A 60,948-nucleotide genomic window follows, 5' to 3' on the forward strand; every position below is an offset into this window, starting at 1 on the left:
AGTACTGTAGAAGGAAGCCTAAGATTTTTGTCTTTGTCTGATGCCTTGTATCATAATAATAGGGAATTTGCTTATTTTGTGCTAAAACCCTTCAGGAACCCTAATTGTTCCTGACGCAGAGGTAATAGGAAGACTTAGAGGTTCAAACAACAGAGTGCTTTTTTCATAAAGAGGAAAAAGAGTTAGAAAAATATAACAAGGGAGCAGGAAAATGCCAAAAAGTCTCCCTACCAACCCAGCAAATGTGCTGTCTGCTAGGAATCTATGTGACCAATATAACATGGGTATGGAGGGACAAATTTTTCTTAAAGTGGCTAACCAAATTTATGGAAAACAAACACAGAACATTAAAAAGTTTTAAACAAATTAAAATTATCCAGGTCATCAATTGCTCATCATTGAACAATTAAGAACTTCACAAAAGGATCAACATTTCTTCTCAATATTGAGACGTTGGGAGCAAATATAACTTCTGAGCAACCACATCCTATACACTGAGAGCAACACAAGAGCAGGACTTCTCAGTCAAGAACCAGAAAAATAACCCAGTAGGACACTTTCAAAAGGACCACTCCTGCACACCAAGTTTTGATAATTGTACCCTAAGGTATATAGGGCTTTAAAAGCCAAGGCCAACATCTTAAATCGTGCTTGGCACGTAACTGGCAGTACTGCAGATCTTTCAGACTGGGAACTATATTCCTCTACCTTGCATCAGCCTAACTATACATTTTACATCAAGCTGTACTCCGCAATAGCTCCATTCTTTTTTTCCGCCTGTGGAAAAAATTTTATTACATCCCTCATCTTTGCTTTTTCTCAAGGTTGCACATTGTCATATTGTTCATTGTTCATGAGTGTAAATGAGTTCCTTCAGCACTGAATCAAGAACCTCTTTCATTTTCCAATGATACTTTAGACAAACTTCATTATCAGTCTATTGGTTTATTTCCTGTTACATTCTGTACCACTGTTTTGCATTTCTTCACATCTTGAATATGCAAACAGGCCTTATATCCCAGCACATGTTTAAGTTTGAAGGTACTTCTGATAACTGATTTTTCTTTCTTTAAAAAAAAATGGAGCTGAAATTTAGAAAACCTTGTTTTATTCTGTGATAGATGAGGGGAAAAACCTAAATCCAAATAGCTTTGGCATTTTTTTGGAATCTGTCAGCCCATAAAGGTAGAGCAAATTAAGAAACATATATACGTCCGGTCTATATGTCTACTTTTATTTTAACAACTTTAGTACTGTAATAGAATCTTTTACGTCTGAATGTACTTCCCCCTCCCTCACTTTATCTTTGTGTGACGGGCTTGTCTGAGACATTGTTCTCAAGTTAGGGCTCTTCTTCCTGTCCTTCTTTATTCCCAATACACAATCTGAAGTAAGTGTATCTAGCTTTCAACATCCCACTTTAGCTGCAGTGGTGAACTCATAAGCATCTTCACTGCCATTGTCTTTCATGATAAACACATCCAATTCTGTGCAAAGTGACTGGTGGATTAAAAAACATCCAGTTCAAATCTTCTGTGGATTTGTGTATAAATCTCTCCCTATTGTCCTTAACTCCACCTTCCCTATTGAAAAAAAGTACTGGGGACAATAATATTGAATGAGGTGGCAGGATTGTTGGGAGTAATGAAATAATACATTGAAAGTGCTTGTAATATTTGAAAGCACTGTGCAATCTTAACTTCTGTTCCTCTTGGTCACAGATTCTGCTTCTTTTGCATTGTTCTAACTTAGTTCACACAACAAAGCTAGCAACGCATGATGCTACAAGAGGTTTTGTTTCCCTGCCAGCTTGTTGCAAAGCCTAACACTTGAGTAGGGCTGAGAGGGAGTGACTGGCCCCTGGTCACTCAGCTGGCTTCCATGTCTAAGAAAAGACATGAATCTTTCCAGTCCTAATCCAACATCTTAACCATTACATCAGGCTGGCTCTCTTGAAAGTGCTATACGGATAGTCCTCAACTTATAACAGTTCAAAATTTGATCAAAATTTGGATGCTTGGCAACTGATTTGTATTTATGATGCTTGCAGTGTCCTGGGGTCATGTGATTAGCTTTGGCAACCTTCTGACAAGCAAAGTCAATGGGGAACTCAGATTCATTTAACAACCTTGTTACTGATGATTCCCTTAACAACTGTGGCAAGAGAAGTCATAAAATGGGGCAAAATTCACTTAACAAATGTCTCACTTAGCAACAGAAATGTTGGGTTCAATTGCGGTCATAAGTCGAGGACAACTTGTACAGTAATCCATACCATCATCACCACCACTATCTAGAAGTAGGATTCCACATCTAGTAATGTTCTTTACATCAGATTCCCTTCTTCTGTCCTCTACCAAACGCTTATTTTTCCTTTATTAATCCCTTCATTTTATTACATGAAAAATGTCTTTGCCTCTTCTATCTGGTCTTTTTGTCAGCTTCTAATTTATTGTGGTTTCTGCATTCCCCATCTCAATAGTTCTTCTCACACCGTTTTGGCAGGATGATGCTTCTCCAGATCTTCTGCCTTTTTCCTTGATCGTTATGTACACTTCCTGGTTTGTCTATAGGTTTGCTCAGTCCAGTGTTTCACCCTTGGAAACTTCAATTATCTGCATCTATCTCTACAATTCCTTTCTTTCTTCCCTTTCCCTTGTCTGCTTACAATCAGTTCTCTACTCAGACTTGCTGCGGGCTAAATTTCAAACATCTTGATGCTTCTGCTATTTTACTGCCTTCTCCTTGCACTTGATTAAAGATAAACAAACAGCTGTGTCTGTATTCTCCTCATTCCTCTGGCTGTGAAGCTGCCCAAGGTGACAAACCAAGCCTGGCAAAGAACAGTGGGGATAACAAAAGACTACCATTATGGTTAATATTGGTAGTCAGAAAGTGCATAGTTTAGAGTCAAAGAGGATTGCAGACCCAGGAAATACAAGAAGCATCACAAAAGAAATAATAAATCTATATTAATTAAAGCTTTGAAGGTTATAGTATTAAAGCGAATGGAGAAATTATGCAAGCTAAAGGATGAATTCCATCCTATGACTATGGCCCTAACTCCATACCATTCTCTCCTCATAATTGTCTTAAATCAAAGAAATGGATACCAGAAAATCTAATCATGTTATATCCAGGACTGAAGGGCACTGATAGGCTGAAAGCTACCACATGAGTTGGTAGCCAACCAAAACTGCTCAGGCTCAAATTGTGTTCATGAAAGCAGGTTTCTTAAAATCCTAGTATTCTTTCCTTGAAAGCAAATGCATGTTACTTAGGAGGCAGCAGAACTGGCTTTGCCTTTGCTATCTACAAAATGACATTTCTAATTGTGATTGGAATCTAGTTTTGTAACATGCCAATAATGGACAGCAAGCCCTTCTCAACAATGAAGGATTTGTTCTCTTGTATTGCTACCAACTTCAACTAGTCTTTTGCTTTCAATTGATGGTTGTCTTTGATGAAGTGCTTATGACAGTACTTCCTATGATAAAACATAGTAGATCCAAGCCAGTTTCAAAAGAAAGTTCCCTTCCATTATTTGTGGTTCCTATGGCTAAGCAGAAAGATGGAACCATTTTCTGTGGGTAACACAATTTGCTAGCCAACTGATAGACATGAGACCAACAACACTACTATGTGAGTGGAAACCTTCACTTTTTCTACTAGTATTTGGAGAATATTCAGTGGAAACATTCACAGAGGAGTAAAGGGAAGGGGATATCAGTCATTCTGATTTAAAAGGTAGGCAGGACAAGAAGCAATGGATGGAAACTAACCAAAGAGAGAAGCAACCTAGAACTAAGGAGAAATTTCCTGACAGTTAGAACAATTAATCTGTGGAACAACTTGCCTCCAGACATTGTGGGTCCTCCAACACTGGAAGTTTTTAAGAAGAGACTGGATAGCCATTTGTCTGAAATTGTATAGGGTTTCCTGCCTGAACAGGGGGTTGGACTAGAAGACCTCCAAGGTCCTTTCCAACTTCGTTATTCATTATTCTAAATGGACTAAAGAGACAACTCTATTCAAGATACACATCATGATAGGATATTCCTACAGTACATTTCAGAGGTTTGCTGCTCACCCACAAACAACCTGCAATCCTTGCAGCAGACTCTGGTTCACTTCGTCTTTTTCAGCTTCTTCTTCATATCTAGCCATGTTTTCTCCTAATTTTAAGATACAGCCAGAGAAATCTTGATAAATATTTTCACACTGAGTTTCTGCTGTCAGTAACTTGAGCAAGTGCCCTGCAAATGGAAAGGGGATTAATGTAACATCTAATAGCACACATCTTTTTCCAGGCATGTCATCTAAAGACCAAAAGCAATTTCCCTTAAATAAGAAACATAAAATATATGTGTGCAACACACACACGCGCGCACACACACATAATGAATGGTCAATCATACACAAAAGGCAGCACCAAAATTAAGTACTAGATAGAATTCTGCTTCAAACATTGCATTAAGCCATAATGTCATCATCGTATCATTTGAAAGTCACATTGTATGGTTTATTCAAACAAACTGTAGTGTGGCTTAGTAAGAGACAGTTTGCTTGACAAGATCAGTGTTAGGGATTTTGACCTGGAATGTATGATTTCCAAAGGAGGGACTAAACAATGAGCTGAGCCAGTATTATCTCTTGTAAACTGCCCTTTTTCCCCAAGGCTATTTCAAACGTAAAATGGGGTGGGGTGGGGTGGGGTGGAGATGAGTTTGGTACTTTAAAAAAAAACAGCCATAAAGAATAGGACGAATCAGTAAGTAAACTTGCTTCATTTTGAATTCGCTGCCCCTGCTTTTGGAAAGACTGGCCAACTTACCTGAATTCTTAAAAGTGTTCCTTGGAAAGGTTTCCTTGGAAATGAAGCAATGAATTTAAACAAGTTTGTAGTGAGAAGTTGTCCGTCACTAACACTATCCTGGACTCTTCTATCATCTTATCAATTTCGGGAAGTTAGCAGAGGAGCGTTTCCCGTAATCTTCTAGCGATGCAGAGAAAGATGAATAACCTCAATTCTTGCTAGGAAACTGTGGTTCCCTTTATCATTTCGCCCCAACCATGCACCCACCCAGAGGATGGATGCCGTTCCCGCTGGACCGTCGCCCGCGATCGCAACGAGATTTGGGCTTACCCAGCGTGAGGAGTAGCAGCGCCGTGCCCGGTCGGAGTGCCATTGTCGCCGCTGTGGCTGCCTCGTTTAGGGGCTCCGAGTAAAGTGGGTCGACGCCACCGGCAGCCCGCCCATTCCTCTTTCCCGGGGAGGAGACGAGGGGCTTCTCGACCTCCCGACGAGAAAGACAAGGCGGGAATTGACCCTGGCCAAGGTACCGCGATCCCCCCCCCCCTCGGAGCGCGCTTGCTCTGCCTCTGCTCTCGCTCCGGTGGGCCGGACTCTCTGGCGCTGAGGGCAGAGTAGACCTTGCCCAGGTGCTTTGCGGAACAGCCAGGCGAGGGGGACACGGAGGAGGAGGTCGCTGGTCGAGGAAGGCAGGGAGGCACAAGAAGAGGGGCAGGGCAGCACAAGCCCCCTTCTGAGCAAATCGAACTGAGTCCATTCCGATCAGCTCAGCTCCAGCCATGTGATCTTAGCCCCAAGTCCTGGCGCAGGTTCCGAAAAAAGTTTGGGATCTGGAGTAGTCACATCAACTACTGCGACATCCATTAGGTCCAGCCAATCCTCAGGGGTAATGGGAACGGCAGGCAGTCCTCCACTTACGACCACAAGTGAGCTCAACATTTCTCTTGCTAAGTGAGACGTTTGTTAAGTGAATTTTGCCCCATTTTTCAACCATCTTTTGCCACCGTTGTTAAAGTGAATCACTGCAGTCGCTTAAGTTAGTTGTCACGGTTGTTAAGTGAATTGGACTCTCCCACTGACTTTGCTTATCAGAAGCTTGCAAAAGGGGATCGTTCGCGTGACCATGAGACACTACAACCGTCGTAAATAGGAACCACTCGGCAAGCATCTGAATTTTGATCATGTGACCATGGGGATGCTTCAACACTTGTAAGTGTGAAAAAAACGGTCATAAGTCACTTTTTTCAGTGCTGTTGTAACTTTGAACAGTCACATGAACTGTTGAAGACTACCTGTATAATCCCAAACACCCAAAGAATACCATTTTAGAATTAATTCTACATGGTATGCTTATCAGATACTTTATCAGTTTTGAAAACCACCACTCAGCTTTCCCTATTGCTGTTTTTCTGGAGGATAACAAATTGGAGAAGGTTATTGTACAAGTGGCCATGGTCACTGTAGTGAGGATTTCTGGTTCCTTCCCAGTGTACTCCATCTTCTCTTATTAACCTGGTTCTATTGAAATGTGTAAGTCATTGTGCAGAGACATCACCCTGCCAACAAAAGTGTGTATAGTCAAGGCTATGGTCTTCCCATTTGCAATATATGGCTGTGAAAGTTGGACCATAAGAAAGGCTGAGCACCAAAGAATTGAGGCCTTTGAACTATGGTGCTGGAGAAGACTCCTGCGAGTTCCTTGGACTGCAAAGCAATCAAACCGGTCAGTCCTAGAGGAGATCAACCCTGACTGCTCTTTAGAAGGCCAGATCCTGAAGTTGAAACTCAAATACTTTGGCCACCTAATGAGAAGGAAGGACTCACTAGAAAAGAGCCTAATGCTGGGAAAGATTGAGGGCAAGAGAAGAAGGGGATGACAGAGAATGAGGTGGCTGGATGGAGTCACTGAAGCAGTAGACGTGAGCCTAAATGGACTCCAGAAGATGGTAGAGGACAGGAAGGCCTGGAGGAACGTTGTCCAGGGGGTCTCGATGGGTCGAACACAACTTCGCAACTAACAACAACAACAACAAGTTATTGTGCAGAGTTTCTGCATTGCCTTGTGTTACCTCTGGAACTGAGTTCATCCCCCAATAGTCCACAAATTAGTAGCTGCCCTGAATTAATATTAGCAATATTGTAACACTTTTTTTTCTTTTATTCAAAACATGGAAGTAAATTGTGTGTGCCTGCTTTCCAAGGGAAGAGGAGTTATTATCTTTGAAATCCATTTATCAGTATTCAACCAAGGGGAGCAACTTATCTATATGTTGGTTTTGTTTTGCCAATGGACTTTTTTGTAGTATTGTTTAGTTTGTTTCATTTTTGTATTGTTTTTTGTATTTTAGTAATACTATAACATTTTTGACTAGCATTCGAAGCCATAATTCTAAACTTCCTAACTCTGCTTAATCAGCTCATCCTAAAGTTCAATAGCTTGGCAAAGAAGTCAGAGGCAGGATGTACTTGATCAGAATCTACCCATTCAGAATATGTGAAATTACTTTTGAGTAGGTTTATGAATCAGAATAGATAATATAGAAGATAGGCCTCTAGCCAAATTACAGGAACATTTCTAATGACTAAAATGTCTTAACTCAGCCTTAACTCCTATTAATCCTGCTTTTGAAGTCCTCAGTAGCCCTATTTCAGATGCTCGGTGCAGTTAAAGCAAAAGATTAAGGCTGATTTTAGTCTTCTGCTTCTGATCCACACCAAACATGTTGGTATTGATTGAACTGGCTCTCCTTCAGAGCATCCTTTGCATGCATCCTGTTGAGCTGTAAGATGGCCCATAGCTCTGGGAGAGATTTGCTGGCTCTGGTACCTGCATTTAATAGCAGCTCAATTTGTAGGAGGTAGTGGCAAGATGCCAACTAACTTGCAGCCTTCTCGATTCTTTTAAACTGCTATTAAAAAGACAGGCACTCTTAGACCATTGCTGGACAAGCACAATATCCTAGATCAGTGATTCTCATCCTTTTCTTCCATGGACCACTGACTTAGAACCACTGTCTTAGATATTTCCAGCATTAGTGCCCTGGGGAGCCAGTGTGCCTGTAAACAATTTCTTTAGTTTCCTGCTTTATTTGACTTTTTTTTTTTACCAAAATAATAAATTTTGAAATAAGGTTCCCAACTGCCAATCTTCAGCATCAAGTTTATTTGTAAGAGGTTTCTAGATGTATGGCTCCAGTTGAATCCTTTGTCTAGAAATGTATACACTTGTCTAGGAAAACGTCAAAGGTAAACAGGTGGGGAGCGTGGGTGGGGGGAGTCAAAATTTAGACAGAGGTCTAGTAAGTCAGTGCTTTGTAGCTGCTTATGTTTCTTATGGCCAGCCTGTTATGCATAATTATCATTTCCAAATGTTCCATTATATATTCTATTGGATCTATGTCTTCAAGTCAGTGTTGATTCCTGGCAATTGCCTGGACTAGTTCTTGTAGTTTTCTTGACAAGATTTCAGAAGCATTTTGCTGTTGCCTACTTCCTAGGGCTGAGAGAGGGTGATTGACCCAAAGTCAAACTAGCTTCAATGCCTAAGACAGGACTAGAATTCACAGTCTCCAGGTTTCTAGCCTTTAACCACAATACCAATCTTGTCCTCATAATTAATCCTATAAAAGCTTAGAGATTCCTGCACAATAGTAAAATATGGTTGATTCACTGTGTTGCACAAATAGAGGCAATTGGGATTAATCAGTAAATCCTGATCCAGTTAAGGCTGCTATATTAGAGTAATGCTCTTTCCTGGCTAAGTGACAACCCTGTTCTGGGCATATTTTTTGAGGTTGGTGCTTAAGAGCTCACTTTAGCCTCTCCAGTATAATTTTTGTTACATGTAAATGATGCTGATGCAAGAGAGGTCATGTCTACATTCCAGCTGGTGCCCATGATTATATTGCACAAGGCAGCCATACAAAAACACTAAATACCCTAAATATTTAGGATATCCTGTAAATATCCTAAAATGTTGGCCCATTGAGGAACCTGAGGTCATTTATTGATGAGAAAACCTAGAGAGCAGACATTTTTATTCTGCATACACACTGATGAGTACTAAGTCTATTTAATAAGCAAACCATATTACTTTTTCAGATCAAGAAAGTTATCTTGCAAAATCAGAATACTAAAAGAAATGTGTTTTCATAGAATTAGAGAGTTGAAAGAGACCTTAGAATCTAGCCCATCCCTCTGTTAAGTGTGGGAGCCATGTGAGCAGATGACTATTCAACCTTCATTTGAAGGAAGTAATAGTCAGGAAGTTCTTCCTTAAATATAATTTTCCTTGTGTTTTAATCCAATAGTTCTGGACCTTGCCCTCTTAGGCATTAAGGAATGACCTCCTTCTGTGTCACAATCCTTCAAGTATTTGAACACTATCATGTGTTTCTCTTTTTTTAAAAAATTTTATTTATATACCGCCCTTCTCCCGAAGGACTCAGGGCGGTGAACAGGGCAGAGATATAAAAAATACAAAAATACAAAAGTTAAAAAATATTAAACATATGCCCAAGCTAAAAACAGTAAATACATATATTAAAAATGACAATAAAAAACCCAACCCATCCCCCATCAGGCCAAGCCGGCTTGTTCAAATAAATGTGTCTTCAGCTCGCGACGGAAGGAGCGAAGGTCGGGTGCCATCCGGAGCTCAACCGGCAACCGATTCCATAGTTCCGGGGCACCCACAGAGAAGGACCTCCCCCTGGGGGCCACCAACCAACTGTCATCTCTTCTGTAGACCAAATATATAAGAGCCGTGGTGGCAGGGTTAGAATGCAGTATTGCAGGCTAACTCTGCCCACTGCCAGGAATTCAATCCTGACCAGCTCAAGGTTGATTCAGCCTTCCATCCATCTGAGGTCGGTAAAATGAGGACCCAGATTGTTGGGGCAAAATGCTGACTGTAAACCACCTAGAGAAGGCTGTAAAGAACTATGAAGAGGTATATAAGTCTAAGTGCAATTGCTATATCAGAATTTTGTAACTGTCACACATAGAGCTTAGTTTTCAGACATCTTACCTTCTAAGTAGCCCTTCTCCTCACTTAGTCCAATTTGTCACTGTCTCTTTTAAATTGTGGTGTCCAGAACTTTTTAAAATGGGGCTGTGGCGATGCCCCACCAGCTCACACACATTTTCTCCGTATTTCCTACATAAATTATGTTGCTTAATATGGTCATGAAACATTACCAATCCTAACACCAAGTAAAGACAATACATAGGCATATACTGGCTATGCCTGCAATCTGTTCTTCAGAAAGAACATTTATAACAATTCGGACACTAGGAGAAAGTATAGTTAAATCAGTCCTGAGCAAGGACTTGGCTCCCACACTTTTAATCTTCCAAAAGGCACTCAAGACCCAACCTCTATTTTGAGGAGCCCTGGTGGGGCAGTGGTTAGAGTGCAGTATTGCAGGCAAACGCTGCCCATGATCTGGAGTTCAAGGTTGATTCAGCCTTCCATCCTTCTGAGGTTAGTAAAATGAGGACCCAGATTGTTGGGGCAATATCTAAATAATGCTGAGATTGTAAACCACCCAGAGAGTGCTATAAAGTGCTATGGGGCAGTATATAAATACTATTGCTATTTTCCCCCATATGCTGGGATAGAGATTGGGGAGATGAAGTTGTTAGTGGACCGAATGGAAAGGTTTCGCTGTGGTGCCAGGTCTCTTTTAGTTGTGATGCAATAGAAAGGGTATCAACACTGTATGTGCCTCTGGTTATTGGTCAGGATAGGCAAAACCTAAGGAACCCCCCCCCCACGGATTACAAATCCCATAATCGGGCATGCATTTAATTATCTTTTAATTTTTGTAAATTTCTGTGTTTTATTCTTGCCCTGTACACCGCCCTGAGTCCTTCGGGAGAAGGGCGGTATAGAAATGATATTAAATTAAAAATTAAATAATCCTTGACCATTATTCCCCTTCTTTGGCCTGAATAAGCATGCACAGCTTATTGCAAACTGCAGACAAGTTTTGTATTTGAAGGATGATCAATAACCCATTTATTGTAGGAATATGAGTTAATAGGGCACTTAATAGATCTATCTCTTCAGGGTTCTTCTTACTACAGTATCTTCAGAGCATCTGAAATGAGCTGTCAGTCCGGTCAATCCAGTTTCTTAAAAGAGAAAATGTAACAGGAATGCTCACATGTAAGACTTCCAAACCAAAGTTCCAAAATTCTATCACTGCTATTATTTATTATTAATGTTACAAGTTTAATCCCTCCCGTTCCTTTCTTTTGCCTGCGGCAAACACACTTTTCACCTACTTAGACCTATCAAAATCACTTAATGATCATCCCAAAGATATTCATCAAAGCCTTTCTTTTAAATCTGGGGGGCGGGAACCACCTGATTTTATTTGCTTTTTTAAAAAAATGTTTTTAACTTAAAAAATGTAGAAAATTACCATCATACAGAGTAAAGCTTCGGCCTACAATATCACATAGGTCTGAGAGATATTTCTAAGAAATAAAAATGGAGGGTGGCTTAGAGTACATTTTTCAGTTTTGTTTGGGTGTGAATCAATTTGGTAAAAGAAAAAGACAGAGTTATCTGGAGATGAATAACAACCATCTTGAGAAAGAACTACAGAAGTCAATGAGAAGCACCTCACAACTCTGCTTTTTGCTAAATGTTCGGGGGGGGGGGAGAGACACAGGGAGGGAGGAATTGGCCTTAACCCCATGGTAATTCTTTTTGGGAGAGTGCCTAAAAGATGTTCTCAAAATTAAACTGTGACCACCAGTCCTAAAGGAATAGCCTGTCTCTGTTTTAATTCCTTGCAAAAAGTCTTGCAAGAAATGAAAGTAAACTCTTAATTGTAAACGTGCTTCCTCAATCTGAGTAGGCAAAGATATTCCCCTTTTTGGTTGCCAGTTGGTTCGGCAACTCTGTTCTTTGTGTTTTCATTTCTAATAGACCCTAAGTTATTGATATAGCTATTCATTACTTTAATGAATCTAACTCCTCTTGATCAGTGAGATCAGGTGAGGACTTTGAAGCTTGCTGTTTATACAATTTCTGAGTCTCTGTCCTTGTTCACTTCAAGGGTAAGCAGGATGGGAATAGCCACAGAGACATTATAGTAACTGGGGAATATTCCCAGATTGCTTCAAAGTAAAGTGCTGCAGCTACTGACAAGACTCCTAATGAGACTCAAGCCTGACTTTTAAGCAAAACCTGGCTTCTTTGGCAGGCATGAGTTTCTTTAAGAGACTCTCTATCCTAGGCAACAATAATTGAAGTTTGGTTGCTCACAGAATATGACTTCTGACATTCTGAATAATTGATGGTGATGATGTGCTCCAGGGTCTCATTACATGATCTGGTGCAGCAGGGCTTGGTCCACCTCAGAGCTGAAGGTCTACAGAGCATTCTGGGTGCTGGCATATGGAACCGTTGAGGCAGGCCTTTCAAGGAGAGTGCCTCATAACGTTCTGAGGTCGAAGCCTTTAAGGACGTCTCAGGAAAACAACCATCTTCCACCTCTTTGTCAATAGATCCCTTAGCAATATCCATGACAGGCTCAATGACCACATTAGCATTAGGACTCAGATTATCTTCAGAGGTGATGCTCATCCTGCCATATAAGCAGAATGGAAGCATTATTATGGAGCCGCATTCTGGTTTGCTCTATCTTTCTACCATGGAATATAGAAAGATTGTTAGCTTATTGTTTGGAACCACCCATTAAATTGACACTTGGCTTTACTAATAATTTAATGCCACAGACTGGTATCCTCTGGAAGTACTAAGAGTAGCTTTAAGCCAATTTGGCCAATGAGGAGCTGTAATTCCAGTACACTTGCACTTACCAGATTGGCTGGTTTGAATTTTGACGGGTATCAAGTTAATTAAAATAGCATAATTTCACTAATACATTTGAAATCTGTGCCATAGCCTTTCTGACTGAACTGCAAAGAACTTTTGCACTATTGCTTTCTATGGGGAGGGCCATATGAAGTTCTATTGCAATTCTTGAATTAATCATGTTTCTTTCCCCTCCTTCCACTGTGAGGTCAAATAATATATTGGCCTCTAAACAACCATTGTCACAACAATGAAATGATATTTGGATGAGAAATTACTGGGATATCTCAGGTCTGTAGGAAGTAAAAAAAAAACATTCCCAGAATAAGAGAGTGCATACCATTTCCATATTATTGCCAAGAAAACTATCATCAGCTTAACTCAAGGGAGTCTTTACTTCTCTTGGTGGTGACTTAAAAACATCTCACTTTAATGATCCAACTTTGTCCCATTTGTGCAAAATGCACACACACAAAAATTATCAATTATTCTCACTTACCCTGAAATGGAAGTTGGCTTCTCAAGCACTAGCATTTTCAGGTATTTGTGGGCTAATTCACAAAGCCACTTAATTCTGCGGTTCTGGCTCTTGAACATTTTCAGCAGAACCAATTTCTTCATTATCTACCGGAGTTTGCAGAGAAACAAGGTAAGTTTGCAAATGCATTCTACTATTTTCTGCTCTGGACCACATTCCTGAGCCAGCGTGTTGTAATGGTTAAAAGCATAGGAGTTAAATGTCTTTCTGATGACTGTGAGAGAGATCATAAGGGAGTATAAAGATGTTGGGAGATGCCTTCCTAGTCCCACATGCCCAACACCATCTTTCTATTGGGTGCACAGATTTGCTCCTAACTATGCTGTTGCAAAATCTCATTTCTAGTGTTTTGTATTCAGCTAAAAAAAAATAAAAAATCTTCTGAGGAAATTGTACATTGTGGACAGGTTTATGAGAAGTCTCCTCTGAAGATGAAAAACTTTGATATCGGGCTGCCCTGTGATTCTCACAGTGAAACTCACAGGATGAACAAGGAACGTCGGGAGTTGACATCTGCTGGTGATGCTATACAGTGCTATCATGATATGAGAGCACATCGTAGAACCTATGCTCATTCTTTTCAGATTATGAAGGTGGAAGAGATTGACAGATTATGTGGATTTGCTGTCAAACAGTTCCAGGATTCTAAAATTAAGTTGCCACTGCCACAAAGAATGATGTGCCATCAGTATGCTTCATTACCAAGAGACCAAATACATTCTTCTAGATGTAGGCTTGATTGATATGCTCCAGATATCAATACAGTTCTTTCTGAACATTTTGAACGATTTGCCTCCAGAATCATTTTAGGTGCTCCAACACTGGAAGTTTTTAAGAAGATATTGGACAACCACTTATCTGAAATGGTATAGGGTTTCCTGCTGAGCAGGGGGTTGGACTAGAAGACCTCCAAGGTCCCTTACAACTCTGTTATTCTGTTATTTACAAACAACAACAACAAAAAATCCTGGATGAGGCCTGGAGAGTTTGCCGTTAGCCAGACATTCACTAGGTGGCCTTGGGCCACTCACAGTCTTTCAGTCCGATCTATCTCACCAGAAGACAGTGTGATGTGAGTATCCTATAAAAGCCTGAAGAAATGAGGTATTTGGGTTTTTTTTGTTTTGTAATCTGACAAATAAAGTTGCTTCTTCCCAAACCATTCTGCGCCTAATTTAGGATTTGACTCATAATTTGACCAAGAGTAGGTCACAGCCTATGTGTAGTCCCTGAAAGTCCTTTTGGCGGATGGTTTTGTCCCTTCCTTCCTTCATGCTCTCCCCTCTATTTTGATTCTTAGCTATCACAAAGCTATCTAACCTAACTTAAATTTGAGGGAGAAAGGAAGAAATCCTATCTTACCCTTTTGAGTTGGCTTATTACTTGCACTATATTGCTTATCTGTGGTACTTTATTTATCACATCAATGATCTGGGAAACGGAAAGGGAGAGGGAGAGGGAGAGAGTGGAAGGAAGGAAAAAAGGAAGGAAGGAAGTTATGGGAATAAGAGAAAAAGACATATGATTAATAGCAATAAAGTATTAGAACAGCCTCATCCAAAAAAATTAGGCTAATTCTATAATATCAAATGACCCCTCCCAACTATATACCCTTCCGAAAAATAACTTTAAAAAGTTCAAAATATCCAAGCTTAGTATTTGGTGCAAATATAGCCCCATGATCTTTAATTTAACTTGCCATAAAATTGCTTAAAAAGGTTCTGAAACAACTAAATAGAATGGGTTTCCCCAACAAGGTGTTTTGTTGAAAATAGAAACACCAGATCTCTGAACCAGCTTGGCCTTGGCAATCCTGAGCACATCTGAAGGATGCCAGGATGGAGAAAGCTGCAGGAGGCAAGTTGTAAGTAGAAATACACATGACATAACAACGAAAGATGGCTCAGCTTTGTGATCAAAGGCCAAAGGCCACGCTGGCTAGGGAATTCTGGGAGTTGTAGTCTACACCTCTTAAAGCTTTTGTCTCTTTCACCCTCAGCAACAGTTCCATGCTGCCACACCATCATCCCAATTGCTGTGTTCATAGAGTTGGCCAGCACTTCCTCCAATAAGAAGGACTCCACCCCAAAAGCAGCTAATGTGCACTTGAATCCAAGGACACCTAACAACATTTGCTTTTTTTTCAGCTAAGAAAAACATACTTAACTGCCTGCTGTGTAAGAGGGCATCAGTGCCATCTTTTGAAGAGATTGGAAAAGCTAAGTGGAAGAAAGACAGACCCAAGGGTCTTGTGTTGGGTACAAGCGAGAATGGGGAGGTCACAGGATTCAGTAGGAGGGATGTGGTTGGAGTTTGAGTAGGAAATGGACTGCCAAATAGCTTCAAAGAAAATGTTGCAAATCAGCCTTTCCAGTGTGTTCTCCAAAGCAGGAGCTGCTAATCCCAGACACACATTTTCCATGGCAACATGGGGACAAAAGCCAAGAGTTACTGATAATTGATCAGTACGATCCTTGCATGTGGGAGAAATTATAGACAGGACTAACTTATTGGAAATATTAAGACACTGAATTCAAAATACTTTTGTTAAGCATTATTACATCAGGAATAGACTTAAGAAAAATATCAGGCAGTAGCTGCTCATTTCAGCAAATCTTTGACCAAAACACAGCTAAATTAGGATCCAACCTGATTAAAATAAGATGAGACAAAAACAAAAATACCAGAAACTTGAGAAATACAATTAGCAAACATGTCTTAAAGACCAATGGCATCAATTGCTTCTTTGAGTATCTCATGTTTTCACAGAGCATCTGAAAATCATTGAAATAGCTATGACACGAGTTGCCTTGGAGAGAGAGTTCCATCCATACGTTGCCGTTACCTTGGCAGAAGATGGAAGTGCCATCTTTAACTGATTGCCAACAGAAATTTGAAAGTTAGGTTTATTTTATTTATTTATGTGTGGTCCATCTTATCTATAGATTTACATGAGGAGTAAAATCTATACTCAATATGAGATACCGACCACTCCTTCTTATGACTGGCAGGGTGTATATAGGTAATCCTTGACTTACAGCAGTTCATTTAGTGACTGTTCAAAGTTATGGAACTGAAAAAAGTGGCTGATGATCATTTTTCATATTTATGACCGTTGCAGCATCCCCATGGTTATTTGATTTACAGTTGGATGCTTGACAAGGTGGTTCATATTTATGATGGTTGCAATGTTTTAAAGGTCATGTGATCCCCATTTGTGACCTTCTGACAAGCAAAGTCAATGGGGAAACCAGATTCACTTAAGAACGTTGTTATTTAACAACTGCAGTAACAGATTAACATATATGGCAAGAAAAATCATAAAATGGGACAAAACCCACTTTAAAAAGTCCTCACTTAGTAGCCTAAATTCTGGGCTCAACTGTGGTCATAAGTCAAGGACTACCTGTATCAGTAAAGTGTTTATCCTGGACCAATGAAATGACCAGTCAAATCTTTAATCGACTGGAAGCATCTAACAGATATTAGATATTAGACCTGAATTGGCAGACCTACAAATTGTCAATATCACATAATCACTTATTTACTTTTATGAAGCTTAATTTCATTCAGTTTTGAGACATGGGATGGTAGAGACAGAATGGCCTGTAATCTTGACATATGGTATATACTACCCACCATCTACTCTGGCTGTCTCCTCTATCTTTGAAGTCTCCATATGGCTTTTACTGTTGATTGATAATCCAATTTAGATAATCAAGCTCCTTGAATAAGAACCATGATTTTGAGAATTTGGAATACACAGTATTGCTACAATATCATTTGTTAGATTCACAAATATCATTTGTTAGTTCAACAGATCATTAAAGTCAATATATAACACTGATTACAAGGGAAAGAGACCTTTATCAGTTTTGCTTCTATAGAATTTAATTCAATATTTCTCCCCTAAAATGACATTTAGTTTACATGCTATGATTCATTAGCTTTCTTCCCCAAGAACAAAGTTATTTCCTTCCTTTTATTAGTTAATAACTTGGGATTTAATCCTATGTACCAGGATGGGCAACATGAGATCTTCCAAATATTGCTAACTGAAACTCCAATCAACCCCAGGCAATATGGCCAATGGTGGAGAATCACAGGATATGTGGTTAGGCAACATCTGGAGGGCCTTCTTTTCTTCACATTTAAATTATGGCTTGTTGATATTAATTAGTCTTACTTCTGAAGAGAACAATGTAATACATCAAAATTAATGCACAAAACCATAATGCAATAAAATATTTCAAATAGAACTCAGTATTTGCAAAGTTACAAATAATTCCATAATGGAGATTGTTAGACCCACTATTAAAATGATAATAAACTTTCAAATGAAACTTAGGTCCATAATATTCAGAATGCCTCAAGAGGGAATACATTAAGACATTCTTTCTTCTTCTTGACAGCCTTCATCTTCTTTCGGATGGTTCAGCGAGAGCTTGACAGGAGGGCCTATAACTCATAAGCAAGGAAGCTGAGAGAAAAGGTGGCTGCTCCCTCTGGCTCTGAGAAGCTACTGGTCCTCTTGAGTTTGGGGAGCCATGAGTGATGCTCAAGCTGCACAGATGCTGTGACATCATTTCTTTGTGACATCAGAAATCATGACAGTAATGGCAGAGAAATTATAGTGATGGAGCTTGGGAGGAGAAAAGGGTGGGAGGAGCAGAATTATGGAAAGCAACTGGAAATATTACTGGAGGGTTGTTGTTTTCTGAGAGGCTGATGCAGACTCCAGTAACAGAATCCTAAGACTGTCTTTAGGCTAAGGCTGAGTAGGCAGTGGCTTAGGATGCCAAAGCTTAGGAGGTGCCAGCACCACTCTTCCTTCCAAATCATTCTACAAGTGCAAATATTTGTCTTGACGGGTGGCAAAGTGGGCAATGTGGCTTATGGGCATTGGAGAGCACCAGCAGCTTGCAATGGAAGGAGTAGCCCTAACTGCTTCATGTTACATTAGGACAGCCCTCTTCAATGTATTGTTGTTCAGATGTGGAGAGTGAGATTTGCAGACAATTTTGCCAATTTTTCCCCTGGTCCAGATAAGTGTGCTAGTCCTTCAAAAGTCATTCAGAGAATCCAATGATCAAGAAGGGACTCCTAGTCGGATTTCTTAACCGCTGAACATTTGATTTAAGAAAGTGTCATATAGCGTGAAATCACATGCTGCAGAAAATAAACACACCAGAGCTTACTGTTGACTTGAAGAAATTTAGTTTTCAGTTTCTTCTTCCATAGCTTGTTTTGCACAGCTCAGCGCTGCTGTTCAATATTTGTCCCAAAGTAGAAAAATAACTTCCTTTCCTTTTCTAGCAATAGTGAAGTTTCCCTTGCAAAAAAAAAGCCTTGGTGGAGCAGTGGGCTAATGCCTCCTTAAGTAACACCAGCTGCCTGCAATTAGTGCAGGTTCGAGTCCCACCAGGCTCAAAGTTGACTCAGCCTTCCGTCCTTCCGAGGTAGGTAAAATGAGGACCCAGATTGTTGGGGGCAATTAAGCTGACTTTGTAATAATGCCACTTGGGGGGGTGCAAAAGCCCTAATAAGCAGGCATATACATAGAATGAAGGCTATTGCTAAGCACATTGATTTGTGCTTTAGATTGTAAGCCACCCTGAGTCTTCGGAGAAGGGCGGGATATAAATGGGATTTTAAAAAAAAAGAAGCATCACAGAAGCCTATAAGGAATTTCATGATGTGGGGAAGAATTTTCTTTCTATTCATCATTGAGGCCTGGGCTGAAACTCAATTCTGCACTCCAAAGTTTGGAAAGATTTCAAATTAGATATGCCCAAAGTGGTATTGTGGGAGAAAAGCAGGCTCAGCTGGAGGCTAGGGGTAAACATGTCAAAAGCTCACAGGAGGGACTATTCAAGAACTAAACAAAGCTCATATCCAACCCCATCAAGGTATTGTCATGGTTCTGACAGATGAAACCCTTCAAAAGAACTTCGAGGCTTTGTTTACCTTAAAGAATCTTTTATTCGGGAAACAAAGTATCGGCACTACATAGTCGAACCCAAAAACTAAATTCCCCTCACCTGGATACAAAGTAACAAATTACAATTCCCACCCCCAATAAACAGTCATAAAGCACATTCTCCAATTAGCTTGAAATGTGGGCTTTCTCCCCAGCTCTCCAGCCTGCCAAAACGTTATCAGCTCAGGATCCAGTTTGTCCTTGGATTCCCACGGCAGAGTTATTACTATTATTATGACTAACTGAACTCTCATCCCAATCCCCCATCCCAGCACCAACTAATTTTGAAAGCATAGAGAAAATGGCTGCATTTTCATCTGTTGTCAAAGCAAGAACATCTGATGTTAGCAGCATTGACAAGACTCATGTTACTTTATCTCTCTCAGGCAAGCAGGAAAAAACTGTTGCTGTGTTATTGGATTCTGGGGCAACAGCCAACTTTATGGACTTCAAAACAGTGAAAGTGCCAAAGATTCCCATATCCCTTTGAAGTCCCTGTTGCAACTAAAAACCATTGATGGTCAACTTTCGAAGGCAGGTCCAATTCCACAGTCCCTTTGCACTTAACCATCGTGGAACACACTGAAATGTTAACCCTTTATGTGACTAACCACCTGGACCTTCCAATAATTTGGGGGACTGGAGGGCTCAGCCCCACAATTTGTTAGAAGAGACGTACTATTTCCTTTGATGGCTCAGCTTGCATCAATCATAATTCTCTGAGGACCAATCCTTCTACTCCAACTGACATTGAAATCTGATAAGGAGGTCACCAACCTACCTGGCAAGTATGCAGATTTCACATACATTTTTCAGGAGGAGGAAGCTTCTCTTTTAGTCCCCCCCTCCCCGAGACTGTGACTGTGCCGTTGACCTAGTCCTGGGGATTAAAATACCTACCAAATGACAGTACCCAATGACAGCTAAGGAGTTAGTAACTTTGAAGCAATATTTGGACTCCTCCATATTTGGAATTAAGGGCCTTATAGTCATGGACTGTACTGTACAAAGGGAAATAATCAAAATTATTTATTTTCAGATTATAGTTGACTTTCATAATTAGACCAGAATGAGCTAACCACTTATCAGTTATTCATAAACCTAGGCATGTAGAGTGATTTTTTTTTAAGGCAACTTACAGATTTGGGAGCAATGCCTCGCATGTGCCATTGAATCCTGACATCCCATCCTTCATTTTAGACACTGCACCTTATTTTGAAGCACAGAAAGAAATTATTCTCAGATGTAATGAATGAGGAGATTGAAAGGAATGAGAGTATCAAGCAAGCTGGAATTTTAACTGATAGCAGGTCTAAAAATATTAAATAGATTATGAAATGCAGGATGCATTGATATTTAATCAGCAGGGGGCAATGTTGCTCAGATTAAAATCACCATGGAAACTATACAGTAATGCAGGATAGATAAGCAAGGAAGATTCCATCCTTATTTTTAATAGAACTGTCAAGTAATAAAAATGATTAGTCCATCCACTATCTGGCATTTAACACCTTGATTCATGAACCTGTTAAAATAAACACTGAAGTGTCTCACAAATAGTTGACACTGTTCTTGAAAGACATACTGTATATACTACGCTTCTACAACAAGTACCTACCTTGGGCAAAGGGTCATACTGCTGCTTTAAGATCAAAGGCAATCAACAACTTTATGAGGTGGGACTTCAACACCCAGAATTCCCCAAACAGCAAGCAAGCTGCGTGGGGTATTTTACGAGTTGTGGGGAATTTTACAAGTTGAAGTCCACACTCCTTGAAGCTGCCGAGACCGAAAAACACTGTTCTAAATGAAACAAAATTAGTATTGTTAATTGGTTAGGATAGGTTAGTAGGCTGCCAGAATATACCACTGCAGTAGGCTAAATTAAGAAATCTAAAACTCATCCAGGAAAAAAAATGATGGCAAACTCCTTCCATATTGTAGTGTATGCAGTTCCAGCATACATGAACTGTCACCACAGCAGGAGGCGCGGGGCTGGACAGCTCCAGGCTATAACCGCATTTGTTGGGAAAGCCTGGTTTAAACAGGTTTGACAGCCCCGGGCTATAGCCAGACCTGGTGGGAAGCCAGGGTTTAAAACGATTGGCTACCTGTACTGGCGGGAAGCCCAGGTTTGAAGCTATTGGTTGGCATTCACCTGGGCAGGTATAAAAGCACGCCAGGTAAACCCCTTGTAAGCTTGGGAGTCTTGATTTCAATAAAGAGTCCTTCACACACACCTGAGTGTTCTTTTTGTGTGTAACCACGCGATCTTACACATATTATGCCAAGAAACCTATGTAAAAATGTCCATAAAATTAATAGGAGAAAGGTTTGACTCAGAGGTGAGTGTACCTACTAGAATGTTAGGGTCACAACAATGGATTTCATGGACACATACTTAGACAAAAACCATGGATTATGTTCAGCAAATTATTCCAAGGCCATTTCCTGAATTTAAAAAGTGCAAACAACTTGGCAATGTGGTACCTTTTGTAAAGGACAGCTTTAAATAAAATCCAATTTTAATTCCACCTTCTAAACTGGCACTGAGTCAATTCACTGCTTACGAATGCTGCTCTGACTCTAAAAAATATCTTTCATTAGCAACCAGGTTCCATAGATAGCTCCCTGGCATGTAAATAGAATTGCAAAAACAGTGCATGAAAATTCAATAATATCCAGATCTGCCCCAAATTCCTCTAACTGGGAAATCTTCTCCCATCCTTATATAGCTCCAACCTTATGGGTTCTAGCATTGAGGAGGGGATCTGTGGCCCTCCTCATGCTGCTGAATTACATATAGGTTACATTGGCCATGTGGATTAGTTAAACAGCATTTGGAATTCCACAGCATCTTTCCTCATTCCTCTAATATGAGTTCTTGAAACTGTCACTTTTCATCTCTACAATACAATCAACCGCTGGTATGGAAAAGAACAAAAGCAAGTGATCCCAAACGAAAAGACAAAAAGTTTGGTCTAAAATCAGAGGGGCAGCCTGAAGTAAAAGAGAAATGCATGAAAAGACAAGGCAAGCAAGCCAGTTAAGATAGCCTATAGCAGGGCTTTTCAATATTTTCACCCATTGTACCACTTTTAGGATATGGCAACATCCGAGTACCACCAGTTGCCTAGCAAGGTGCCAAAAACTTGATGACAAAAAAAGGAAAAAAATGATGAAGTACAGGTAGTCCTCGACTTATAACAGTTTGCTTAGTGACTGTTCGAAGTTACAATGGCACTGAAAAAAGTGCCCCCAAAGCCACAGCCGAGCAAGACACCTACCTGCCTACCCGCCCAGCGGCGCTATTCCTCTTGTCCGAGGTTTTCATTGTTGTGAGCATTTCTGTTGAGGATTGGCAGTAGGGCTGGAGTGGGAGGTGTTTGGTTTTTATCCCCTCCCCCCCCCCGTCTGCTGGGTGGTTGCAGCAGATTTTGGTCACTTCACATGACCCTGGGGCACTGGGACCATCATAAATATGAATTAGTTGCCAAGCATCTGAATGTAAATCACAAGACCCTGGAATTGCTGCAAGATTCCAGCTGATCGGTGCTTCTTCTGGGCTCAAAAGCGCCAGGATCAGTGCCGAGCTCCAGCTGGAGCCTGGAACTGATCCTGGCGCTTCCACTGAGCCCTGACAGCCCTGCAGCTCCAGCCATCTCTTGCTCAGGCTTGTGCGGTGCTGCCACCAGTTCACCTCATTCCCCTCCCCCACTACCACTTTTCTGGGATGGTCGCGTACCACCTGCCAGGTGCCAATATACCACAGGTGGTACCCGTACCACTGGTTGAAAAGCCCTGGCCTATAGCACAACAACATGCTGACCCAATGCTAAACAGCCTCCTTGAATTTAATATCCCCCAGATGGGAATTGTATGCATTCCAGGCCTCCAATCTTGGAGGAGGGGGGAGAAAAGGTTGAAAGAGGGACAACAGGCCCATATTTTCACCATAGTCCCTAAGACCTTCCACAGTGGCTCAGTGATTATGGATGTTAATACACTCCTGTTGAAGACCACTTGGTGGAAAGAAGCCAAGGTTGTGTTCAATGATGACTTGGATGAAGGAGACTTTAGGGCACTCTCTTGCCCTGGAGGTGACAAATCCTCCCTAAATGTGGAACAACTAGCCTGATTTGGTCAATGGCATAGACTGGGGAAAAGATCTGGTTATTACCACATCCCTCTCTCCCACGGTCAGCCATGAGTCAAAGCAGACAATAAAGACTCAAAGTCAATCTTCTGGAAGAAGACACCTGAATGAACAAATGGTAAAACTGGAAATGCTACTATACAGCCAGAGTTGGAGTGCTCTAGCTGCACAGCTAGCAGAATTATACTCTGTGCAATTCTCATCCTTTGATTTATTTGCATGGCAGCATCAGGAATCAAGAACCAATAACTAGGTGTTACAAATGTAGGAGTGACATGCATCTGTCAGTCATTCAAAGTGGTCCCAAAAATGGCAAAGGAGGGGAAGTGGACAAATGTGGCCAATAAAAGGCTGTGATGGATCCTTCCCCTAGATATTGGAGATTATAATTATATATTTTTTTCAAGTATCACACTGTTGCACTTCAATTTTAAAGCATTGGTGAGTCAGGGTTTAGAACATGTATACACGAAAAAGACTATTACATCTTATCTTCAATGCCCATGAAGGCTGGTTAATATTTGCCTAATTAAGAACTACAGGATGTACCATAAATGAGTACTAAATCCTGAATATATCAGGCATTTCAGTTGCTTGGAGTGGAATTCAGCACCTTGGGTGACATTTTATCCATCAGCACAAAAATACAGTATCTGACAGGATTGTCCCCCACAGATATCTGTCCCACATAAGGAGATTCTATTAACCTTCCTGGTTAATAACCATTCATAGCATCATCCTTTAATTTGTCTGAGCTAGCAGCAGTATCTGCATCTCAAGTAGCATACTGAATCCCATCAATTAATTGTGCTCAATGTGCAGGAGTACTTCAAACTGATTAATAATAGATCAAAACAGATCAAATCATTTCACAGGAACAAGATATCTAGGAGAGAAAATCTGTGTGCCAGAGAGACATTAGACACTACCAGTAGATTAAGTAACATTGGACTCACAGAATTATTAGTTCTGTAAGCAGCTTTTTTTTGGCAGCATTGATCTTTATACCTCACACATTTTTCTGAATCCTTTAGTATTCATCACTAATATTATCAGACAAAAGAAACTGTGGGAAGAGAGCCACGTTACTCTATGGTGGCAAAATATCCGATAAAGTGATAGAATAGAACAGAACAAAACAGAACAGAATAAGAGAAGGGACCCTGGAGGTCTTCTAGCCTAACCCTCTGCTCAGGCAGGAAACCCTACACCATTTCAGACAAATGGTTGTCCAATCTCTTCTTAAGAACTTCCACAACTTCTGGGAGCAAGTTGTTCCACTGATTAATTGTTCTGTCAGAAAATTTCTCCTTACTTTCTAGGTTGCTTCTCTCTTTGATTAGTTTCCATCCATTGCTTCTTGTCCTGCCTTCAGGTACTTTGGAAAATAGCTTGACTCCCTCTTCTTTGTGGCAGCCCCTGAGATATTGGAACACTGCTATCATGTCACCCCTTGCCCTTCTCTTCACTAAACTAGACATACCAATTCCAGCAACCGTTCTTTATATGTTTTAGCCTTCAGTTCCCTAATCATCTTTGTTGCTCCTCTGCACTCTTTCTAGTCTCAATATCTTTGCTGACCAACTCTGGATGCAGTATTCCAAGTATGGTCTTACCAAGGCCTTATAAAGTGGTATTAATCCTTCACGTGCTCTTGATTCTATCCTTCTGTTAACACAGCCTAGAACTGTGTTGGCTTTTTTGGTGGTTGCAGCACACTGCTGGCTCATATTTAAGTGATTGTCCAATAGGACTCCAAGATCCCCATCACAATTACTACTATTGAGCCAGGTACCACCTATACTATACCTGTGCATTTTGTTTATCTTACCTAAATGTAGAACCTTACTTTTTTCACCACTGAATTTCATTTTGTTAGATAGGGCCCAGTGTTCACATCTGTCAAGATCCTTCTGTATCTTAAGCCTATCTTCTGGGGTGTTGGCTATTGTTGCCAGCTTGGTGTCATCTGAAAATTCAATGAGTTTCCCATCTATCCCCTCATTCAAATAATTGATGAAGGTGTTGAAGAGCATTGGGCCTAAAACAGAGCCTTGGGGTACCCCACTGCATACTTCCATCCATGCAGATGCAGTTCCATTGAGTGCGGTTGGTCAGCCAGTTATGAATTCATCTAGTAGTGATGCTGTGTAACCCACATTTTTCTATCTTATCCAGTAGTAGGTTGTGGTCTACTTTCTCAAATGCCTTACTAAAGTCCAAGTAAATTATATCCACAGCATTACTCTGGTCCACTAATTTTGTCACTTTGTCAAAGAATGCAATAAGATTTGTCTGGCATGATCTGGTTTTGACAAACCCATGTTGGCTTTTGGTAATGACTTTGTTTGCCTCTAGATGTTGAATTCTAATATTGCAGGATCACTCCCCCCACCAAGGGTCCTATAGCTTCAACACCTTCTATCATTTCCTCTCTGTTAGTGAGAAGTCCAATATGGCTGATCCCTTAGTTTCCTTTACTTTTGGGGAGACAAAATTGTCTGCTATGTTTGTCAGGAACGTGTTTGACCTTCCACTTGGTGAAGAGTTTGTCTCCTAATTGATCTTAGGCCTTTTAATAAAAAATTGTTTGCCAGAAAAGGCACTTTCAGACAAGGAAGAAATTTAGTTTATCACACCTCCCGCACTGCCTGCCCTCCTTGCCTGGGTTCCCTCTGCAACCACAAGGGAATGGAAGCAGCTGTCTCACCTCCCTGCATAAATGGAAAATAGTTCAAAACACAGGGACTTCCCATTTAGTATGGACGCATCTTAAATTTCCAGTTCTCTGTGCCATACTGAAGCCACAAGACACTCAGTCAAAACGAAATTCTCTATATCAGTGTTTCACAACGTTGGCAGTTTTAAAACGGGTGGATTTCAACTCTCAAAATTCCCAGGCCATCCAACCAACTAGGGAATTGGGTGAGTTGAAATCCATCCCTCTTAAAGATGCCAAGTTTGAGAAACACTGCTCTCCCTGCATTCCCTTTTGTATGAAAGAAAGAGCCTGCTGGCTTTCAAGCATCTGAAGGTACATTTAGGTGTCTGAAGGCACATTTAAGGCTACATCAGCTGTAATATTATCATTTTCATCCTATTTCCACATGTTTTTAGAAGCTCTACGTTCCTACGTAGGGCGCAGTTCCTCCTTCATTCTCTTCCACAACAACAACCCTGCAAAGTCAAGTGAGCTGAATGAAGATTGCTTAAGACGATGAGCTTCTGCTTGTTTCACTCATCGGCCCCGGAGTCCCTCCTGACAGCCCATCTTTGCAGCCTTAAGCCTTTTCTTCTCCGACTGCTGCCGCCAGAGTCTTTTTTTTCCCCCTTTAATCCCCGTCCGTTTTCCACGTCTGCGGTGGTCCTGGGAAAAGCAGTCTTTAATAAAAAAAAAATAAAAATAAAAATAAAAAGCCACGGGCGAGTCTGTGGGGGCTCCAACGTGCTGGGGAACGTCTGCGCCACTCCAGCCTCCTCATCCCGTCCTCCGCTTCCGACCTCGCCAAACGAGGCGGGCGGAAAATTCGGCACGAAGAGCAAACACCCACCACCACCACCCCTCGCAAGCGCACACGCCGCCCCGCGATCTGCGGCTCCACCCCCTTGGCATCTCCGCCACTTGGTACATTCTGCAGCCGAAGTCCCAGTCAGCCCTGCCGGAGCCAGACAGCCGGAGTTCAGCTGGTGGCCGGTGGAGTCCCCGAGCTGGACCACTCCCTGGGAAGATGAGAAGGCGCTTGGGAGCGGCGGGAGTATTCGCGGCCCATCTGCTGTGAGAGAGAGAGAGAAAGAGAGAGCCCTTCTGCCCGGGAAGGCCGTAGAGACTATCCAGGCGACCCAACGCGTAGTTGCCCACGGAAAGCGATGTCAGGACCCGAAACCCATCACGGTCACAGCCGGAGGCTGCCCTGTAAGTCCGCCCTTTGCCTGGGGAAACCCAGGGTGGGCGCTCCCCTTCCCTCCTTTTTCGAACCGAAACTTTTATTAGGTATTTCCAGGGCTTTTTTTTCTCATAGAACGCTCAGAACGGAGTTCCGGCACCTTTTTGGGATTGGAACCTTGTAGGGTAGGCAAGGCGGGTTGTATGACATGTGTGAGTTCCGGCACCTTTTTCTTTTACAAAAAAAGCACTGGGTATTTCTAAGTAACGGAAGTGCCAAGGCAGACGTGTATGGCCCAAAGCGCTTGGCAGGTGAAAGATGGAGGGGAGGAAAGAGGGCTTCCTTTTCAGCCTTTTAGGATCCAACTCCCATCCAGACTTTCTGCCCTACAACTCCCGCCTTGCCCAGCCAGCAGGTGTTAAAGGGGGCTGTGTCGACTGGCCTGGAGTAATGAGGGCCAGCCAGGCTGAAGAGACGCCCCTAATACCCCCAGACCTCAGAGTCCTGGTTCCCAACTGAAATGCAGGGCCAGCTTCTCTCCATATACGCTCCGAAAAAAAGAGCTTTCATCTGAGAGCAGGACTTTTTCTTTCTTTCTTTCCTGATTCCTTTCCTGCCCTGGGTTATTGTGGGAAAATAGCTTGACTGGGCATCATTTCAGGAGCAGGGGAATTGCTTGCGCACAAATCCCAGGATCCACACCTCTTGATTAACATCAGGAAACCCCATCCTAACCATTGTCTTCTAATTGCAGTTCATCTCTTAGTATTTTGTCCCTTCAACAACAACCCAGGGCGTTTCTTTCTCAAGACAATCTGACTCATAGGCTTGCATTTTTTTCCCCTGTTTCAATGTAATTTATATGGCTACATCATTTATATGCTGTTGAGAATTTTTCTCTCTCTCTTCTTAAGAAATTACAACTCATCTCAACCCCAGTTAGCATTGGAATGATCCAAAGTCTCTGTAAAGCCCCATGTTTATTAGTCCTGCCTACAGATACTCATCTGCTAACCTTGGACTTTGTGCCTCTTCCAGTCTCTTCCTGATCTGCCATCAGGAAATGCCTATAGGCAAATCTGAACAATGGCTCCCCACTTCCCACCCTTCTATCAAGTCTATATAAGGTGTTTAATTTACATTTGACAGGTGTTTATGGTCAAAAATAAATGTGTTCACGTTTTGGCTAAGAAAAATACATTCAGTACACCAACTGTCTTTTTCTCTTCCCCTGGGATCAGCACAAATTGTAAAGTATTTTTTTTCCTGACAAAGAGAAAGTTTTGTTCTCATAGGCAAATTCAGTGGGAGTTTATGTGTAGTTTCACAAGGTGCAAGTGGGAGATAATTGCTATCAGACAGCAGGATAAGAATAAAAGCAACAAGCCCAGTCCTCATTTCCTCCCCCTCATTTTAGTCGAAGTATGCCCTCCTCCCTTCTCCCCCACAGCTTTCTTTAAAAAAAAATTCTCCTACAGTTCTTAGGCTTTTGTGTGGATCATCCCTGCAATTTCAACTTTGGTCTTTATATTATATCCCCTTGCTTTGATTTAAGGAGACCTTTTAACTCTAGTGGGTGATGGGGCCTGAGATGTTGTGATAGTGATGTCATTTTCCTGACAAGGTAAAGATACTTGCCACCCTCATAAAAAGCTATGCATGAACTCTTATTCCTGAGAAATGCACCCTCTGCTGCAATCTCTCTTCAGAATGTATCAATTCTGATGAATTCACATGATTCTTAGATTGATGCCATTTTTACATTGGCAACTTTTCTGATGCAAAAGAGCTAAATCTATCTTTGCATAATGTCATACGCAAACGTGCCACATTCCCTTTTCTAGATATTCCTCCACTTACAATCAATCTTTGATATTAACAATTTTAATTCCTTTTAAATTATAAGTGTATTTTTTAATGCAAAGATGCATTTAATGTGATGTCCAGTTCTAACGTGTGTGGTTTTTTTGCTGTTGGGTGAAAAGCTTTTATTTTTAGATGAGGTTGCTAAAACAAGCCTCTTTTGATCTCCATTTAAAGTCTTTTTCCCTAGGCTCTGAAGAGAAATTGAGTAACATTGGCTTTTTTGAGATCTGTTAGCCTATGGCAGATACTGGAAATAGTTGAAAGATCAGTGGTAGAATTCCTTTATAGAAAAAGAAAATAAAACCCTTCTATTCTGTAGGAGATAATGCATAAGCATGTCTTAGGAATAATACTGTATGTATGGAAAGATGAACTGGTCTAAAACTGGAGATTTAAAATCCATCAACAATTCCCATTTGAATGCTCTTCTCTGCCTTCCTTTGGGATGTGATACTGCAGTAAAAGCATAACTCAAACTGCGGGAAGATGAAGTGCAAGAAAAAGAGGGAAGGTGGGAGGAAAGACTGAAAAGCTGGTGACTTGAGAAAAACAGGATGAGGTAAAGAATTATTATCCTGTGACCCTTCCCCTCTGTTTCAAATTCATAATGAAAGCTAGACTGGCCTATCCTTAAATCCCTTGAGTCTTGGAGCTAAAAATATTTTCACAGGCCACGGCTCTCTCTCTCCCCAGCAGAGGCAACATCATAGGACCTGGTTATTTAAGGGCCATGAGTTGCTTTTTATAGAATGATGAGCAGGATAAAACCAGGAACACATTAGAGAGGTTGATGGGAGGACAAGAGATGTTCAAAACCCCAAGGACAACAAAAGGAGGCAGCTTCCTTGTTGTGCTTGGTCCAAACTGTAAGGTCAGCAGCCTTGCCTGGTTCAGTCTGGGAGCTGTCTTAATTCTCTAGATGGATTGAAGTATGCTCTGTATTAAAAAAATTTTTCCTGAATCTATTCCTTAACTTTTGCTGCTCTCTTGAAGATTTTGTTTTGGTTGCAGGAACATTAGTGGTGTGGATTAAATCAGGAGGCTAAAGGGAGAAAAGAAGGGTGGATGGATGGGAAAGAATGGTGTTAGATCAGATTTGGATGGAAATCACATCCTTTGCTGAAGAAAATTTATCCCTTAATCCAAATACCTACAATTGCATGCAGCACAATTAAAGCATTCTGTACCTATATAAGAGCTATCTGTAGTTACCATGCAAATGCAGAAAATCCATTGATATTCATGCAATAAATCTAGAATCATTCCTGAAAATAGCTGTGTTGAATGGGCTGAATTACCTTAATAGTAGCAGTGTGGGATTTACCTCCAGATGACAAATAATTTATGGCTCCTATAGATCAGCATTCCTAATCTGAAGACCTCCAAAATGTGTTGAGCTTGCAGTACAGAATTACCAGCTAGTCAGAGAATGCTTTCTCCTATATCCCAAAAGAACAGAAATGAGGACCTATGGTTGTTTTTCAGTGCTACGATTTTGCATTCATCCTTGGGAAATAAATGAGAGCCTAGTTGGTCTAATGGTTAAAGTGCTGGACTAGGAAAGAAAAAAAACAAGTTATAGTTCAGCCAGCTGGATCATCTTGGGTTCGTCACTCCTTCTCAGCCTTAGGAAGAAGAAGTCAATGGCAAACCACTTCCAAAAATGATGCTTAGAAAGAAATCTGTAGGGATTTGTCCATGCAGGCACCAGGAGTCAAGTCTTTCTCAAAAGGAACCCCCACCCCCATGACTTGCAAAAATATGCCAAATTATACAAAAAGGAACAAATATATGCCATTTATATGTAGAATTCATCTTTGGGGCCTGAAGAATTTGGATAATTCTCAGGTGGTTCTATGGAAGTACTTTTCACAGTTCTGGAAACTGGTGATGTGAGATGTGAAAATATGACTTGAATTATGAATTTTTAAGATAGCACTTTAGCAGGTCTATGTTTTTCAAGTTAAGTTTCTATCTGCAACATGGATATAATAATAAAGTAGAATTGTTATGTAGAATATTGAAATAAATCTGGACATTTTTGCAATTTCCCTGACTCATTCATGGAATTTACAATTATATTTGTATCCTGCTTGGCTGTTGGATGCTGACCATTTCTGACAATATATAGAATGTCAGTCAGTACATGCAGTATGGAAAATGTTCTTTCTAATTTACGTACTCATTCTAACTCAATAAATGTGTGCTATTCAACCAGAATCTAGAACCAACCTTAATACCGTTTCTGAATTTTCCTGACTGAATACAGATAGTCTTTGACTTATGACCACAACTGAGCCAACGTTTATTTTGCTAAGTGAGACATTTGTTACAAGAATTTTGCCCCATTTTACGACCTTTATTGCCACTGTTGTTAAGTGAATCATTGTAGCTGTTAAGTAAACAACCCAATTGTTAAATGAATCTGGCTTCCCCATTGACTTTGCTTGTCAGAAGGTCACAAAATTTGATCACATGACCCTGGGACACTGCAACCATCATAAATATTAACTAGTTGCAAAACATCTGAATTTTGATCACATGACCCTGGGGATGATGCAGTGGTTGTAAGTGTGAAAAATGGTCGTAAGTCCCTTTTTTTCAGTGCTGTTCCAACTTTGAATAGTCACTAAACAAACTGTTGCAAGTTGGGGACTACCTTTATTGTCAATTGCCCATTTTTCAGCCATGACAGTTTAAAAATGTCTGGGAGTTTGGGGGAACTAAATTCTGTGTGCACATTAATAGTAAACATAAATAATAATGTTTTATCATGGCTTAGCAATAACAGGCTTGAAAAACTCCTTTTCATACAAGTGCAAACCCTTCATTTTATACAGTGGCCAACTGGGCAAACCACGAGCCATTAGCATTAGCAATTCTAATTTAACCTATCTTAGCATTCACATCTGGCCTGGAAAGAATTTCAGGTGTTATGTACTGATTAAAAGTAGAGAAGCTTTACTCTTAAGAAGCTGCATTTCAAAACTCAAGGATTTTAAAGAGCTTCTTAAAGAAGAAAAGCCATCTCCCACAATCTTCTCTTGGAAGTATGCCTACGTTAACAACACCCCTCCTCCATCTCCTTTCATTCATGCTGCCTGCCTCACAATAGGCATTTTGTAATCAGGATCTAACTGGACAAGAAAGAATGACTAAAGCTACCACTCCCAGCAGAAATCCAGTCCAACAATTCTTACAAGACTTGTCCAAAACAAGGCATTGCTTCCTGGTCTCAAGACAGCCCAGAAAAATCTAAGCCTGCCCCAGAACTCTTAGGTTAAATATATCCTCTGTTCCTGACACTTCTGCAGATTTTAATCTTTTTTTTTATTTTTTATTTTAATAATATTTCTATACCGCCCTTCTCCCGCAGGACTCAGGGCGGTGAACAGGGCAAGAATAAAAATACAAATTACAAAAGTTAAAACTAAATTAAATAAATGCCCACATACTAAAATAGATATTTAAAACCTAATAAATAGCCCCCGATCCCCCCATCAGGCCAGGCCAGCTTGTTCAAAAAAGTATGTTTTTAGCTCGCGGCGAAAGGAGCGAAGGTCGGGCGCCGTCCGTAGCTCAACCGGGAGCTGATTCCATAGCTCCGGGGCGCCCACAGAGAAAGATCTCCCCCTGGGGGCCACCAGTCGACATTCTCTGACCGGTGGCACCCTGAGGAGGCCCTCTCTGTGGGAACGCACAGGGCGGAGGGAAGTCGATGCCGGCAGCAGGTGTTCCCTCAGGTACTCCGGCCCCCTGCCATGGAGGGCTTTGAATACCATTACTAATACCTTGAATCTTACCAGATTTGGCAGGTTTTCTTGCAAGTTTATTTCTGCTGAAGATAAAAAAAAAAGTTTTATTGAAAGACAGCCTTGCTAGACCAAGGAGCCACCAGATGTGTGGGGATTTCAGTTCCCCAGCTATTGTGGCCGTTAGCTTAGAAGGCACTAGACTACAAAGGCTATTCTATGCTGTCCTCATTTGGTGTCTTGAATTAGTTAAGACTGCTAAACATTATTTATACTGAAGAAGATACAAGCTAAGGCTATAAAGATGATCAGACGAATGACTCCTGCCCTACCAGGAATAGTTGAAGGATCTATGCTTACTCTTAAGAAAGGCAGGTGAAAGGAAGATCGTAGTACTTTTCAAGAACCAGAAAAGTGTCAAAATAAATAAAAAAATCCCTCAGAATGCAAGTCCAAAACAATGTTTAAATTTTAGAAAAACTGATTCTTCCATTTGATATCATGAAAATGTTTCCCAATAGCAAGAGTAGTTTGATGATAAAAACCAATTAGTGAAGGGATGTTGTGAGCTTTTCTTAATTCATATTTTCAACCAGATGTTAGGTAAACAATTGCTGAAGGTACTTAATTTGAATTCATGTTTTGAATAGGAGACTTCCTCAACGGCTTTTTCAAGCTTTATTATTCTCTGAAAAGCAATAACTCATTAATTATCTGTTACTTCAAACAACAGCATAGGTGAATATTGCACCCTTACTTCTCTTGGATTTATTGGTTTATCACGATAGGGAACAAAATGCTGGCATACAGGCTTACTGTGGAATTCTGGAAGTTGAAGTCCGCAAGTTTTAAAATTGCCAAAGTTGGACACCATTCATCTAAATACTAATAGTTAATTAAATTAATGAATTTGAAGTGTCTTACATGTGTGACCTCAGCAACCCTGGAATTTTGTTCATGCTCATAATCTTTATATTACACTTCCTTATAACTTTGTACAGTGGCTCATTGTTCATATTTTACAGTCAATCAAGTGTAAAATAGTCATAAGATTAGTAACTTGTATCATATCCCCTGGTGATCTCATATCTGAAATGGGATTTGAATGGTCATATTAATCACCTTCAGCTTTTAAGCTAGGTCTCATAGGCTGACCATGTTAACTCAAAATAGTGAGTGATTTTATTTATCAGTACATTTCCAACTCTGAAGTAGACCAAGCAGTGTAAGAGAGAGGAAGTCATTTTAGCTGATCTGGCTGATCTCAAAAAGCTAAGGAAGGTCACAGATTGGGTTAATACTTGGGACAGGAATGTGTTAGGATAAACCACAGCTGCAAGCTAGATTGAAAAATTAATAATAAAAAAAAGAACTAGAAAAAGGCAATGACAAACTATTTACATACAGTTGGTTGTCAATTTATAAGCATTAGTTTAATAGCAATTAAAAGTTATGACAGGAATTCAGGTGCTTGGCAACCAGCTTGCATTTATGATGATTGCAGCACTTTGCAGTCACATTATCATGATTTCCCAGCCAGCTTCCAAAAAACAAAGGCAATGGAATTTACTTAATAGCCACATGATTCATTTAACAACCATGGTAAAAGGGTTGTTAAATTGGGTCTGTTCATGTGATGACTTGCTTAATAATTATATCTCTTAGCGATTGAAATTCTGGTCCCAGTTGTGATGGTAAATCAAGGATTACCTGTATTGTTTCTAACAAAACTACATATAAGGAAATTTTAAGTTTGGAGAGGGATGTATGGCGTTTGAAGCCGTACAATTTTCTACGAGGAGAAAAGATTGTTCAAACCTGGTTTCAGTATGGGCAACTGCAGGCCAGGTGGAAAGATCAGAAAATTGGTTTTTCAATGACTGATGAAAATTTGGTAAAGCAAATTAGAAATCAGGGTCAAGCACATATTAAACGGATATATCTTGCATTGATAGAGATTGACTCAGAAACAGAGCTTGTTAAAGATTGCATGATAAAGTGGGCTCAGAATATTCAAGAAGTTATTACAATGGATACTTGGGAAAAGATTTGGGTGAGAAATGTAAAATTTACACAAGCCCAAAATTTAAGAGAGAATTTTTATAAAATGTTTTATAGGTGGCATTTAGATCCCAAAAAGTTAGCAAGTATGTATCCGAACTATCAGCCTAAATGTTGGAGGTGTGGTGGTGAAGATGCAACGTATTTTCATATATGGTGGACCTGTAAAAAGGTCAAAGCATTTTGGATTAAAATTTGGTGGAACATGCAGAAGATATTTAAGAAAAGGATAAAGTTTTGTCCGCAATTGTTTTTACTGGGCATTATTACTGATACTACTGTTGTGGACACTAAGTTGATGTTGAACTTAATTACGGCAGCAAGACTTTTAGTAGGTCAATATTGGAAGAAGGAGGAACTGCCGACTATAGAAGAATGGACTTTAAAAGTTTCTAACCTGGCGGAAATGGCGAAGATTTCAGCATATTTGAAAGACCATTCGCAACAACGTTATATTACAGAGTGGAAAAAATGGATTGATTACATCCAGAATAAATATGGGACTAAAAAGTTTCATTTAGCATTTGAATAAGTATTGATGTGATATTTGTATTGCTTGTAGTCATTTTATAAGAGCTATAGACCTAATAGTTTATTGTTGTTAGCATATGGTTGTCTATGACTGTTTTTACTTTTATACCTTGTATTTAGCTCTGGGAAGTCGGGGACGGGGAGGGGGGGAGGGGAGGGTTGGGTAGGGTTGGGAGGGGGGTGGATGGGGAGGGGTTGTTAAAGATAAAATGTATTGAAAAACTTTTCAATAAAAATAAAAAAACTACATAAACGTATTCATTTGAATCAAAAGAGGCTTTCACTTTTATAGTACAGTCTGTGGTGAAATGTGGTCCAGATTCCCAAGATGGATGGATATAGGAGCAGAAGCCAACAAAGTTTATATAGTTAGGTGAGGACAGGGGTGTCAAACTGCCGGCCTGTGGGCCGGATGTATCATAGAGAAACTGCGCCCACCCCATTGCCGGCAATGGCAAAAAAAAGTCACGATACGTCACGACACGTCACATGATGTTGCGAGTTTGACACCTCTGGGTTAGGAGAAAAAAGAGTTAAGACAGCTGATTCCTAGGAGTTCTTAGAGTATATGTTTAATGGTGAAAGCGGTCTGCTAAGTAAGGAACAATAAAGGAAACTCCTTAGAAGTACTTCTTGGTTTTGGATCTTGATACAGACAAACATTCAGGGCCTTTATGGGAGCTGCAGTATGAATTATTAACAAAGTTGCTGAGATGAACTTTTCATGCCCTTCTTGTTGTGGAACTTAGGCGCCTAAGACTTGAAGAAAAAAAAAAGATTCAGAGAAGCCACAGTATTGTGGTTAGATAATTTTATAGTCTGGACATAAGGATTTTCTGGTCCCACACAATATGACCGTTTGTATTACCGGTATTTTAGTTGCAGAAACATCAAGAAAATTTGGGAATAAACAGCTGTTAAGAAATATAGTGAGTGCAAATAATCATGTACAAATCCAGCTACAGTAGCTTGCCCCAGCAAACAAATGTTTGTAAAAAGAAGGCAAAATCAGTTTCATCTACTATGAACTCTAACCTGTCCATATAAATCCAGATTGCCATGACAACCTACTTCTTAATCAGATTTCAGTAACTAGTTTAGTAGTGGTTAATGCAACAGATTAAAATCTGAGAAAGTCAGGTTGAACTTCAAAATTCCATTGTTCTATCCAAAAAGTGCATTTGGAAAGATAGAGGTAATTTATGAGGAATTAGTTGGCTAATATAAATTTTAAAAAAGAACAAATGTGAGTAAAACCTTTTTTTAATTAAATGATATTTAACATTCTGTTAAATGGGCAGCCCACACAATTTGCCACTTTTCAATATGATTAAATACAAAAGATATTCTTAGTTTCCTGGCATTTTGCTATTGTAAATTTGCAGCTAATAATGAAAATTGCATTTCTTGTGTTGGACCATTTTATACATATCCTAGGAAAAATGGATTATAAAGCTACACTAGTATCAATGTCTGGACTGTTATCTAATCTCTTGAAAATTTTCAGCTTAAAAAAGTACCATTAAAGATGGTAATACAGTGCTTTCAAGAGAGTCTATTGTATATGATGGAAGATTTTAATGTGATGATTTTAAGTGATGTGGATATGCCATACATTCAGTGTTAACATTCTTGATTTATATGCTAAAATTACCTCCTGAAGACATTAATTCATTTGACTCATTTCAAACCAAATTAAAACTTGAGTGATCCATTCTTATGCAGAATATATTCAATAGAAACCTGTTACCCATCAACAATTAAATTTTGGAGGCTTTATATGCTTCTTCCTTTGGATAAAGGTACAGCACCTGATGCTAAGGTTAATCCAGCTGCTGGGAAGCCTCTCTTTGTTCAAAAACCCTTTCATGTAGGTAATGAAAAACGAATGAGAAGCAAATCTACAGGTTTCATTCCCAGATTCATTCCTTTCTTACAGTCCCCACTTTCACATTCAGCCCCAGACTTCAGTGCATAATGAGTGCGCAATAAGAGCCGGAAGGATTAGTAGGCAATAGGGAAGCTAGTGCTTTGGAACCCAAGTAGCGCATGCATGGTGGGGGGGGGGGCAGCATATCAAGAGAAGGCACTGTGGCACGGTCCACCCCACCCCCCACCCCACCCCTGTTGTGAATGAGAGCAGGCCCCAATTGGTTGAATGCCCTGGGAAAGAAAAGGCAGCAGCAGGTATTTTTCTCCTTTTAAACACAGAATGCAGCACACAAGAGGAAACATTGTGAATGAATACATAACAGTTGTGTGGTACATGCCATCCTGGTGAGGCAATCTTAGTACCCGGCAGTGTGAGAGGGCCCATCAGTCATAAAGAGAAGAAAAGGCATCTGCTCTGTTCTTTGCTAAAGAAAAGCAAAAGAGAAGGCTGTAAAAAAGCTTGAATCTAAAACCTGTTTCCTTCTTGTCTGCCCAAGATATACAAGGTGGAATAAAGAAGATGGCACCATTTCTGACCCTCAATTGCTGTCCTAGTACAGTACAGTCTGCCACCAGCTGCTCAACAAAGCAGCTGACTATCAGCAAGAATTATATAATGGAAATTCAGTGCTTGTAGCCAGCTGCCCAGCTGGCTAATGAAATTTCATCAGGAATCTATCAGCAGGTTTGTTAATTTATCTAGGAAATAAATCCAGCACATCTTTTTGATTCAAGCGCTAACATAAAACATTTTGTCCAAGCCATGGCATGTTGCCTCACAGTACCAATCCGTTCCATCTCTCTTTGTCTTGACGTTTAGTATCACTTTCTTCAGTTTCACAGTGTATTTGCTTGAACAGTAGAACTGTTCTACCAGGAGAAGAGGAGACCCAGCATAGTGACCAGTATTGAATTAGACCACCATGAAATGAGAACTGCAATTAATTTTAGAAAGCTTTGTTTCTGAGCTGAAACTAAACCTTGTATTCTCAAGCAGTAGGAATAAAGAAAGTTTGGCTCTGGATATTTAATTGAAAAGAAAGGAGTGCTGTTTTTCTATAAAAAAGCCACACCATTCAGCCAAGTTTCAATTCTATGTGAACTGAATTCATGACTGAGACCTAATAATATTTATCAGAGCACTGTGGGTAGATTAGCAAGTTACAGAGCACCAACAAAACCAGGAAATGAATCAACAAAACAGAACAATAAAACAAAAGAACAAGTTTACATAAAATTGCATGTATCAATTTAGTTGTATGTAATCAGAGCTGGGACAGGCAATCTTTAAACTTTCAGATATTGTTGAACTATAACTTCTACCAACCCCAGTCAATAAATAGTATATTAACATCTAGGAAGCTATAGTTGTCCCACTGCAAAATAAAATATAACCTTATATTAGCCATGATCACTGGTGAATTTTAGGACTTAAAGTCTGCATATTTGGACGTTGCCAAGGTTGATGAGGGCTATTTAAAGAGAGGACTCCATCTTCTAAAGGAAGAACATAACAGCATAAGAATAGCCTTGCTCATTCAGGCTAATGTTCATCTTTGTCTTGTGTTTTGTTTCTTATTATAGCCAACTGTATAATTCTGGGATACTTAGAAGCAACAGATGACAATACACCCATTTCCCACCATATTTCTCTCGTAATTAATATTTGGAGGCATGAGTCTTCAAGATTAATGCCCTTGTTAAACATTCATTAATCTACCAATCCCCTTTTAAAGCCATTAACTTTGGTGGTATATGTAAAGCAGTATTTCTATTCTAATTAGGTGGATGTGTTAGGTAGCTTGGAGGAATATCAGATAAAGAAGATAAGAACATAAGCAGTGCATTGCTGGATTGGACTTCTGACCCATTTAGACTACCAGTTTGTTCTCAAGTGGCCAGCCAACTGCACTAGGAAGCCTACTCGTCTCCTAGCAGATGGCCTTCAGAGGCAGTCCCACTACCATCAAGGCTAATAGTAATTGATCCCATGACTTCCATGAATTGCTCCAACCAACCAAGATGATAAGCAGCACTACATCCTAGGGTAGTGAATTCTAACATTTAATTATGTATTGTGTAAAAAATTATTTCTTTTCATCCCAATTTTTTCAACCAATTCTGTTAGATGTCCTCTGGTTCTAGCATTTTGGGAAGGGAAAATAGCTTCTCCTTGCCCACTTTATCTACACCATACATAATTTTATATATCACAATAATATCCCTTCTCATTCACCTACTTTCTAGACTAAAAGGCTCAAAGGTCACAACCTGTCCTCATAGGGAAGCTGCTCTAGTCCCTTGGGCAGGGGTCTTCAAATTTGTCCCTTTTATGACTTGTGGACTTCAACTCCTAGAATTCCTCAGCCAGGCATGCTAGCTGAGGAATTCTGGGAATTGAAGTCCACAAGTCATAAAAGGGCCAAGTTTGAATACCCCTGCCCTTGGGCAACTTAGTTAGGTTTATGTTTTTTGTGTTTAATGCTATTAGTGGAGAAATTAATTGATAAATATTGAACAAATAATGAAAAAATATTTTCTTCAAAAGTCTTATTAAGACGTATAAATTCAAACAATATTATACTGTATACTTCATAGAATTTAAAGATGTGTTATTTGTACAGGTAGTCCATGAGTTATGACCATAATGGAGCCTGCCCATCATTGTTGTAATTTATGACAGTTGCAAAGTGGCTCAGTCATGTGATTGACCCAATTTTACAATCCTTTTTTGTGGTGGCTGTTAAATGAATGCAGTGTTCATAAAGTAGCCACTGCAGCCCTTAAGCAAATGCCATGGCCATTAAGCAAACCAATGATTCTGTATGGGCTCGGTTTTGCCAAAAAAACACCAGAAGCAAATGTCAGTTTTCTGCAAAACTGTTGTAAAATGTGGGTTACTTGACCATGGGATGCTGCAAGCAGCCCTAAATGTGGTCTGACTGCTGAACACCCATCGTTCAGCCATATGACCATGGGAGGGAGGCAATCATCAAAACTTTGAATTTGGGTCATGAGTACACCCAGGTAAAAGTTCCACCCAAACTTTGAATGGTCGCTAAATAACCGGTCTTAAGTCAAGGACTACCTGTATTCATTCCATTTGTTTCTAGCATTAGATGGCTCATAGGCACTACATACAGTACTTTCCCTTGTTCTTTGCACATTATCCCTGCAATAATTTAGTGAAGTAGGTTACTTCCAAATTGAGGGAACACCTTCAGTAAGCTTTAGCAATCAAAATACCAGTTAATTGTCTTTCTTCTTTAAAGACATTTTTCCCCTTAGGAAAAATATGTGTATTAGAAAGTGTATAAATGCAAGACAATGATTTCTAAACCCATGGAAACATTATGCAAATAAGACGTGGAGCTTCCACTCTGAAAATATCGACTGCAGATATTTTAAGTAATGGGGACTGATCTGAGCACTTTTTCACAGGCCAGTTTATATTTGCACCCTAGCTCTAAACACAGTATCTCACACTGTTGTGTATGTAGCTCTTTCTTTGTCACACCCTTGAAGACAGAAAAATGTATAAGTATTGGCTGTGTCAGTGTCCAAAAATATTTTTCTGCTGATGGTGTCAGCCAAATTCTAAAATCCTCTTTCTCTGCAATAAACCTTGAAGTTCAAGCCCAGATTCCGAACTATTTATTATATTAATGTGAATATATTAGGAATGCCTTGGAGAGTTTAGAATTGGCAATGGGCTCCCTTATGCAGTGTTGATTTCAGCATTTATCTCTGATTTTAGAGAGATCAAATGTGTGGCTCTCGCATATGCATTATTATTACTATTTTGATTGTATGTGCTTTGGCAATTGATGAAGAACAGAATGAGCTCTCCAAGCATTGGGGGTTTTTCTTTTCCTTTCATGTTTTGTTGAAGTAAGTCAACATTAACAAACTGTGGCCTTCCTGATGTTTCTGAACTGCATCTCCCAGCATTCTTCACTATACGCCATAGTGGCTGAGGCTGGTGGGAGCTGAGGTTCTGCAACATCTGAAGTATCCGTATGATGGGCTTCAGAATGTAAAGGGTATTGAGAGTAAGGCATTGTACTTAAATTGCTTTTCAACTCTTGAAAAACAGACACCACGGCGATCATGCAAAACTAAGACAATTTACACATTGCAGAGTTTTTACTGTCTTGCTGAGGATGCCATTTTGGAAATAAAGCCTCAGATTATGCCAATGCTTATAATGCAAAAGCTTTGGGAAATTGAACAAGCACACCTCCAGTGTTTAGAAATAATTGCCTCAGCAATCAAATCTGATTCTTGTTCATCAAAAATTGGCTCTTGCTTTAATTGCTGGCTGCTTTCTATAGGAAAATTCAGCTAAGCAGCTGACTATTCTTGTCTGTTAGTAAAGGGTTCCAGAAGAACATCTAGACTTCATTGGAATAAAGAGGAACCACTGTGGCTGAAGAGAGATTTAGTAGCCACAGCTAAGTATTTTGAGACTGCAGACCCATGAACATGACACAAAAGCTATCATGTGGATGGGTCTGCAGGAATTGGTGTTGACTGTGTAGTCAGTATTGTCTGCCCTGGACCTTCCTCTATTTTGCTGACATCATGATATATTGGTTCTTTTATGGATCATTCTTTTGTAGTTGTGAAGGGCTTACACCTCCCACTGAACTACATCAGTGGGAATATACATTCCCAGCAGTGTCACATTTGACAGCCAGGTCATTCGTAAGGGCTTAGACTAAATTTTATCCATTGGAGATGTACCAAATAATGCCAAGAAACAAAATGTATATTCAAAAGTGGAACAATGTCAACATAGTAACAGAAAACAAGCCCCCATTTTGGAAGGTCAGAAAGTATCTAAAACTGTGAGAAAGTAAGAGAGGATCAGTTAGGAATAGAACTAGTGGTTAAGGATGTGGCTGGATTAAATCCAAAAATATATTCACATGTTGATGTGCCTATTGATAAAAGGGTGATTTAATGATGATAAGATATCCTTCCTTCCTTCCTTCCTTCCTTCCATCAATCCATCCATCCATCCATCCATCCATTGAATGTCAGAACCATGAATCAAGATAAACTTTATATTCTCAGAATATAAATATATATAAATATCAAAGACAGGGAAGCAGCAAAACTGAAATGGTCTGGAATGTCCATTAGAGCATCTACAGCAGGAAGAAAATATATAGAATAAGTGGAGTAGCCAGGGCTTTTTTGTCATAGAACGCTCAGAACGGAGTTCCGGCACCTTTTTTGGATGGAACCTTGTAGGGTAGGCAAGGCAGGTTGTATGACATGTGTGAGTTCCGCACCTTTTTCTTTTACAAAAAAAGCACTGGGAGTAGCTATATTTATCAGCAAAAAGTCAAAGTTAATACTGTGCTCAAATACAAAGCCAAATGACAGAATGATTCCAATATGAGACCAAGGTAATCCAATCGATATTACACTGTGAAAGTAGAAGCTATGATGACTTGCAACACCTTATTGACCTAAGTGACACAATACCAAAAAGGCATTGTACTAATTATAGAAGAGTGGAATGCTGAAACTGCAAATAAAATACTCTCTGAAAAATGGGAAAACTCGTCCTTTTTGTATGAAATGACATAGCAATCAGACAAACAGAATTGTCAGGAAAAATTCACAGGTCCATCTTGTGTGCCAGTTGTGCAGTTCCTGGATTGGCAACCCTTGCTTACAGTCACTCACATCCTAGTCACCTACAGATTGGACTACTGCAATGACCTCTACATGGAGCTGCCCTTGAAAAGTACCTGGAAGCTTCAACTGGTATAGAATGCAGTGGTGCAGGAGTTATGTGCACTCCTAGAACAGCATATGTTACACCTACTTTCGTGAGCTGTACTGTTTTCCAGTTTGTTTCTGGGTCCAATTCAAGATAGTAGTTTTAACCTTTAAATTTCTTCAGGACGTGGGACCAGATTATCTAAGGGACCATTTTTCACTGCTCAATCAGCCCTCCCTATCAGATCTGGCAAACATGCCTGGGTACCTTCAGCTAGAGATTTACATTTGGTGATTCTAGGAGAGGTGTCTTCTCTGCTGTGGTGCCCAGCCTATGGAATATTCTTCCTCCCACAATTAGATTGGCCCCATCCATTTTAATATTCCAAAAAGTCCTTAAGACTTGATTATTTAACCAGGCCTGGAGTTCCTGTGGAACTAGAGATTTATCTAGATGGCTCCATTGTTGAGGCCATTCATCTATGTATTTTTGGTTTCATTATATTTATTATTATGGTCTTTTATATTTGTATTTACTCTTTTTATACCTTTGCTTTTTATTGTGCACTGTCCAAAGTCACCTTGGGTGAAATGGGCAGCTATATGAATTTGATAATAAATATATAAAAAAGGTAAAGGTTCCCCCGCACTTGCGTGCTAGTCGTTTCCAACTCTAGGGGCCGGTGCTCATCTCCGTTTCAAAGCTGAAGAGCCAGCGCTTGTACGAGGACGTCTCTGCGGTCATGTGGCCGGCATGACTAGACGCCAAAGGCACATGGAACGCTGTTACCTTCCCACCATAGTGGTCCCTATTTTTCTACTTGCATTTTTATGTGCTTTCGAACTGCTAGGTTTATACTCAATGTTTATTGCAAATTTCTTCATCCAAGTGCCTAAAAGATTATTCTTTTTGGTAATCAGAAGGTAGGAATTATTTTTATTGTGTAATACTAATGTGTTCATCTGGGATACTGGCACAGAAAAGGCAAAAATAGAGAAATCTATATGTCCCTATAGAAATTACAGTACAATATAAGTATTTATTCTCTTTCTTTTGAACCAGCCACTCAAACCTATTTAAAGTATATATGATTATGCAGTAAAAATAAAAATAAATTAAATAGATTAGATTTGATAAATAGGGTTGCCTGAAAAACTTCGGAATGAAATTTATGGCTTCATTAAAGGCGATGCCAACAAAAATACCCAGTTTTTAACAATACATGGGAAGCACAGTAAGAAAAGCTGAATGAAAATCATGTCATCTTTCAGCTGTGGTGCTCAGGAAAATCAAAAATACCCTTGAATGGAGAAAGGACAAATTATTTAGAATTAGGTCATGTGAAAACTGGGTACTCTCTGAAAGCAGTAATAAGGAATCTTAGATATTTTGTATCTATAATGAAAGGGAGGAGAGGTCTTTGGAAAAGATCTTGATGCTTGGACAAATTGAAGGTAAATGAATAACTGAACCACAAACATTCTTATAATGTTTAGCTTTTGAACATGCTGATTGGCAATTATGGTTCAACACATCTGGTTGGACTACTCTGTTCTGAGTGCAAGCCTTCAGGACAGGAGAGACATTATTTTCATCATCTGCTACTGGATCCCTTTTAATTGAAGCTTGTGCTAGCTGGAAATTCTGGAATTCGAAATCTCAGCATATTTGAAGAGTGGCATGTAGCATGTAAATTTGCTTTCGAGTAATTGCTCAGGTAGAAAAACATGTTGGTTGGCTGATGAACATGTATTAAAATAGTACATGAGCCATATCTGTATATAGTGGTTAAGCGTGCCTTCTTTTATTGTATTTGCTAGCTGCATAGGTTGTTGAATTATCGGTGCTTCTTGAAACATAAAAGGCTGCCATTGCCAGGTTGATATATAGGAAAAAATAGTTTCAAATCAAACATTAGGTGATGCTTTTCTTAGGACTAGCCAAATGATAAGAGTTTAGCTTCCTAGTTCTCTTGAATTCAGTGACTTGTTTGATGAAAAGTTCTGCAGAACTTTAAATTGCATATTTATTATGTCATTTTGATTTGTACCAATGGATTTAGGGGGTTTTCCCTCCAATCTGGAGCTGAATTCATAGGCCACACCACAGAGACACTGCCTCATCTCTCTTCTTTCTTTTTTCCCCTCCCATAACAGGAAGTTTAACAGTTGTTGCTGTTGAGCTGAAATTTCCCCTGAAGCAATTGAAAAGGCTGTTCTACTTGAGACAATTACAATTTTCACTATTTGTTTGGTTTCCTTGGTTATGGCACTGCCCAGCTTAGTAATCACATTTTCCTTATGTCAGTCTAGCCAGTCCCTATATCATCAGTTGTTGAATAGAGGAAGTAAAATGTCTTTAATTTTTAAAGGCATCTGATATTTGCTGTGGAAAATCTCCTAGATAAGGTCAAGGGGCCATTCTTATTCCAGATGTTATTTTGTTCCTTGATTATGTGGGTTTTTACCAGAAAAAAAAGATTTCTCAATGTTCAGCCTTTTCATAATGGGATATGATTACTTGATTGAATCTGGTTCTTTTTTGTCCCTTTGTGAATTGCATCTTTGAAATAATTTTGATTTGATTAAAAATTGATTTTTAAAAAAACCAAGCAAAGACTTGCTTATCTGTATCCATGTTCAAGGACTAATTGATGAGTTATACAGGCTCCCCTGAAATAATACATTTAAATGAATTATATTTTTCTTGTGCTATATTTCTTATATAAAATTACTTATTTGTCTGTTTGCCTATCTGCCTGCCTGCCTGCCCATCTATCATATCTATCATTTCTATAGCTGTCCATCTCGCAGAACAAGTGCCTCTGGGCAGCTTACAGCATATTAAAACAATAAATACTTAAAAATCATAATTATTAGCAGAAAATATCAAAATGTTTATTTATTTACTGATTTATTTATTTACATAGATTAGATGTAAGTGAAACTCAATTATTTTTCTGTAGGTAGATAGACAAAGCTCAAAGGGGAAGCGTTATTAAATGTGAAATAAGGAAGATTGTTCCCACCATATCAAAATGCTTTCATATTGGATAATGATTAAATTTGCCCTCAAAGACCCTCTTCAGAGGTAGTATTTATCAGCATCCTTTAAAAGTATTTTTTTTAATATTTTATTTGGTTAAGTTAATCAAAAGGAATCAATCAATTTGATGTTTTGAAAGTAGCCTTTCTTACTGATTCCTGTAGCCTAGGTAATTTAATAACACTTTACTATGTCGTTTTGTGGTTCATGTATATTTCACAGAACTAATCTGCTTTGTAATGAATAGGGAAAACTTTTAATGTTCTTTCTCATCATCACAAATAGGAAGGTCATTGCATTTCTACACCCCTTGCATCCAAGAGCAAAAGGCTGTGTACACAGTACTTTTTTTCCTCAAAGCAATTCTGTGCTATAAACTATGCTGCAGTATGAATACATTCTAGAAAGGATTATACATTATTTGAGACTTTGGAAAGAGAAGAGGATTAGCTGGTCAGAATACAAGCTTTGCTTTGCATCATCTTGCATCGTGTTATAGTTCCGCAGAAAATAGTCCAGCTGATTTGGCAGGATAGAAATGGTTGGGTCTGCTTTCTTCATAAAACTCAAGGTAGCTTGAAAAGATAAAATAATTAATACTAGCTACAAAGTATTACGTCTTCTGATTTTCACCACTACTAAACATGCTTTACTGGGGTTTGTTCCTACCGTACTTGGCAGGAAGTGACAATAAAGCAAAACTATGAATCATGCATGAAAGCATGTAAAAATGAAAAAGGATCTTGGAGATAATTTTAGTCCAGCTTCCTGCCCTGTGCCAAAACCCCACAAAAGTGAAACTTTTTTCAAACTGTTAACATTTCTCTTTAAAGAAATGTGTTTCTATCCTGCACGTTGTCAAGGACAATTTTTGGTTCTGGAAGGAACGGGAGAGAACACTGATTTCTATGTTTCAACTTTTCATTCTGATTTTATTTTCAGCTGATATTGAAAATGGACAGCGGGGGCTGGACCCTGAGCAGATGCAACAACAGCAACTTAAACTTTGGGAAAGGCAGAGATTCTTTGAAGAGGTTTTCCAGCATGATGTTGATTTCTTCTTCCCAGTATCACACCTGCAGATAGAACACAGGAGACGTAAGTTCACGTGTCAAGTTCATAGACCATACAAGAGCAACCGGTATCATCAAGTACCAGTGTTGTACTCCAGATCTCTTTGCAGCAGTTGTACCACTGCTTTTCTGCAGGAAGACAGCTTTCCCCCATCTTGAGCCCCCCAAAACCTACAAAAATAACAGCATTTGTCCTCATATAGGCTGAATGCTGTTAATTAACAAAACAACATCACATACAAATCCCAAAAAAGTAAGAAGAAAAAAATAGGGGGGGGGACTGGTCCTGTCCATGCCATGAAGCAACCTTGCCTTCTCTACGTCATTGTGGAGCTCAGTTTAGTCCTCAGGTTCCAGGAAAGGCTGCCTATCCTGTTTATAAACAGTGAATGAGAATATAGGAAATCTATGTATTATTTGTGCGAGAAGGGTCAATAAGTTTGTAATTTACTTGTGATTAATTTCTTCCATAATAGGTGTAGGTATAAACAGGCGTCAAGCTGTGTGTAGGTCTTGCCCTCTGTTATGAGAATTCTTCACGCAGTATGATAATTTCTACATCTTTCCAGCTCCCCTAGGTAGCATTTCTTCCATGGAGGTCAATGTGGACATGCTGGAACAGATGGAAATGTTGGATCTCTCTGACCAAGACACTGTTGATGTATTTCTTAGCTGTGGGACAGAGGACAACAACAATGTAGCTACCCTACTGCCAGGTATGTACAACTTTGATAACCTTCCATATCAATTGTTGGCCCATGTGTTCCATCTGGGATGTGTTATGGTAAACTCTTCATTCAGGGAAAAGGTTGGAAATTTAACCAAGTTAAATGTAGGCATATGCAGTTCATCAACACAGGTCCAACATGGGCATTAAAGGTAGAAATTAGTGTGAATGCAGATGCACTGGGCAATAAGAATAATCTTGAGAAACAGTAAAACAATGGTCACAGACAAAAGAAATTTCAGTCTGAGGCAGAAATGTAATTTGAGAAAGCATCTCAGTCTTGACCCTCCCTATTTCTAATGAAGATAAAGGGAGAGGGGAGGAGGTGCATTCATTTGAAAAAAAAATTATGTTACTGTAATATTACAATAAAAATAGTTTTAGCATTCTGGACTTTGATTTCCTAGTCTGGTCTACCTCAAAGGGCTGACAACAGAAAAGAGATGGACTGCCAGGGAAACACTTAGAATCTTGATTATTAGAAATACCACCTTAAACATAACTTTCATTGGTATCCTTTTCTGCAACTATGAAAAATACTGTCGAAACTTAAAAATAATACTGTTTCCTTTTTCTGTCACATTCTCTTGCTCTGTTTGCTAAAATTAAAGACAGGTGGGATAGAAATCAGGGAAGAGAAATATTCATAAGTGGGATGGTATACAGTGGAACCACACTGAAAAACTGTGGTACCAAACAGAGTCAGTCAAGTTCTATGTGAGGCATGTTCCTTTCAAGGGAGATTGTTACTGCTTCTTAGTGGGAGCATTGATTTGGGAGATGAAGTCATAACCCCAAACAAATTTCCAAATGGCCGGTGGACAAGGCTTGAGCTTTTTGCTTTATAAGTTCCCAACTGTAGCTGAAAAACACAAATACATATAAAAAAATTTAAATCCAGAAGATATCATAAACCTTTGTGTTAATCCAGAAACCTCACAGCCCTGTCTAATGTTCTCCTATTACTACACAGAAACTCAGTTTTTCTTTTCTTCTTTCCTACAAAAAAATATACATCTCCAGGCCATTCTTTATTTGCTCCAAACTTTCAAGTATTTCCTATTACCCCTTTTCATAAATGTATACCGGTAACTTCCATGTTGTCATGTCTGGCCCTTTCTGTGTTAATTTGAATTGAACAACATTGATATAAGCAATGAAATAAGAATCATGGATATGCTGTGGGCCATGAATAATTCTGGCATTTTGTAAAACTTGAAGCATCACAACATTTATATAGATTAAAGTCTAAGGAAACAATTGACTTTCTTACTTCCACCGACAAGATTTGGATACGTATTTATCCACTCCTAACCTTAGCAATAGGAATCTTGGTTTAAGCCAGGAGTGGCCAAGTCATGATGGACCTCTGACAAGTGCCCTAGCCCCATTGTGATCCCCAGAGCATCTCCAGCACACACTGCTGAGAGTGGCAAAATCATTGCCACCATCTTTAGGGGTTTGGGGCAAAATAAGGGGCAAAACAGGAGCAGGCCTCCTTTAGATTTAATATACTTATTTCACTCCATAAATTGAAGCCCTAAATTAGACTAAACACTTTTGCCCTAACTAGCCTCATGACAACCCAGTATTAGTGGCCATGCTCCGTAAGTACTCGAAACCCTTTCAGAATTTGCTTCAGTTGGAATAATTTATAAGCCTTGTAAATAAATAAATTAAATAAACACACAATTATTTAGTGTTAACAAGAGAGCAGTACAGTTTCTAGCCATATATGGTATCAGCATGGAAAAACTCCTTCTTGGCTTTCCAGGACAAGACACACACACACAAACATCAAGAAATGAACCCGAGGAGTTCCCTGTGGTGGGTATATCACATTGCTATTTTGCTGGTCTTTTAGGATAAAATAAAGTAGCCAGCCTTAAGAAGGGGGATAGCAAAGGCAGCCAGGGTGTCCCCAAATGTGTATTTGCCCACTTGTGCCAAGAGGGCAGACTGTCTCGAGTGCAGGTCCGAGCCTGTTTTGTGTCCTGTGATAGCAGGCTGCACAGAGAGGTGTGCAAAATGTATCAGAGCAGAACTGTTTCAAACTCAGCCTGGAAAAGAAACCTGCTCAAACCTGCTCATTGTTCTGATTTTACTGGAATTGTTTCAAGTTAGAAACTGCTCTGTTTGGATGGGGGTTTGGAGCCATTTGGATCTGCTGTCCAAAATTTAAACAGAAAAACAACCCGTCTGGTGATAGTGGTGTCTTGCGTGTCTGCATTGTCTGCTGTCTGCACACTGTGAACTGTTTTTATAGCACCTTGTCGTCTTCTTCCCTCTGGCTTTCTACTTATCACATTTTCTCCCATGCATTTTTTTTGTAAACTTAACAGTGATGTTTATTCTGAGGAGTGGGGGATGGAAAGTGCAGGGAAGCTGTTGCTTAACAACCACATACTTGTTGCTAAGCAACAGTGCTTTCCTTACTCCTCTCTTTCTATGTTTGCCTAAATAATAATGTGTGAAATTTATGAAAAGAAATAACTGTTCCAAGGACACAGCCAAATTCCCCTCGATGAATCTCAAAATGCTAGATTCTAACAGAGGTGCCTGGATTGATGCAAATACCAGTTTTTGACTTAAGAATGCTGGATATCTTGAGCCAAGCTTATTTCACAGTGAGTGACCATTTTCTATCACAGCTTTCATTCCATCACTCTGTGGCCTTGATTAATCTCATTCCGTGAAATAGAATAATAGCAATATGATGAGGGAGTTGGAATAAAGCAGGCTGACTATATTTCCTGACCTATATTAAATACTTCTAAAGTTAAATACCCTTTGCCACCATCACTTTCAGGACGATTTCTGTGATGTTCCAGATGTTGGAACTACAACTTCCAGCAGCTCCAGCCAGTGATGAAGTACATTTGAAACTGAAGTTAAGCAACATCTGGAATTGCCTCACATCATAGGTGGGGATAGAGACATCATGCTCCACAGGATATTATCATGCCAGTTATGCACCAAATGGTATTTGCATCATAGCATAATGTGTTGTGATGCATTGATGTCATTATGCTTCTATCATATGCTTTTATCGAATGCATGTACATTGAATGAAAACTTTACAATTATGTAAAAAATGAAATTATAAAAATCCAACAAAGCATATAGTCAGTTTGTTAAGTCCCTGGATAGTCAGCACTGCTAACATCTCCAAAATACTTTTGCATTTGTGTAGATTAAAAGCTCTTTTAAACACTGACACATCTTCCTTCTAATACCAGGAGACTTTAGATTGTGTGCTAGAGGGAACAGAGCTCAGTTATACCACAATGATTCACCCTGAGAGTGATTCAGACATTTCACAGCATAGCCTTTCACATTCCAGTTAAGTAGACTCACTGATTAAATCTCCAGGCTGAGATTTACAAACCAGGCACCAAAGCTCCTGTGGCCAAAGATGGAGAAGGAATGTAAAGCATGTGCATTGCATAAAGAGCAGCTCAGAGATTCATTCATGGATAGGATCTAGCCCAAACAGTAGCCCAGCCTGGGTGGAAGATTACAGGGTCACTGGCTTCATCTGTCCCTGAATCCAATAGGTCAGTGGGTCACATATTCATTAGCATGTTTAGTAATGTTTCATTAGCCAGTTAGATCCTAACTATTATTGAGGGGGACTCCTACTGGGTGGTTCATATGGCAACTTATGGCAACTTGGGGACCATGTTTCCTATTATGATTACATCACCAGGAAATATGAGGAGAGATTAATAAAATTCCATATCTTCTGTTGAATAAATAATTTTGAAATGTAAATTTTTGTGTAGAGAGAGGCAGAATGTAGACAATGTAAAAAAGGAGATGAATGACGGATAATAATCACAGGTGTAGTAGAGTAAGCAACTGCAGAAACTATTTGGTCTCTGGAATGTTTACACAGGTACTTCCCACATATTTGCCAATTTTCTTCCAGGAGCAAAGGAATCAGAAACATGTTGTAAGAAATTTAGGTCTGCCCTTGAGAAGGAGGTGGGAGAGAGAAAATGATTGCTTAGTTCTGGGAAAGTGGGAAGTATGAGAAAGAGTCAGCCCAGCCACACCTTGACTTTATTGACCTTCAAATGGGACAGTGAGGATTTTGGACAGGCTTTCAAGATTATGTAAATACTCCTGCAACAGTAAAGTGACCTTCCTGGAATTCCTACATTGTGTGATTCTTGACTGCAAGGAGCTAACTCATGCTTTCCTTTTTTTTTAAGGCCTGGGTGTCAAACTCACCGCATCTCATAACGTGTCGTGAGTTATCATAACGTTTTTTGCATTGCTGGAGCTGGGGTGGGCGTGGCCTCCATATGATGCAACCAGCCCAGGGGCCGGCAGTTTGACACCCCTGTTGTAAGGCAAGGTCTACAGAGATATTTTTTATATAACAAATAGGAGGTGAAGTATTGATGCTGCAGTCTTACAAGAGCGTTTTTATTAAAGTCACATCTGTTTCTCTAGTTGGCATCTATAATATGGCATTTCGTGAACTTAGGCTGACTGAAGCCATGCCATAATAAACCTAATATGATAATAATGCATCACTGTGATTCAACACTCAATCTGCTAAGCAAGAGATCGTCACACCTTTCATCAACTGGGATGCCTGCTCACCATGTTTTGGACGACCACAGAATGTTTAATGTTAAGCATTAAGTGAAGCATCTCAGATTATATTTTGTGATTTGTATTCAAAACCAGTGCTTTTCAACCAGTGGTACGGGTACCACCTGTGGTACATTACCACCTGGCAGGTGGTACGCAACCATCCTAGAAAAGTGGTAGCAGGGAAGGGGAATGAGCTGAACTGCACAAGCCTGAGCGAGAGATGGCTGGAGCTGCAGGGCTGTCAGGGCCCAGTGGAAGCGCCAGGATCAGCGCTTTTTGGGGGCTGTCAGGGCTCAGTGGAAGTGCCAGGATCAGCTCCAGGCTCCAGCTAGAACTCAGCGCTGATCCTGGTGCTTCTGAGCCCAGAAGAAGCACTGATCAGCTGGAATGTTGCAGCATCTCCAGGGTCTTGTGATTTACATTCAGATGCTTGGCAACTGATTCATATTTATGATGGTCACAGTGTCCCAGGGTCATGTGAAGTGACCAAAACCTGCTGCAACCACCCAGCAGACGGGGGGAATAAAAACCAAACACCCCCCCACCCCCCACCCCCGCCAATCCTCAACAGAAGTGCTCACAACAATGAAAACCTCAGACAGGAGGAAGAGCACCACTGGGCAGGCAGGCAGGTTTTTTGCTCGTCTGTGTCTTGGGGGGCACATTTTTCAGTACCATTGTAACTTCAAAAGTCACTAAGCAAACTGTTGTAAGTCGAGGACTACCTGTACTTCATCACTTTTTTCCTTTTTTTTGTCATCAAGTTTTTGGCACCTTGCTAGGCGACTGGTGGTACTCGGATGTTGCCATATCCTAAAAGTAGTACAATCGGTGAAAAGGTTGAAAGCCCTGTTCTAAACAGCAGAATATATTCAAAGATGTAAATGTTTATAACATTTGTAAATTAGGTTAGGCATGCCAAAATGCCTGAAAAGGCTGCTTATGATGGATTCTTTTGACATAGTGAAGGATCAGTGCATTTTTTGTCATAGAACGCACCGGAACAGCGTTCCAGCACCTTTTTTCAATGGATTTTCCAAGTTTTAAAAATAACTTTTGAAAATTTGATGTTTGGTCCACATGGACTTGAATCGCCCTGTCGAGCATAGCAGGTCGGCAGCAAAATCATTACAATGATGCAAGCGGACTGCTTGTGTGTCGAGTCTGATGCATGCGTACTTCGTCCACGCTAGTTGTGATGGCACTGCTCAGCTTGTGATTGGTCGTGTGGTCGCCCGCTGAGTGCTTACTGCAGGTGGCAACTGTTATGTTTCATTACACAACTGACGTGTGTGGGTGTATGTACGGTGATTGACTACGTGTGAAAGGTAAATAATTTCTTTATTTTAAAAAAATGTTGGTGAATTAAAAATCTTTTTTTAATTTTTAGCACAAAAGTGTGACCCAAAATTTAAAAATGAAAAAAAAACCACTAATTACTTCTCAACCACTGGTCCTGCTAAGAACTGAATATATATATATTTTTAAATAAAAGATTAACAAGATGTGAGTTCCGGCACCTTTTTTCTTACAAAAAAAGAACTGTGAAGGATTATGCAGAACTAGAAGAAAGGGATCCTCACCACTACTCATTATCTGCAGGATGACTGCAAGGAAAGATCAGCTCTGTTTGTGGAACTGGATAGCTTATCTGCACATATGCATCTAGTGCAATGAACAGTCATAATATTCTCTACCATGTGTAATTATCAGGGGACATTGAATTGTTGGCAATCGGTAACGTTTTGTTTGTTTATTTGGAGAAGGATTGATCATTGAATAGATGCTTCCCAGCACAAAGGAAATTTAAACTCCTCTGACCTAAAATGGCATTTTTCTTGTCTGTACTTTATCTTTGGAAGTGATTTACACGCAATTTATTTAAGTCCGGAACAATAGTAGTACGTATTACTTTATACAACTCTGGTGATGCAGTGATAAAATCCAGTACATTTTGCATTTTCTATTAATAGCCTGGTGTGCATATGTCTGTTAACAGATTTCAATAAGCAGTGCATATCTTTGAAAAATTGCAGCAATACTTAGAATTTTCTACTGTACTTCCTACAAAATGAAGTCCTAGAATATTTTAGGATGGGATACCATTTGAACAAGAATTTAAGTTAATTTTGTGTTTTCATGAATGCATGTATTTTCAAAAATGGAAAGGTATAATTTAGATTTCAGTGCAGACTTACATAATCTTGCATTTTAATGTAGTATAAAAAATGTTTGTTATTCAAAACATACATTTTTTCTAAATTTTACCACAAAGTTTATTAACAAATTTGTCTGTAAGTTGCTAAGGGAAAGGTCTGCACAAAGATATAGAGGTTCGTGAAAAGAAAGAATAAAATACACTAGGATATTATTAGCTGATAATGTATGCAGTAGGTTAATATGACAAAAGAAATATGTATGTTGAATGTTGAAATATGTATGTTGAAATATGTATGTTGACATGAAATTTTAATGCAGAGTTTTCACGTTTGGCCCATCAACTGCAATACACAGTAGCTGTAAAATAAAAACTAAATCGGATATAGTAGATTCACTTATCCCCGAGGGCTGATACCAGGATATTATGGGACAGGGTAAAGCAGATGCCAATCATCTAATTTTTCCTTCTTTCCTTTTTGTCCTTCTCCTTTGCCAGATTCTAACCCCTTCCAGGAAGACATTTCTCTGCAAGTGCCGAATACAGTTGAAATCAAATCACGAATTTCGTCCACATCATCTGCCTCTACAGACCTGAATAGCCTGGACACCAGTGAAGAAGGAGCTGAGACTCCTGTGGTGCAGTCAGATGAGGAAGAATTGGAGCAAGATGGGTCTGAAGAACCGGAGAGCAAGAGCTAGCAAGATTTTGCATCCACCCTGCTATACGGACCCTGCCAGCATGAGATTACGAACATGACTGGATCGCTCCGATTCCCACTGTGTAAAACTCACAGAAACTCCCTGTCCAATTGTTGTACTTGGGGAAGATTCAAGATAATCCTTCCTCCTGCAGGATGGTCAATGCATGGATAAGGCAACAGAAGAGGGAGAATAGGGTGAGGCACGGGTGCTACAGAATTAAAATAGAATTTAACTCTCCATCTTTTTATGCATACAGTAATGCTTCTGCTTCCCTCACACTAGGACTCAGTTTGCTATAAGGCTACGAAGATTTAAAGCGAGACCCCTGTGCAAACTGATAGGCTCCCTAATCCTAACACATACACACACAAACATGAATGCAGCATGTCTTTAATTGTAACATAATAGAAAATTACATTCCTTTCAAACAAGCAGCTGGGATGACGTGTGTTACTGGGAAAGGAACAATGAGGCTACCTGGATAGGAAAGATGGAAAAGGAATGGCTGAAAGACGGTGGGACTAAAATAATTTGAAAGGTTCTTGGAATGAATCAGATTTTTATTAACTTTTTCATTCATCTGATTTTTACATCCTTATATTGCAAATGAACAGCAGGTACCACAAAGCCCAGGAAGAGCTGTGGAGGAGGAAAATGGGTCTTAAGGAAAAGCTACACAGTCAGGACAGTCCTTAGAAAAACTTCCTTTGAACCTCCATGCTGAATACCTCAGTAGCAAAGTAAACTTTAATTGCTCTCCCTTAAGTTTTAAAGTAGTCCAATTATTTCTACGTATGAGGAAAACATCTTCTCCATTTCCCCTAATCATTCTTATTTTGTTTAATGGGAGAGAAATGGCTTTCAGAACTTTTTCCAAGGCAGAAGAACGTTTTGTAGATTTCTCATGGCTTTGGTGCTGCATCTTTATATTTACCTTAGTTATAAAGTGCCTAAAAGGTACTTGTCTATGCAATACCTTTCATTCCACAGTCCTGTCTCCCACTCTCTGGCATCTCAGTCTTCAGTTATATTGGTCAAAGTCAAATCAGACAAAGACTGCAAAAGAAAACTCCTTCCATGGAACTTTTTCGGATTAAGAAGAAGGAGTAGCCAGAGAGGCTGTGGAATGATGCAGATACAGATAATAGGGGACAAAAAGAATTACTGACTGCCTCTTTATAAAGTTAATTACATACTGATAGAATATTTGTAGCTTAAGATTGAACTGTGGAGTCCTTGGCGTTCTCTGAGCTTTGTGGTTTTCCAGCAGACGTTTCAATACCAAACTAAGTGACATCATCAGTGCTAAAATATTTACACTAAAATGTCTCAAAAAAAAAATATCCCTGGCTTGAGGCAGATAGAATGAGGCAGAAAAACAGAAGACTCTTTCTCTGGGAGAAGGAAGCTTTGTGGAAATTGGAGGACATTTTGGCACTTAAACTTTGCTTTCCTTTCAATATATTAGAGAACTTGTCCCCTTCGTTTAATATATATATATAATTTTTTTATTAGCACTTTTCATATTATTAAAAGATAAATATAAGAATAATACAATGAGAGATCAAGAAAAAAGAAAAGATAAAAGTGTGAAAGATAGAGATAAAAAAAGAAATAATATATAAAGAAGCAATCTCTTCCAATCTACTTTAGAGCAATTAAAAACTTATTGTCTGTCCTTCCTCTTTAAAATTATCTTACACAATTCTCTTCCTGTATTTTTTATTTATTTTTATCCCACCTTTATATTTTTATAAATATTCAACACTTTTTATTCAGGAAATCCAAAAATCTTTTTTTTTCCCATTTTCAGCATAAGGTCCCTATTCCAGTCTTATATAAATAAATAAAAAAACTTGTTTTATCCCTTATCAAATAACTCAGTTATGTCATTACCACCAATTCTGCCATCTTCCCAATCCATTTCTCCATTATGGGTATTTCAGTATTTTTCCAACTTGGGGAATTTAATCGTTTAGCTGCATTTATCATATACCAAATCTATAAATCTTTTCTAATTGGTTATCCATAAGTGCTAGTTTTATTTGAATATTAGGCTTTAAAATTCTTTATATCATTATATGTATTTTTATCCTTTTTTGTTTTTGCTTTTTCACAAGACTGCCATGCATGGCAAAATGACCCTTCATGTTTTTCACATTCCAGCATGGGTTAGAGGTACCTTTGTACAGGAGCATGTGTCCCTTAAAATATTGCTGAATCACTGTTTGTAGCTAATGAGGAGAGATGCTGGAAATTTCATTTTGGCAAATCTGGAGGCCAAGAGATTCCCTGTCACTGATGTATACTAGCCTCCTGTGAAGGATGCATGAGACGAGTCTTAGAAAGTTCCTGGTAAAATCTCACCACTGATATGAACCAGAGAGTTAGCTGCAGCATCACTACATCTCTTTTCCAAAACCTTCCTACTTCCTCACTATGGGAATAATAATACTGAAAAATATATAAGTTGCAGAATCGAATTCTATAGTTTTAAGAAATTGGTACAGCATCTCTTCTTTTTGTATTATGTTTTTAATGTAATTGCTTTCATCCAATATAGGATTTAGAGGTGCCACACCTCACTGGGAAGTTTGGGGAAAAAATCTGAGAAGGTAATATGTACATAAAGTGCTTTGAACATTAAATGCTAAGTAGCTTCACTATCATTTTTTATTTTATTTTAGTGATTAGGGTCAACTCAGAATCATGGATATGTTTAGTAGACAGGTTAGTAGTTTGGGAAAGGATAATGCTCTTCATAAAACGTGCTGGAGATCATAACAATATGCTAGATTAGGCTAAAGTGAATAATTTATGGTTAACTATGTCATGGGAACCATGCCACTTTCTTAGCAAGGTATGTGGATAAGGCCATACTTCACCCCTTCAGTTGAAGGGAATTCAGGCAGTAGGAGAAATCAGAACTTATGACTCCACTGTCAATGGAGACATTTTGTAAGGGTTTTCTCCACTGTGCTGTAGGACTGAAGATACAGATAGTCTTCAACCATAATTGAGCCCAGAATTATGGTCATAAGTCCTTGCAGTCATTAAGCAGGACACCATGTGACAAGACCAAATTTTACAACATTTTTGTGCAGGCGTTACTTGAACCCAGTGGTTGTTAAGTGAATGCTGCGGTCATTAAACAAATCCATTATATCCAATGGATGGTGTTTGCTGAAAACTGAAAGTAAATGCCAGAAACCAGCAAAAACATCAAAAATTGCAGTCATGTAACCACAGGATGTGAAAACAGCCACAAAGGTGAGCCAGTTGCTAAGGAGACAAAATGCGATGACATGACTTGGGGTGGGCAGCTATTGTAAGTTCAAAATTGGGTGGTAAGTACCTTTTGGGGGAGGTTCCATAGCAACTTTGAACAGTCACTTAAGCAAACAGTCATAAGTCAAGGACTACCTGTGATGTAAAAATAAACCTTGCCTGAAAATGTTACAAGTTCAGTGACATGTCAAACTTTCAACATCCTACATGCTGAAACATTTAAGAATAAACTAGTAGCAGATTTAGTAGCAAAACCACTGTGAAGGATGGAACTATAGTATTCATCTGAATGAGAGCATTTGTGGTTTGGGGCATATTGTTGATTTCCCCTTCCCATTAGCCCCAGCCAACATAGAGAATGAACAGCCTTAGGAGTCTCTGTGGGGGAAGAAGTTTAAGAAAACATCAAGGTGGGGGCTGCATGACCAGAGCCCCGCCCCATTTTTATATGTGCAAAAGAGGTGAGGCTTCAAAGCTTGTGGTTGTGGCTGCCATCTCGACTACTTTTAATCCCCTTGTGTAAATGCCCCTGAACAATTAATGATAGCCATTGTAGTCAATAAGGATTTGGCAGTCCCACAGGATAGAATAATTATGGAACGTTTCAATATTCCTCATACTTAATTCATCTGTTTTTATTTGTTGACAACCTCACTGTGTGAAATTGCTGCCTTTGTGGACTGAGTCCTGCCTGTAGCTCTTAGTCAATTGGTTGGATTAATCCATTAAAACATGATGACTGACTGAAAAATGTCTCCAAGTCAAATCTCTGCTAAGTCAAGTGATAATTGAGAAGTAACAGTTGGGCCATTTATAGCCAGATCAAAAGCAACCTGATTTGTGCATATTTGCTTGATTTGATGTATATGGCATCAAGTGAGGAATACTTGAGTTTAAACACAATAACATGTTGATCCATGGATACAGCATCAGAAATGGGGATGGGGAGAGAGAAAAGTGCAGATTACAGTTCTGTAACAAAATTTATACAACTCTATAAACAGCATATAAAACTGTCTTATTTGTTCTCAAGCCAGTTTTGTGACTTCTAATAATGTTAGTTTATGGACTGGTAACCAAGGCTGAAGAGCAAAATTTTGTAGGCAAATTTAAAGTTGTTTTAACACTGAAGTCTATCTCAGGCACTGCAGATTTATTCCTCCAAAGATAAATTACAAAACAATTTAAAGAGTAGCACCAAGGAGAGGGGGGTACCAACCTTGACTGTTTTACAAAATCAATTGGTTCAAGTTAATACAATATATAATTTTAAAGCAATTGTTTTCAGATCCACATGGAAGGGGGGAAGGAGGAATCGGGCTGCTATAATGAATAGTAGAATGATGCCGTGCTTAATTGAGTTCTGAAGCATTTACTTCAAATAATTTTTGAAGTGTACATAGTGCAGCTAGGGAAGGGAATCCTCTCACTACCAGTGGCAATTTGTAAGAGCATTAATGTAAGAATATTTTCTCCTAATAACAACCTGCCTTCTGGTACCTTAAATGCTATTTGCACTGAAAGAGAACAGATCTTCTTTTTCTGTGTGACATACATTCACATCCTTGAAAAATCCTATCTCCCAAAATCTTTGGTTTATTCCAAGTTCCTTCCCTCCTCTTCTATGGTTTATTAGGGCTAAAAACCCGAGGCTGCAAAAATCCAGACAATTGCTAGATGGCAGCAAAGACATACAGACAGTTCTAATTCTTTGCTGCCATCTAGTGATCATTTTGGAGAAGACTCCTGCAAGTCCCTTGGACTGCAAGGCGATCAAACCGGTCAGTCCTAGAGGAGATCAACCCTGACTGCTCTTTAGAAGGCCAGATCCTGAAGTTGAAACTCAAATACTTTGGCCACCTAATGAGAAGGAAGGACTCACTGGAGAAGAGCCTAATGCTGGGAAAGATTGAGGGCAAGAGAAGAAGGGGACGACAGAGAATGAGGTGGCTGGATGGAATCACTGAAGCAGTAGGTGTGAGCTTAAATGGACTCCAGAAGATGGTAGAGGACAGGAAGGCCTGGGGGAACATTGTCCATGGGGTCGCGATGGGTCGGACATGACTTCGCAGCTAACAACAACAAGTGGTCATTTGGATGTTTTGGTAGCCTTGGGCTTACACAGTGAACCTCACCTTACCATAATCTGCTCAATGAATCCACTTTTCTGAGACTGCGTGACACACTGAACCATTAACTGTTTGCATGTGCACATTCATATAATCCATTAGTCCAAACTGATGGGTGGCTAGATTTTGTGG

The 60,948-nt window shown here is 39.5% G+C and overlaps 2 protein-coding genes across 2 annotated transcripts in view; one reads left to right on the top strand and one right to left on the bottom strand.

Moving 5' to 3' along the window:
- The window catches only part of LOC308665591 (neuritin-like), a gene marked incomplete at both ends in the record, with an annotated part of 7,201 nt that extends 2,012 nt beyond the window's left edge, over window positions 1-5,189 (bottom strand). The window contains 2 exons of the mRNA XM_081323655.1: window positions 4,091-4,256; window positions 5,147-5,189. Coding sequence (XP_081179781.1) covers window positions 4,091-4,256; window positions 5,147-5,189 — 209 coding nt within the window. The remainder of the gene's footprint in view (window positions 1-4,090; window positions 4,257-5,146) is intronic.
- Window positions 5,190-26,369: 21,180 nt separating this feature from the next.
- DBNDD2 (dysbindin domain containing 2) lies at window positions 26,370-58,910 on the top strand. The gene is made up of 4 exons (XM_081324920.1): window positions 26,370-27,234; window positions 47,072-47,227; window positions 47,772-47,918; window positions 55,194-58,910. Exons 1-4 carry the CDS (start codon window positions 27,189-27,191, stop codon window positions 55,394-55,396), a joined length of 552 nt encoding a protein of 183 aa, XP_081181046.1. The 5' UTR covers window positions 26,370-27,188; the 3' UTR covers window positions 55,397-58,910.
- The last annotated feature ends 2,038 nt before the right edge of the window (window positions 58,911-60,948 follow it).

Source organism: Vipera berus (genome assembly GCF_964194415.1).
Source record: "Vipera berus genome assembly, chromosome: 3".
NCBI lineage: Eukaryota > Metazoa > Chordata > Lepidosauria > Squamata > Viperidae > Vipera > Vipera berus.

Excerpts from the sequence above, each read along its gene's own strand:
- DBNDD2 (XM_081324920.1), top strand. The coding sequence starts at position 27,189 with ATGTCAGGACCCGAAACCCATCACGGTCACAGCCGGAGGCTGCCCT. Across the intron at positions 27,235-47,071 it reads TCACAGCCGGAGGCTGCCCT|CTGATATTGAAAATGGACAG; the intron begins GTAAGTCCGCCC and ends TTTTATTTTCAG. Across the intron at positions 47,919-55,193 it reads TGTAGCTACCCTACTGCCAG|ATTCTAACCCCTTCCAGGAA; the intron begins GTATGTACAACT and ends CTCCTTTGCCAG.